The following is a 70,325-nucleotide window of genomic DNA, read 5'->3' on the forward strand; positions in this document are numbered from 1 at the left end:
TCTAGTTTCTCTATGGAAGCTCTTCCTCCACCCTGCTCCATGGGGATGCACATGCAAACATGCCTGGCACTACAGCGGGCCCTCGGCTCTTCCTAACCCAGACAGGTCCTCTCAAAAGCGCCACCAGATTGGTGAAAAGGCAGAAGGCACTGCTCTCAGAGACACAGCAGTCTGTCTTCCAGCTGAGACATGGGCCCTGGGCTCAAGTTCAAGCCAAACACAAAATGCAGACATAGCCTCTGGAATACTTTCAGAGTCCGGGGGGTTGAGGATTTTTTTGTCTACAGCCCCTCCCTGGAAGGCAGCTTTCTGCTGCCCCAGGACCAGCACCAGCTCCCCTGGGAGAGGCACAAGCAGAGGCTCCCACCCCAAATCCCTCTTCCCTTCAGCTATCACAAGAATAGACATATCTGGCCAAATTAATAAAGCCACACATTCAGAGCCTCGCAATGTCATGGAGGTTGTTCAGAATATATTTGTCCCTGCAGCTGCCAGTCCTTCATGACTCAAAGGTTTCTTTGGACACTGTGTCCTTATTTCTCTGCCTCATTGCTCCAGAACATTGCTTGGGCTCAGAGTTTTCAAAGAAGTTCAGGGATCCTAGATTTGGCTCCTTCTTTTAATCCAGCAGCACTTCTCTAATTTTCTCCTCTAGAGCAGCTTTCATTCTGCTGTCTCTAATATGTCAAGGGAACCTCTGTAAAGCATCTTATCTACCTTGACCATTGGCTCCTGGTGACCCACGCACTCATCCAACAGTCCCATTGCTTAACCTCTCCTCTCCTCTCCTCTCCTCTCCTCTCCTCTCCTCTCCTCTCCTCTCCTCTCCTCTCCTCTCCTCTCCTCTCCTCTCCTCTCCTCTCCTCTCCTCTCCTCTCCTCTCTTCTCTCCTCTCCTCTCCTCTATCCCAAGATGTACTGTTAAAGATGGCTTTCCTCTGTTTGTCAGGGTAACTGTTGGTTTGAGATGGCTTCGGCATGAATAAAAGATTGTCAAGGTTTAGAAACTACTGGTAGGCTTGTATCTACATCGCTGGAATTTCAGCCATGGATGGAGGTAAAAAGGACAACAGAAGCAGATAAGCTTTCTTCATACAGTCCATCACCAAACACAGAGTCTCCAACATCAGACACTTTTGCTGATCCCTGCTCAGATTCCTCAAAACACTACGTGATTTGAAGCCAGCTATTAGTTTCTGCTAAGAAGTCTGTGTGAAAGCACAGTTTCCAAATTCCTTCTTCACAATGCTTGGTGTCCCCCTCCCCTTTTTTTCCAGTGCACAGAAGAATTCCAGTTTATTATTTATACAGATCACTTTGTTTTCCTCAGTACGTAACCTCCAATTCATTAATGTCAAAACATAAAAGAAACAAAAGCACATAAAGCAACAAAAGTTTTCCCCAAACCAGAAGATAACAGCTGATAATTAAGGAAGTCCCATTATTTCTTGGCAAAGGAGCCCGTGTTTTCAGAAGCACATTCTTAAAAGGCCTCCCTTTAATGTAGCTGCATAATTCACATGAATACTATTTTCACAAACAAATAAAGGTTTTCAATATGCATAAAAGAAGGCTTTAATGTTCTCCTAATTCCTGTACAATACCCATTCCATAGCATCCCCAGTACAGTTCGTCCTGGTGAAAGGTTCACAGCACAGCCACACTAGAAATCTCCACATAGAGAGCAAGATTTTTATGACTCCCCCAAGACATGGGCTCTTGTTAGTGCACAACCCCAGCCTCATTTCAAAACATCAGCATTTAGAAAGAAGGCACAGGGGTGCCTTAGATTCTGGATACCCACCTCTGAAACACAGTTTGGCTTGGTTTTCAGTGATGGAGGGAGAAAGTACAGGGACAATAAGGACAGCAGCATGCTCTTGTACTATTTTGTCAGTTTTAAATCAGTCTCAGGTTCATCCATCATGTGCCAGGGTTAGTTCTGTGCTGCCCTAACACACTGAGTTTATTTTGATGCCAACTTCTCCCTGAAGGTGTTGTCTCCAGGTGAAGACAGCATGGGAGCTTCATCCCATGGTGTCTTCAGTGTGATGGTTGCAATTCCAGTGGACTGTCTGGCATCACAAGTTGCTCAGTGTGGGAGAACAGTGCAGCAGAGCAAAACTCTTTTACACAGGCATCAGGAAAAGGTCTGAGATGTTCAGCCAATGTGCAGTTCAGATGTTGGAACCTGGGATAGCTCTGGAACTTTCCTTAAGTAATGTGTTTATGACAGGGAGCACAGGGTTATCACAGGGAGCTCCTGAATAGCTCTGGACAGCTCAGCTTTCTCTCAGCAATTTGTGCGAACAGGAGCCAGTCCCCTCTGCTGAGTATTCAGGTGATATGGTGTACTAATGATGTCGTTGAGCTTTTGCACTTAGATAATGTCTTTTAGGGTATCCTTCCACCAGACATGCTGCTGCTATCAGATGTCCAGCTGCTCAGCGCATTTCCTTAGGAATAAGTGTGGGCAGTCATGCTAAATTCCCAACCAAGCTGTGTAAGAGAATGCTATTCATCCATCCAAGATCTGAGGTTTGTATTAATCTACTACAAAAGCACTTTCCTGTTCATTTCCCGTTGAGCAACATCCTAAATATCCTGAGCCAAAGGCAGAAAAGAATGCAAACTATTACTTCCCCTATTACGTGAGGAAATACAAAGAGGACAAAAGGTGAAATTCACCCCTCTGCTGAAGGCCACGAGAAGACTCACGTAAGCAAACCATCCTCTGACTCAGAATGATTCAGTCAACAAAGTAAACAGCAAATTCCTCACAGGGGGAAAAAAAGAAAAAGCTATTTTGTTTTCCGATTAACCAAGTTATCCAGTTACCTAAACAAGATGTAGTCATGCGTTCTGTGCTTTCAGTACATCTTTCTACCCTACCAGCGGGCAACACCTCATCTGTAGCTGATGAGGTTACTGACACATGCATTCTTGCACTGATTATGAAACCAGAAGCTGAGCACTTCTACTCTCAACTATGACTCCAGTACTGATACCTATGACTCTGAGAAATGCGTCTATTCTCTGGTGATTTTACAACAATAGGGCTGGAATATTTAATCATCATATCACAGAATGGCCTCAGTTGGAAAGGACCACAATGATCATCTAACCACCAGACCAGGCTGCCCAGAGCCACATCCAGCCTGGCCTTGAATGCCTCCAGGGATGGGGCATCCACCATCGCCCTGGGCAACCTGTTCCAGTGTGTCATCACCCTCCGTGTGAAAAACTTCCTCCTAATATCTAACCTAAGCCTCCCCTGTCTCAGTTTAAAACCATTCCCTCTTGTCCTACCACCATCCACCCTCGTTTATACACTCTCTTCAAGGACTGGAAGGCCACAATGAGGTCTCCGTGGAGCCTTCCCTTCTCCAAGCTAAACAAGCCCAGTTCCCTCAACCTTTCTTCACAGGAGAGGTGCTCCAGCCCTCTGATCATCTTAGCGGCCCTCCTCTGGACCTTCTCCAAGAGCTCCATGTCTTTCTTGTACTGGGGGCCCCAGACCTGGACACAGTACTGCAGATGGGGCCTCACAAGAGCTGAGTAGATGGGGAGAGGGGGACAATCACCTCCCTCTCCCTGCTGACCCATCCTCTTTCAATGCAGCCCAGAACACAGTTGGCCTTCTGGGCTGCAAGCGCACACTGCTGGCTCATGTCCAGCTTCTCATCCACCAGGACCCCCAAGTCCTTCTCCAACTCATATATTAGAGGAACTGAGTGTATTAAGAAATGAATGTAGCTGGTCCTGTATTTCTCGGCCCAGGGAGCACCTTCTCACTCCGTACAAGGAAGGCGTGCAGCAAGCCGCCCGTTTAAGGCACAATCACCGTGCCAGTTCAGCACTGCCACCTCGTGGAAATCCATCTGACGGGAAAGAAACATTAAGAGCTGGCCAGGCTGAAAGCAGTCCTCAAAGCTGCTAAATCCGAAAGCGGAAAATAACAGACACCCTGCTGATGCAGATGTAGCTGCACTCCATCGCTCTCCCTGCGCAGCGCTACGTTTCTCCTCAGCCAGCAGAGCAAGCTGGCGGGGCACTCCTGGCACGTTGCAAAGTCTCCGCTGGCTGCACATGGCACAAACCCCGCCCTCCGGGGCCTGCGGGGATCTGGGGGCTGAGGGAGCCCCAGGTGGAGAGGGAAGACAGGGAGGGAGGGGCGACGGCCGAAGTGAGCAGTGCGGTGGCACAGGACCGCGCCGGCACCGCCCGACCACCACAGACGGCACCGCCGCGCGGACGGCGCGCGAGATGGTGGAACGGCTCGCAGCACGGCTATTGGCTGTAGATGAACGGGGTGGGGAATCCAGCCGAACCAATGAGAGCGAGCTCGCAGCCCCGTCGAACCAATGGACGGCCTCGCTTTTCCCTTCGCGCGCCGTGGCGGCGTAGCCAATCGCAAAGGCGGCGCAGCGGGGCGAGAGGTCAGAGATCGGCGCGGCGCCCCGGAAGTGGAAGCCGGCGCTGCGCTACCTTCCATTCTCTCGCAGCCCGCGGCGCGCACGAGGTGTTCCCGCGTGGGCCTGCGTTTCTCGGGCCGCCGCCGCGCGCCCCGTCGCCATGGTGAGGGTGGCGCTCGCGCGGCGCGGCTCGGCGCGGGGCGGGCAGGGGGCGGCGCGGGGGCGGTGGCCGTTGTTAACGGTTGGGAGGGGCGGGCGGTGCTGACCCGCGTTCTCCCCGCAGAGCCTGCCCCTCAACCCAAAGCCCTTCCTCAACGGGCTGACGGGAAAACCGGTGATGGTGAAGCTGAAGTGGGGGATGGAGTACAAGGGCTACCTCGTCTCCGTTGACGGCTACATGAACATGCAGGTGAGGCACGGCGAGAGAGAGGAGAGGGAGGGACCTGGGCCCTGGGCGCTGCTTGCTGGTGGGGGAAAAGCAGGGCGCTTCTGGGCTGCCCTCAGGTCCGTGTGGCCGGAATTGTTGTGAGTGAAAGTGGCCGTGAGGCTCCCGTTGATGTAATCTTTGTGCTGGTTTTCGTTCCAAGCTTGCGAACACAGAAGAGTATATCGATGGTGCGCTGTCTGGACACCTGGGGGAAGTTTTGATAAGGTAAACGTGGTGTCTGAACAGGGGAGTGGGGTCTTCTAAGTCTTGTGTTACTGCTTCTGTTAAAGCTTGTGGATCTAGGAGCTGTGCTTCTTGTCTGTACTGGAGTGCTAAACGTCACTGTAACTTGTGTGAAGGCTATGGGCTGTAACCTTTAAGCTGGGATCCCTTCTGAGGAGAGAAATAGATAGTTTCAGAAAGAAAAAGTATTTAAAGAAGTATTTATGATCCCTTTCTCAGGTAACTAAACACCTTAGTTCTCCAGCTTATTGCAGGTCTGTAAATCCTCTTGGCAGTAGTAGAATGTATTAGGATGCATGAGTTATTGTTGCAGCTGCTGAAAACATTGTGTGCGTGGAAATAACGCTTGGCCATGGCTGTTAATCCACATGAAACACTTTCTTGTACATCACTGTTAACTGCCTACTGCTTTCATAAACTTGTCTTGTATTTGCAGTGAATCTTTATGGAAAAGCTGAACAATGTCAACAGCAGCCATTTTTTGCACAGGTCTTGAGTGTTGCCAGGTTGCAGTCAAGTAGGAAAATGCTTAAAGCAGTGTATTTGTGAGGGAAACGAAGGCATTTCAACTAAGGGAACTCTTGATTCTATTTACAGGTGCAATAATGTTTTGTACATCAGAGGTGTGGAAGAAGAGGAAGAAGATGGAGAAATGAGAGAATGATGTTTTGTATGTCTGGAAATAAAGTTTTTTCTTTTTTTTTCTTTTCCACAACTTTGTAATCAGGTGTTATTTTTGTTGTTCTTGTATTTTACTATGGGAGAAGTTCACTCTTAAAAAGGTCTATGGTGAGACCTTAAAAAGGTCTTATTGATGTCCAGAAAAAAATGCTGGAAGAATAGGTAATGCTTTCAACTTTAAACTGAAAGTCTTTGAGTGAAAACAAAGTATGAAACAAAAAAAAAAAAGAAAAAACACTACACAACTAAAACTTGTAATTATTAGGCAATTTCTTTCAAGGGAAGCACTGGAATTTAAATGGTTCCCACAATGAATTAAATCTTTTAAGGTGTGTTCTCTAAGACAAAATAGATGGCTCACTCTCATATCGCCTCAGTGTGGATCAGTGTCAGAACTCTGCTGTTGCATGGCTGTGCTGTGGTGCAGACTCGCCTACAGTAGAAGATAAAGAACTTTGTGTCTTTAGCATGTAACTCACAGCTACAATGACAACAGAAGAGTCCAGGAGTAGACTGAGGATGCTGCAAGAATAGAATCAAAGGCAGGAGAATCTTGTGTAGTCTTCATGACTAATATCCATACACAAAGACTCTCAGCAGCTATAAAGATTCGTGAATTTCAGTGGCACTCATAGAGTTAAAACACCCTGTGAATTGGGAATGCCTGATCTCAGTCTGCTATATTATGAAAAAAAATAAATTATGAAAAGTAACAACAACCCACTCTTAGTTATCAGTCATCCAGAACACAATAAAGTTTTGGCAGGAACGCAGTAACTTTCTCAAATGTTAAGAGCAATCATTGACATTAACAGAAGCTGTTCCTTGCCTATCAGCATTTCCTGATGCAAACCATTGCTTTGCTAATGCTGCTAGTCAGAGCCTCCCCATGTGAGGAATCTACCTGCAGCTGTAGGTTGGAGAGGCATTCTGCAAGCCAGAACGCAAATGGCTATACCTCATGGATTTGTTGTGTGTAACTTTGTCCCTTCTTGTCAATGACTGCTTGTCATATACATCTGTTGTCAAATACAGATGTATATTTTCCATTTGCAGATGGAGAAAATAGAGCAAAAGCAGGCAGTGACCCAGCTATGGAGGTAAAACTCTGGGACAGAACATGAAACCTGCTCCTGTATCAGTGTGGTTCACTGAACTGTGAGCAAGCCACTGCAACTGAGCTTCAGTTTACTAAGAAGTGGAAATGATACTTAAGGCCCTTCTCAAGGTTTTGAAGTGAAAAAGGCCCAATTCTGTTGAAGAAATCTCATATTCCCATTAGGAAAAGAGCTGATTAAGCTAAAGCCAGTACTAGCAGAATAGATCAGTGCTTTTAAATTGGAGCTGGGCTTAGGACACCTCAAAACATGTAGAGCAAATGTGTTCCTAAATATTTTCAGTAGCAGGAATGAGAGGCAAAACAATATCTGGTTTATGATACAGTATGCACAGTTGAACACATACGATGCAGAATGAGGCCTTTCCCATGTTGCCATTGATAATGTCAGCAGTGTAAGTATTAGGGCAGGTTGGGACTCAGCAGCCAGCTGCTTCTCTTACTGAGAGCTGCTCCTCTGCTCGTAGAGTATGTGGGGCTGGGATGAGCTGCGTGAAGTATGATCTTAGCACTTCATCAGCAAGCGGTGCCATCATTGTGATAACATCTGCATGATAGTGTTAGCTTTTCAGAATAACTGGGAAGCTCTAATGTATGCTGGGCAGGACTGAACTGCTGTGCTGAGCTTCACCACAGTGTGCTGTGCTGCATGCTTGACATGTCGGCTCGTGCTGTTGCTGTTAATTTCTGTTTTCATACATATGGTGATACTGCTGGGGAAAGCCAAAATAAGCAGCGGGAACTCCTGAAAGCAGTACAGCACCATCTTCCACTTCTCTTGCTCATTTTTTGCACGCCTGGTGAGGGAGAATGCTCTGAAGGAAGACACACGTTGCTTTGTGGTCCAGCACTTGAGCCAACATACCCATCTGTTTCTGCTATATGGGAATATGTGTATGCACTTCAGTGTTGCAAGTGTTATACATTGATCCCTTTTCTAAACGAAAAGAGGATATCTAAAGACTACTGCCACAAAGGCAATTGAGGGACCACCTGGTTAGAAATAAATTCCACTTGCCGACGGGGGATTACTGGAGCCCTATTGCTCACTGTGTCTGAAGAGAGAATTATAGAACCACAGAATCACCCGAGTTAAAAGGGACCCACGGAGATCATCAAAGGCGTCAAGGTTGGAGGCTGCCTGGGCTCCAGCGACCACGCCCTGGTTGAGTTTGTGATCTCAAGCGATGTGGGCCTGGCAAAGAGCAGGACCAGGACACTGAACTTTAGAAGAGCAGACTTCAAGCTACTCAATGGATTGCTGGCCAAGATCCCCTGGCGCGCTGCCCTCAAAGACAAGGATGTTGAGGAGAGCTGGCGGCTCTTCAAAGATGCCCTCCTGGAAGCACAAGAGGTCTCCATTCCTCTGAATAAGAAAGTGGGCAGGCGAGGTAGGAAACCGGCTTGGCTCAGCAAGGACCTGCTGAGAGAACTGAGGGCGAAGAAAGGGGTGTACAAGCTCTGGAAACAAGGCTGTGTCACCTGGGAAGAGTACAGGAATGCCGTCCGGACTTGCAGACGTGGGATCAGGGAAGCCAAGGCGCAGGCAGAACTGAACTTGGCAAGGGACGTGAAAAACAATAAGAAAACCTTCTACAGGTACATTGCCCAGAAGAGACAGGCCAAAATGGGCGTACCTACTTTGGTAAATTTAAAAGGAGAACTGGCTTCAACAGATGAAGAGAAAGCTGAGGTGCTGAATGAGTTCTTCACCTCGGTCTTCACTGGTGGCCAGGATTCTAGTCTTTTTCACGTTCCTGAACCCTGCATCCCCAAACCTCTATGTGGGGACCAAGGAGGTAAATCCCTCCCCACTGTAAGGGCAGAGCAAGTCCAAGAGTGCCTCCTTAGACTGAATGAATACAAGTCTATGGGGCCGGATGGCGTGCATCCCAGGGTCCTGAAGGAGCTGGCTGAGGTGGTTGCCGAGCCGCTCTCCATCATATTTGAGAAGTCGTGGCTGTCAGGTGAGGTCCCGAACGACTGGAGGAAGGGTCATGTCACTCCCATATACAAGAAGGGGAGCAGGGAGGACCCGGGGAACTACAGGCCGGTGAGTCTCACCTCCGTGCCTGGGAAGATCATGGAACAGATCCTCCTGGACAACATGCTCGGTCACATAAAGAATGAGCATGTGATCCGAGACAGCCAGCACAGCTTCACCAAAGGAAGGTCATGCCTAACTAATCTTGTGGCCTTCTATGATGGAGTGACGGCATTGGTGGACGAAGGGAAGGCGACCGATGTCATTTACCTGGACCTGAGCAAGGCCTTTGACATGGTCCCCCACCACATCCTCATCTCCAAATTGGAGGGAAGTGGATTTGATGGGTGGACGACCCGATGGATAAGCAATTGGTTGAAAGGCCGCAGACAGAGGGTGGTGGTCAATGGCTCTATGTCCAGGTGGAGGCCGGTAACAAGTGGTGTCCCCCAAGGGTCTGTCTTGGGACCGGTGCTCTTTAACATCTTTATTAATGACATCGATGAGGGAATTGAGTGCACCCTCAGCAAGTTTGCTGACGACACCAAGCTGAGTGGTGCGGTTGATACGGTGGAAGGAAGGGATGCCATTCAGAGGGACCTCGACAGGCTGGAGGGCTGGGCTCGGGTGAACCTGATGAGGTTCAACACAGCAAAGTGCAAGGTTTTGCATTTGGGCCGGAAGAACCCCAGGCACCTGTACAGGCTGGGAGGAGTGGTCCTTGAGAGCAGCTCGGCAGAGAAGGACCTGGGGGTCCTGATGGACGAGAGACTGAACATGAGCCAGCAGTGCGCTCTGGCAGCTCGAAAGGCAAATGGGATCCTGGGCTCCATCAGGAGAGGGGTGGTCAGCAGGGACAGGGAGGTGATTGTCCCTCTCTACTCGGCTCTTGTGAGGCCCCATCTGGAGTACTGTGTCCAGGTGTGGAGCCCTCAGTACAAGAAAGACATTGAGATTTTGGAAAGGGTCCAGAGGAGGGCAACTAAGATGATCAGGGGGCTGGAGCACCTCCCCTATGAGGACAGGCTGAGGGAGTTGGGCTTGTTCAGCCTGGAGAAGAGAAGGCTGCGGGGTGACCTCATTGCAGCCTATCAATACCCGAAGGGAACCTACACCCAGGAGGGGAGTAAACTCTTCAAAAGGGCTGATAACAGCAGGACTAGGGGAAATGGATCCAAGTTGAAGGAGGGAAGATTTAGGTTGGATGTTAGGGGGAAGTTCTTTACTAGGAGAGTGGTTAGGCCCTGGAACGGGCTGCCCAGGGAGGTTGTGGATGCCCCGTCCTTGGATGTGTTTAAGGCCAGGTTGGACGGGGTCCTGGGCAACCTGATCTGAATGTGTATGTTTGGTGGCCCTGCTAGGCAGGGGGGTTGGAACTACATGATCCTTGGGGTCCCTTCCAACCCGGGTGATTCTGTGATTCTGTGATCATTAAGTCCAACTCCTGGCTCCACACAGGACCACCCACAAATCACACACTCAGTCTGAGAATGTTGTCCAAATGCTCCTTCAACTCCGGCAGCTTGGAGCCGCGCACTGCCCTGGGCATTCTGTTCTGCGCCCACCGCCTCCTGCTGAAGAGCCATTCCCACTCGACCCGCCCCTCCCCTGCACAGCTCCGTGCCGTTCCCTCGGGCCCTGTCGCTGTCACGCAGAGCAGGGCTCAGCGCCGCCCCTCCGCTCCCTGTGAGGAGTTGCAGCCGCCATCAGGCCTCCTCTCAGCTCCTCTGCTCTGCTCTGAGCTAACTAGGGAAGCTCAGCCGCTTTCATGCGCTTTGTCCTGCGTGCCATTCAGCACCTTCGTAGCCCTGCGCTGGACACTATGGAGTGTCTAGAAGAAAACTGAACATCCGTATTTGCTCCCTAGTTTTCCCATCCCTAACTCTGCAGGGGGCAGCAGACTCTAACCGACCTTTTGATCACTGATTAGGACAACCAGTGTCTGCCCCGGTAAAGGAACGCCGCCTGGGTGCCTGGAGCACCGCGAGGCATTACGTTCCCGTGGGGCTGGGACGCGGCCGTGCTAAGCACACCATTCGGAAATTCTCCATTCCATTGTGGGGTTTTGCTGCCCACCTCCAGGGCAGCCCCGGCTGGACAGGAGGGCTTACGCCCCGCCCCGGGGGACTTTGAGCTGAGCGGCAGGCTGCCCTCCTCTCCGACCACCATTTGTGCCAGCGGAGGCATCGTGCTGTCTGCGGCCATGGCGGGCGAGTACCGGTTGCTGCTGGCAAATGCCCGGCAACTGGTGCTGGTGTGCGGCAACGGCGAGCAGTACTTGCTGCGGGAGGGCATGGCGAGGCTGGACGTGCTGCACGATGCCAGCCTGGTAGTGGGGCTGTGAGTGCTGTGAGGAGGGCCGGGAGGAAGCAGAGCGTCCCTGGGTCAGCGCTGGGGCTTAGGTCTGGGTTTGGAGGTGCATCAGTGATATTCTCCAGACCCTGCCCTGGGTTGGAGAGCTGGTGCCTCAGGTGCTCTGCCAGCGGCTCGAAGCTTAATTCGATATCATGCTCAGGCCTTTGTGTGTTTCCTCCTGTTTGCAGAGATGGTTATATAAAAGCCGTGGGCCCGGCAGATGCTATCCACCGCCGCTTTGCAGGAGCAACGTTTGAAAGTCAAATTGACTGCACTGGGAAGTGCGTATTGCCAGGTGGGTGTGTTATGCCTTACTGTTGTCATACAGGAGGTCTGCAAGCCTGAGGGGCTTTGTAGGGAGCTTCTGCTTTGTTAAACTTGTTTGCATGCTCCCACAGCTCTGTCACACAGCTAAATAACAGGAGTGTATGTATGCTGTGTTTCCTTTAGGCCTGGTGGATGCGCATACACATCCTGTGTGGGCTGGTGATAGGGTGCATGAGTTTGCAATGAAGGTAACAGCGTGCAATCACAGAGCTGGGGTTTACCTTCCCTCCCCCCCCCCCTACTTCCACCCCCCTGTTTTTAAAAACTGAATGCATGACCCTTTCTTCTTTCCAGTGACATTTCTTTTGTAGAAAATGGTATAATTTCTGTCAGGTAATCTAATAAAGGGAGGAGGAGTGATGTCTGAGGACTGCAGGCTGTGAGAGCACTGTGAATGTAGCTTTTGCAGCCAGGCTGAGTGTGTCTTGACTCCTGGCACTCCTTGTGCCAGGAGTGTCAGTTTCTGTTACCATTTTCATCTTAAAGTCTTTTTTTTCCTTCTTGTTTTTCTACATAGAGGAGTCTTTAAGAAGTAGGTTTTCCCCTTAGGTTCAGAGGGAAATAAATCTTCACAGGAATTTTTAATGCAGCTCTTTACATCATTTCTTTGCTCAGGTGGAGGGGACAGATAGAAGAGGAGGGAGGGTGAATTAAAGGGGATTTGTTTTTCCTCTTTCTGTCTATCACTGCAAAGAGACCTCAGGGCACTTTCCAGAATCTCTGGGATAGAAAATTCACATTTAATGGCTAATTTTAGGTGTGTGGTGGGTGTTTTTCTGCCCCTTTTTTTCCCCAAGCTGGCAGGTGCTTCCTATATGGAAATCCACCAGGCTGGAGGAGGAATACATTTCACTGTGGAACACACCCGGAAGGCCACAGAAGAAGAGCTGTTCACTACTTTCAAACACCGACTTGAACGCATGTGCAGAGCAGGATCTACTTTGGTTGAGTGCAAGAGTGGATATGGCTTGAACTTAGAAACAGAACTCAAAATGCTGAGAGTGATTGAACGTGCTAGGCAGGCCATGGATATGGGCATTTCTTCAACTTACTGTGGAGCTCATTCTGTGCCAAAGTAATATAGCTTATTTTTTCTTGCTATTTTTGTTACTGTTTTGCATTGAAATTTGGCTGTTATTTTGAGAAAAACAACTTCTGACTAACCCTCCTAAAATATAACAGAGTATATTCAAAGCTATACATCTGTGTTACCCAGTTTGGGTCTTCTTAAATCCCCTTTTTTTCATTCATGTGGTCATGTCCAGAATATTTTACTTGGATTTTCTATGACCCATCAAACTTAGATTCTGCCTCAGGCATTTATTCTGGCCAGGAGGAATTTTGCAGCTCTTCCCTAATCTGAGACCTGAGTGTTCAGAGCACAGGCCCTCTGCTGGCTCATGAATGTTTGGGAGAGTTACATACTGAGGGAAGCATCATGAATTGGTGAGCTCAAGTTTTCAGATCTTTATTTCCTTCAGCCTTAGTAACAGTGCAGGATCTCAAGGGAGCATGTTCCCCATGGATTTGGGGCTGGAAAGTGCTCTTTTTAAGGATTCAGGTGCAAATAAGATTATGAGTTTGTTCCCCAGAATGTGAGATCAAGACTTAATGTTTCCCTCTGTTTTGTCTTGGCTCTGGTTCTAATCTTTACATTCAAATTACTCCAAAGACTGCTGAGCCTAAATTAAAAGAGGGAGAAGGCTTGACATGAGCTCAAGCAACCCAGATTGTTTCAGTAAGAGGTGAACAAAGGAAGGGCAGTGTGCCAGGTTTTACTGTGCTTTGTGACTGTGCAACTGTGTTCATAAATCAGAATAGAATGTGAGTTCTTGAATTTACTGCCACTGTAAAAGTGAAAACTCACCCACATAGAAGCTCGTCATGATTTTACAGTGCCTGAAATGAGGATAGAGATGTCACCGATATTTAGCTGCAGTATGTCACTTATCTTTAGATCTTAAAATTGCAGAATACTAACTTTAATTTTGGGGTTGTTAATTCTTTCAGAGGCATTTACTCTCCTGGGTTATCTTTGTGTAATTGAGGGTTCATAAATGATTCTGACATTGGCAGATCTAATCTCAGGAGCTCTGTCTGATTTAGAAATGGTTACCTAGTTATTACTCTGAATGATATCATCAGAGGAGGAGATAATGATTTGTGCTACATGTACCCTTTGAGCTTTGATGTTTGCATAAAAATATTGCATGAATATAATTTTAAAATTTAAATAATTATTTACATATTTTAAATAGTTATATGTTAGGATACAATATAAGTAGATCAGACTATATGGATAGGAACGCTGAAGTTTTGGTTCGTAAATGTCCCGTGTCTTGGTTAGCATCCAAAGAAATCAGCCTTATAAAAACAAATTGTAATATTATCTTAATATTCTTGAAATGGAAAGTAAGTCATGTTTGGATCTATGTAAGTTACAGTGCTTTTGTTTTTTAATTTGAAGGTTGAATGATTTGTATTTGCATTATTTTCTCAATAATTTAGCAGTTGCATTTATGGTTTGAATGTCTGCCAAGCTTCAAAGTTGTTTTTTTTAAGGCTCTGTAACATTTTCTTTCCCTTAGAGGGAAAACTGCTACTGAAGCCACAGATGACATTATTAATAACCAGCTCCCTAAACTGAAAGAACTCCAACAAAGTGGTGAAATACATGTTAACAATATAGATGTGTTCTGTGAGAAGGGAGTGTTTGATCTGGATTCTACCAGGAGAATTCTTCAAGCTGGAAAAGATACAGGTTTACAGCTTAACTTCCATGGTGATGAACTCCATCCGATGAAATCTGCAGAGGTACTTCTATCTTAACGTACACTGAAGCCACTTTTTGGTTTTGCTTTGCTTTTCTGATACTTGAATCTGTGAATTAATTTCAATTTTCACAGCCAGTTTTTTTCCTAAGATTTTGCAAAGTCCATCATTCATAGGTAGTAGGAAAGTGCAGCCGTTGTGCAATTTTGGAGTGAAGGACATGGAGAGAAATATTGACTTCTGTGACTAACATGCACTGCCTAATCAAATATTGACTTTGCTCATCTTCCACATGCGATATGGATGGGGAACCCAGTGGATATATATGAACACAAAGATGACAAAAGCACAGTTTATATACAACTTGGAAAATGCTTTTTCTTTTAGAGTGTGTCTAGCCCTAGCAAGTTGTACAGTAAGCACACCTAGAGCACGGGTTTAGTCTAGTGTGGGATCAAGGTTATTTTTTAAAGACAGTCTGTCTGATTCAATGTTTTGCCATCATTTAAAGAATTCTTCTTTGCTGTGGGATAGCTATTCTTGTCTTTTTTAAAAAAAGATTTTAAAATCTTTTTTTTTTTCATTATATAAAGCCTTTTTGCTGCTTCCCTACAGGAAGAAGCAGACACATTATTTGTTCAGCAGCCAGTGCCAGACCTATCACTCTATTTCTTCTGCTTACTTTGTGGGCAGGAGTTAGTAATGATTTTATTCATAGCAGTCCCATAGTTTGCAAGTTCATCTGTTAGAAATGCCACTGAAGGTGTACTGCCAGTCTGTACTTAATATCTTAATGAGCTGTGATTAGCTTTTCATGCAGCAAATTAGAAAGTATCTTGTCTGCATTTCATTGGTTCTTTCAGGCATTCTTTATGATCTTTCTATTAGTAAATTTCACATTAATAATGAATTGTCTATTCCAGTTGCTTGATGACCACTGAATTAACTCTTAACAGTGAGTAATGTTGACTATTCTCTCAGCTTGGAGCTGAGCTAGGAGCCCAAGCTATCAGCCACCTAGAAGAAGTTAGTGATGAAGGAATCGCAGCAATGGCAAAAGCTAAGTGTGCAGCTGTCCTTCTGCCAACCACTGCCTACATGCTAAGGTAAGGCCACTAGATTAGAGGAATCAAAAAACCCCACGGTCCTGGTTCTGGCCTCTGGTAATACCAAGTGTAAGCTTGTATCTATCCATTGATGAGCAGGATGGATCAGTGAAGACCATCACAAAGAGCTGAACAAACCTCTTCATTTCTTACTTCTGGTACACATCCTTAAAAATGAGGCAACATTGGGTAGTGGTTACTCAGTTGGTCAAGGTACTTTCTAACTGCCAGGTGACATTCATAATGTAAGTGAATGTTTGGAGGTCAGATTGATGAAGCTGAATTGCTGTGCTACCTTGAAGTTACACCACCGCAGTGAGATATGTATATAGATATCGATGGGGGAATGGGCTTTTATGAAGCAGCTCACCATAGCAATTGTTTGCATTAACATTGCTAAGTGAGAGAAATCCAACATATACAAATGAAATTCACAGCCTCAAGTTCCTGTTCTGAATTACCAGCAGAACTGGGATGAGACAGACTATTGCATTGGTTATGCCACTGCTCGTGTTGGCAAGCCTTCCTTCGAAGCTATACAGATCAGAAAATTACTTCTTTGAGAAATGAAGATTTTCACCATGTAAATCCTGAAGTGGCTGAGGCCTGGATAAACACCAGCATTTCATTGGCCTGCAGCCTGGTGCTTGATAGTGTCTTTTGTCACGTGCTGTTACTGCGGAAACAGTGGACCACAGTTCCATTTGTGTTATCCATAGGATGATTGGTAGCCAAGAGGAGAATTTGGCCTTTCATTTCCAAATGGATTGATGTAACTGAATGCATTAATTTAGCCAAACTGAGTGATGACTTTTGCTTTTGTAATTCATCATGTAATAACTAAGTGAATGGTACTGACAAGCGTCTTTTGCCCACTAGACTGAAGCAACCTCAAGCCAGAAAAATGTTAGATGAAGGAGTTATTGTTGCTCTTGGCAGTGATTTTAATCCTAACGCATACTGTTTTTCAATGGTAAGCGATCCCTAATACTTACAAGAACATGAAATACCAAAATTTTCTGCTAGTACAGCTTGTGTATAGATCTTACATGCCTAAAACATTCTTCATATCCACAAAGAGAGCTGCATGCCCAGCTTAGAGTTTTGATCCTGCCTGTTTATGTGGGGTGGTACTATTTGCCAGAAGTTCTTGAAATTTGAAGGGGTTTGATTTTTCAAATGCACCAAGAGTCTTAGAAAACAAGCTTGCAAGTTCCCGATTTCACATTTCTCATGTTGGAATTGGCAAGATTTACATTGTGCAGCACAACTCCATTTGTTGCTTGAGGTGGGAGGACAGTGCTTTGGGATTTGACACATAAACAGTTTTATTTGCATATTGGTAACTCCCATTTTCTCCTTAATTTTTCCATTAGCCTATGGTGATGCATCTGGCTTGTGTAAACATGAAGATGTCAATGAATGAAGCCCTAGCAGCTGCCACCATTAATGCAGCTTACGCTCTGGGAAAATCAGACACACATGGTTCCATAGAGATTGGCAAGCAGGGGGATCTTGTTATTATAAATTCATCAAGGTATGTTTTCTATTGTTGTTTGTAATGTGATTTAACATAAGGGACTTAGGTTTTCACTGTGTCATGGAGAGTGGAGAGGTTAATGTATTCCTTGGGCTTCAGAAGTTACTTTCATCTATAAAAGGGGACACTGATAACATTTTATATCCACTTTCATTTCCTTTAATCATTCTAGTGGAGGATAAGGCCTAAGACTTTTAGGGTTAATATTATAAGCAACATATGCCTAATTACAAATTATTTGAAGATAACACTTGCTTATTTGTGGAAGGAATTCTGCTGTACTGTACTCTACTTGTACATGACTTATTGTATTCATGCAACAAGTGATCAACATGTAAACATGGAATTCTGAATTGTTATCAACATGGCATAGAGCTTTCCCATGGTTAAATCAAATATGTTATAACTGACAGAAATACTAGGTGTGTGACATGCTTTTGTGCAAGTATGGATATTCTTAAACATCTCGTTGTCTTTTTAGGTGGGAGCACTTGATATACCAGTTTGGGGGACATCAAACATTGATCGACTATGTTATAATTAAAGGAAAAGTTGTCTATAAAAATGACAGCTGTGATATGATGAGCAGTTACTGAAAGAAGACAATCATTTACATGGATTATTTCAAAGCAACAGACAAATCAGATTTGTATTTACTAGTAAATTGTTTCACTGCTTATTTTGCCACCCATTTTATTCAAATGAACTTTATCAAGCAAAAAAAACCCCAAACCATCAATTAGATCTATTTGAATTAAGACAGTTTCCTGAATATTTCAATCTGTAAAATTTGAGATAAATAAATAAAACCACAAAACCAATGACTTCTGAATGAAGAAAGAAGTTTGGGTCCAGGTAAGACATGGAAGTGCAGTGTTATGTAACCTGTAGCCTAGGGCTGGGGTCTCAGGCATGCATGTTTGGAATGGCTTTGGCAATACTGGGAGACCACAGCACCTTGAAGAAACTTTCATAGCTCCCAGGTCTGCTGAGTCTTGAACTGAGCAGAAAGCAGGAATCACTGACCTGGTAGGAAGCACAGTGTCTTACCTTTCTGAGAAGTGAAGTCTCTTGGTTTCTGCAGACTTCTGCAGAAAATCAGTGGGGACCAACAAGGTATCTCTTAGCAGCTGAACTGCAACATCCTGCCACATTTAGGATCTCATAGCAGGCATTAGAAACAGGAGGGGAAAATGCAATGTACAGCACTCACTGCATTGCTGAAAGTTTGAGTGCAGTGTAGGAGAGGGAATGAAATAAGATCCACTAAACCTTAGAGATTACTCCTGCAGGCAGTTAGTGCATTGAGGTTATGGTCTGGTGAGTACAGCCAGGCTCTGAAAATACCAGCCACACTGAAATCTAAAAGATGACCTGCAGTCTCATATAGATGCTCCAACAAACCACCACCTGAGCTCATTTATTTTAGGCTGAATCTGAAGTGACATGAGACTCATTTGTCTGTATGTGCTTGTGATGACCAGTTAAGTATAATAACTCTCACTAAGACCAATTAGGAACTTCAGAGCTTGGTTTTTTTTTTCCCAAAGCTCTCTCCTCTCCCTCTCTCTCTCCTCTCTCAATTATTACACTTTTGTGAGCTTGTACCATCCTCTGGGGATGTGGTATGTGGAAAGAAGATAACACAGCTTTGGAGTTTAACCTGTTACATTGTTCTAAGCAGAGAATCTTGGATAGGGAGGGTCTCTGTGCATACTGGCTGAAGCTCTTCTTCAGCTTTTCAAGTGGAAGGTGGCTATAGAAACAAAAACACTTACCTTTCTTAAGAAAAAAGTCATTAAACTATACCTGATAAGCATGAAGAGCTTTGCATCAAAGAATGTGCCGTCAACAATAGCATCTGACCTGGACTGGGGGCAGAGCTATTAGTGAAGCAGACCCTCAATGAAGGACTGTAGTCTCGTTCTGGTAGGAGCTTTATCATGCCCTTCTGATCTCCCTGAGCCATGGGGTTATTAACATACAAAATGTAAGCCACACGTCTTTGTTCACATTTGGTTTTCCTTGCATTCATGCTGCTTGGGTGCTGTTTCCCACATCTGAGGTTATAGCAGCAACCACTGGGGAACTGTGTAGGGCCGCTGGTTTTGCTGTTGGAGAAACTGTTATTCAGCCATATGTTGAGGCTGAAGGCAAATGTTACAACAACCAGATTGTTGTATAACAACCAGACTTGTGTACTGTAGGGGGTCATCATCACAGCTGGTTTTATTTAACAGCTGGCTGGCTGTGAGATGGAAGAGCTTCAGCAGGAGTTTGAGATAAGCTTGTTGCAGAGTCTGTAGCTGGAAGGGTGGAGACAGATTTGGCACATGGGGGAGAGACAGAGGCCAGAGGAGGGACCTCGCACACCATAGTGTTGTCCTCATTCCCAGGTCTGCTTATTGCTGAGCTGTAGACCGATCACCACACTCATGTTTGTAACTTGGAATGACAGGCCAAAAGTCACCTACCTCTCAGTAGGGCAGGACAGGACCTTGCAACCCTGCACAACTTGTGCTTTCTCCTGGCCAGGTTCAAAGTCTCCCTGCTGGCTTGCCAGTGGGTGTGTGTCCCATTCTCAGGGCATACTTCCCACTGCAGACCCCAAAGACACATATGGGTGGACCCATACCAGTAATTTGGCTGCCCCTTGCAGCATAACTGATGGCCTGGAAGGTTTCCAGCCCACGCTGGACCCCCTGTGGCTGTGATCTTCAGGCCAGTATTGCCGAGGTCACTGGTTTTTAACTGGCCCTTAAATGTCGTCACTGTGCTATGATGGGAAGCCTAAGTCCTGACTCTTTCCTTGCAAAACACACAAAGCCTGTGCCAGAGGTGGATGCTGTAACACAGAGCACATTACAACACAAGTTCCAAAGTGGAACAGGGCAGCCAGCAGCCAACTGGATGCCCAATAAGTAGTGGAAGTGCAGGTCTCCAGTGCTGGTTCACATTCACTGCTTCCACAACTCCTCCTCCTGCTCTCCCAGAAACCATCAGTACCTTTTGCAGGTCTCTTTGTCAACTGGGCTGCTTATTTCTAAGCTAAGCCTTTGCTTTTAACACCTTTCATCATGACAGGAAAACACATTGCTGTAGCCGTATGTGGAACCTTTCTGCATTTATTGCAGGTATGAGACCATAAGTCTTGGAAAGCTGCATTAAGTGTAGTCCATCGTCAGAGTGCAGTGTTTTTGTTCTGGAGCAGTAATCACCACAGCACAGAACTCTTTTGATTTGTGAACCACCTGTCTCCAAAATGCTTTTGTTATACAAGAATCTGTATGCTTTACATAAGATGTGCACAGTGCTGGAGGGACAAAGGGGGAAAGGGTTAAGCGCTGAGATAATTTTGCTCATGGCAGAATGGAGAGTACTGCAGCAGTTTTCCAAAGGAAAAAAAAAGAAAGAAAAAGAAGTGAGAATAACAAGTCTCAGCTGTTCAATATCATTGGCAGAGATACAGAGAATACAAGCAAAGAGCTGACAAAAATACAGAAGGCACTGAGTAAAATATCCACTGATTTCAGCAGGACTCTGAATGTTTTGTGTTTGAAAGCTCAGGGTGTTTAATGAGATCCATGCTATAATGACCAAGCTGTCTATCCCATGGGAAAGAACAGGGCAGCCGTTTCTTTACTGCTGCTATGTGCTCCCGAGTGAGACAAAAGGTTCCTCCTTTGGGCCACCTGAAGAAACCACGTTGAATTTTGGTGAAACAGCCACACTCAGGCCAGGCCCTGGGTCTGCTCTGTATCTGAGGAGAGCAATTGTTACAGTTCGTTGTGATGCCTGTGGTTGTGGCCATTGTGCGCTTTCCTTTCCAGCGATCCCAGGGAGAAGGCTGTTGGTGAACCAGGTCTGGATTCGGGGATGTGTTCTCTCCTATATTTTTCAATGTAAGGTTCAGCTACCTCCCATACCTGTGAAATCAGAGAGTGAAACAGGGGAGTGAGAAGCAAATAAATAAATAAATAAAATTCATACTGGGTCAGACATCAGCACACAACTTCAGGAAACCCTGTGGGAAAGTTAGTGGGATGTAGGTGAGAATTACTGACCTGCATGGATTGGTGGTAGGTAGGTGATCAGCAGAAACAGCAGAGCAGCCAGAGTGAGGGTTGGAGAAGAGCATGAGGATGGAGTTGAGAGGGGATGGAGAAAGATACAGCTCTGGGAGGACAAGGTGAAAGGATGTGAGATGAAAAAGTCGCATCATGTCTTGTGGCCAGGTTAATGCTCGGCGTGTAACACCTGGGAGAGGATCACTGCTATTTGTTACCACATCACTGGGTCATGAGAGGGCCAAGGAAACAAATGGCAGCTGACATGGCCAAAGAGAAAGGGAAGGGGTGGTGGCTGCTGTTCAAGGCAGAAAAGGAGAGAGTTCTACATTTTCCTTTGTCTCGACTTTAAGGACAGCAAGACAGCTGCAGATCAAAAGCTTTACAGTGGAGAGACTGGGATCTTCTTCCATTTGGTTAGTCTCCAGAATTGTTTTGTTACGTTTTACAAACAAATAAGAGAGATTCTACAGTCCCACAGCTGTGCAAACACTTGGCCTGGGTTAGCACCTTTGGCTGCTGCTGTTCCCTCACCCCTGTCCCCTTACCATGCCCAGGAGCCTCCCGGCTGGGGAGCTCATGCAGCCCCTCTGAATGGGGATCAGCTCCCAGAGAGAGTCCCCCCTTCCCTGGCACAGGAGCACTGCCTCTGGCTCCAGCAGTGAGCGTAGTGAGGGGCATGTCCTGAGCGGAGCTGCAGCTGCCCCCCTATGGCCAGGCCACACCGACCTGCCAGAAGCCAGCACTCGCCTTCTGCTCCACCAGCAGCCTCTGAGCGGCTTCGATGTCCGGGGCCATGAAACGGTCCTTCATCCAAGGCCTGCAATGAGTTGGCCAAACATTAACCACCAGCAGCGGACCTCTGAAACAGTGGGTGACCCCCACCTGAGGCATTTATCTGATCTTACCTCACCACCGAGCGCACGAGGTCATAGACCTTCTCCAATGGGGTGGTCGTCTTCAGGGGGCGTAAGAATTCAATGCCCTGGCAGGCGGCGAGCAGCTCTATGGCCAGAACTAGAAATCACAGCAGCAGGAGAGACATTTAGCAGGCACAGCTCAAGGCGAGGCTTCCTTCACCAGTCTCTCTGTGGTGTTTGGTGTAGCTGCTGTGATCTGCACAGCCCAGAGCACTCACACGTATGGGCAAATGAGTGCAGTGTTTGTGTGCTGTGTATTACTGTGTACTTCCACTAAGAGTTACAACTCTATCCAAGCACATCCTCTGCCAAATGAATAAATAAAAGAATAAAAAAGCGAGAGAGCAAGCTGTTGTTCCAACCAAGGGAGGAAAGTTTTGCTGAGAAGCCTGTATTAGCAGTTTTCTTTCATAAGAAACACAGCCCTGGTTTACCTCATCTCTGTATAAAGATCCAACTGTTTGTTAAAGTATATACTTAATAAAACATTTTAAAAGTTATTTCTAATGAATTAAGCCTTTTTTTTTTTTCTTTTTTCTTTTTTCTCCCCCGAACAACATCTGAATAGAATGGCACTAATATCTTGATCTGGTTATGTGCACAAGGTCTATCTGGAAATCAGCATTTTAATGTTACCTTGTTCCACATGCTCAATGACTCTCAGTGCTTTTCTTGCAGACCATCCTCCCATGGACACGTGGTCCTCCGTAGCAGCACTGGTGGACAGAGAATCCACAGAGGAGGGGTGGCACAAGGCTTTGTTCTCCGAAACTGCAAAAACCCCATGAGGAAATGTAGGGCAGAACAGATAATGACACCAGAAGCATTGGCCAGCCTGGAAAAAAGGGCCCATCCACTACCACAGTCTGTAGGAGAGTCCAACCTTCACTTCTTTTCGGAGAATGCATCAATGTTATAGCTGAGTACTTTGTAAGGAGCACCTTGCAAACTGCCATTGCTTTTGAAAAAGGCCACCAATACCAGTCTTTGAGTGTAGGTCACTGACTAGTTTTCTGCAAGGTATTTATCTACACCAGTGACCTCTATTCCTGGTTGTTTGCATTCCCCACTTGCAATTTACCATCCGCTTACAGCATGTTTGTCTTCATGTGGACTCCCTGTGAACTCTAATGTCCCACAGGCCAGCATGTTTGTTGTTGCTTTAGTCATGAGTACTGGAGGAAAAATGTACTAGTGCTTATTTTTGGCATGTTCCTCCAACACTCTGCCCTGGGAAATCCAATCTCTCCAAGCTGTAGTTTGATACTGCTGTAAACACCTGGCCATTGGTTGGAGACACCAAGCAATTCAGCCTGGCTTTGAGACAAGCGCTGTCCCTGTGAGAATCTAGGCATAAAGGTTCTCCCATTTAGAGACCAGCCCTATTCAGGCAGAGGCTCTGGGTTATGCAGAGTGGCTCGGACAGTTGTATGTGTTACCTGCAGCATTTATTGTGAGTTTTACAGCCCTGTTTGAGCCAATGTGCAGGCTGCTGGTTGCATAACTCTCACTAATTTCAGCTGGAGCTCATGGGTTGGCAACATCAGAGTGCTCTCTGCCAAGCCCATCAAGATGCAAGCACTCCCAAAGTCCACCTCAGAGCAGTAAGTGCTCTCATGGAGCAGTGGAGAACAAAAAACCCTGAGCTGAAATAATTGCAGCTGCACCGAATGCTCAGACGTCACACCCAGCCAACTCAAAGCATGTGGAAAAGAGAAGGAAAACAGGAGCAGATCCCTTGACAACTGTGAAATTACAACTGCTTCAATATAAACTGGTCTTTGGTTTGCTCTGTTGATATTCCTTAAGCACTCACCCAGGGCAGCTGCTGTGCAGTGAGCAATCATGAAGCCGGAGTTCAGACCTCCTTCGGTGACTAAAAATGCTGGCAGTTCGCTGAGCGAGGGGTTGCAGAGCCTCTCAATTCTTCTTTCACTGATTGCAGCGAGTTCATGCACGCCGATTGCCAAGTAGTCCAAAGCCTATAAAAGATCTCCTCATTCAATCAGACGACAGGAAAATTAAACAGAAACAAAGATGTCTTTTTTCTCCATATGCTTAATTACCTTTGCAGGGTATTCACCGTGAAAATTTCCTCCAGAAATGGTCTCTGCTCTTTCAGCAAACACCATCTTGAAGGAGAAATTAAGGCACAAACATAAATGAATGGAGCTTACATGACAGATATGCCATCTTCCTTATCTGAAGGAACATTTCTACTAGTAGGCTTTTATTTGTAGATATACTGTATTACCCAGTCTCAGTTCTCTAAACCTGTGGACAGTTTTGACGTGTTTTTTCAAATGGACTGGATGAAGAGAAGTGTTCAGTTAGGGAGTGGAATTACTGGGGTTGCATAGAAACATGTATTTGGATCCTAGCAGAGCTGCTTGGTGCATTCTCTTTGAGGCAGGTAGAGCATTAGGGAACAAGCAGCACTGCTTGGCAGCTCACAGTGGGATGTTAGAGCATCTTTATAGTGCTGAGAAGGACCGAGCCTTGCTGAACCACGAGGAGGCCTACTGATCACACACATTTTGTCTGCCTTCCTTGCTGGAGCACAAATCTTGTTCTGGATTTCAGGTCTCACTGATGCTGCACCACCAGATGTTTCATATGGCAAGCCACCATCCATCCAAGTCCATTTGATTGCTAAGCCCCATCATTCTACATATTCAACATAAGCATATAGAGTACTGTCTTGTACATCTTTAATGTGCACTAAGCTGAAATCACAAGTGGTTTCCTTGCCTCAACACACTCTTGCATGCACTGATGGCAGCTAGTGATAGCTACTGATTGAAGTCTATAGGACTTTCTTTTTTGCCTCACATGCAAATAATTACTTAGGAAAAAGTCAAACAAACAAACAAACAAACAAACAAACAAAAAAACAACAAAGAAAAAACCAACAGATAAAAAAGGACAGACAAGAGTGTGCAAAGAAATAAAATCATGTAAAGATACAGGGTTGTCCGTGGCACTATTGATTTCAGTTGTCATGATGTCCTTCACAAAAGCAATTGTATCATTTACTACTCCGTGGACCTGGAAGAAAAGACATAGTATCTGTGCTGATTGTCTGCACTTATTTCACCTTGGTGGTGGTGCTGACCCAGTTGCAGGTGCTCTCTTTCCCATTGTCCCAGTCTCTACCTCCACACTTCAAGACAATCTTGGATTTGCTCTTAAAATCAGTGCTGCTGTGGGACACTACCCACCCCAGACACCTGAAAGACTTGGTTTTCTGTTATGATGGCAGTAGCACTAAATAAGTCATTCTTCAGTTGTTTGTGTTTGTTCATCCTAACTGGAAGATAAGATACTTCATCAGTGGCATAAGTGTTATTAGGGGAAAGTTATTTTAAAATATCCCACAGAAAATGAGAAGTCTTATTAACCAGCTAATTAGCTGGTAATTCCACTGATTTAATAATTTTGCACATGTTAAAACTCGGGGCATTGAGTTCATCCAGCATGTTTGAGACTCAACAAATACACAAACATTTTGTCACTCTGTGTCCTACCAGAAACACCTTTCCCCAGTTCAAGGTCTTAGCACCAGTGCAAAAGAAATACTACAATAGCTGCACATGGGGAAACCAGCACCTTCCCTCTGCTTCCAGTGCTGGGTCTTTTTCAGATCCAAACACAGATGTGTGCAGGGGATCAGCAAATTACACATCAACTATTAATAGGAACTCTGAAGTAAGGGAGAAGAAAAATAACATCTCTTCCTCTAGCAGAGTCAGACAAAATGCACAGGTGGCCGTGTTTCTGAGGAGGGAACTCTGATATCATTTTTTCTACTGGTAGGAAAGGAAATAAAAGTTGATTTTTACCTGAGGGCAGCAGCGCATTGTGTATGCGTCCTGAACTCGGTCACAAAATCGGTGGCTCTCTAGGAAGAATAAGAGGATAAAAACCAAATATTCCTCACACAAAAGCAAATGTACTACAGTTGTAAGACCCAGCCTACCTATGCAACCCGGCACAGTGAAGGCTGACATTATTTACCTGCTATTTCTGATGGATGATGGTCAGAATCCAGAAGGGACCTGAACCGAAATGCCACTTCAGCCTGCCCTCGGTGTGGACGCACAGCATGGATGTCTAGCAAAACAAATGAGACTGTTTGGCTCTGCCTCTCTCCAGTGTCTGCCGGCAAACAGAGAAAAGCTCAGCACCCACCAGTATCAAAGGCCTTAGTTGTACCCTTCAGGACTTCAAGTGTAAGGGCAGCCACTATGTCTGCTTGCCTAGCAATGGCTCTGGCTCTTTCAACTGCTTCGCAGCCCAGCGAGGTGATCATTTGTGTCCCATTGATGAGAGCCAGACCCTTCAAAGAGAGAACAGATGTTAACCAAGTCCACATGCTGCCATCATTCCCCATCTCTAAGATGATTCTCTTTCTCACATAAGTTATTTGAAGACCTTTGCTGAGCTCCTTGGATTGTCCTGAAGAAAATCATAAGAACAGCTTGACCAAGTATATCTGGGGAGGAGTAATTCCATGCAGCAGTACAGGTTGGGGGATGAGCTGCTGGAGGGGAGCTCTGCGGAAAGGGACCTGGGTGTCCTGGTGGACGACAGGTTGGCCATGAGCCAGCAGTGTGCCCTTGTGGCCAAAAAGGCCAATGGCTTACTGGGGTGCATTAAAAAGAGCGTGGCCAGCAGGTCAAAGGAGGTGATCCTCCCCCTCTACTCTGCCCTGGTAAGACCTCATCTGGAGTACTGCGTCCAGTTCTGGGCTCCCCAGTACAAAAAAGACAGGGATCTCTTGGAAAGAGTCCAGCGGAGGGCCACGAAGATGGTGAAGGGCCTGGAGCATCTCTCCTATGAAGAAAGGCTGAGTGAACTGGGTCTGTTCAGCCTTGAGAAAAGGAGACTGAGAGGGGACCTGATCCAGGTCTATAAATATCTAAGGTGTGGGGGGCAGAATGGCGAGGCCGGACTCTTTTCAGTGGTGAGTGGAGACAGGACAAGGGGAAACGGCTGGAAACTGCAGCATAGGAAGTTCCGCACAAACATGTGCAAGAACTTCTTTACGGTGAGGTGACGGAGCACTGGAACAGGCTGCCCAGGGAGGTGGTGGAGTCTCCTTCTCTGGAGATGTTCAAGACCTGCCTGGATGCCTACCTGTGCGACCTGCTGTAGGGAACCTGCTTTGGCAGGGGGTTGGACTCGATGATCTCTGGAGGTCCCTTCCAACCCCTACAATTCTGTGATTCTGTGAAGTATCTTTGCTACACAAATTGTCAGTGTTCATGAGCCCGCTAAGTCATTATAGACGCCCTTGGAATTCCAGTGGTTTCAAGAAGGAGGTTTAGTTCATGCTACTTCAAACTTAAAATGAAAAGCCTTTTCCAAGTGCTTTGGAAGTGGATTTTTTTTTTTTTTTTTAATTTTTAAGTCATTAAACCGAAGAAGTTAGGATCATGGGGTGTGCAAAACAGTCATAACAAGGAAATGGAGAGTTGAAACAGAATTAAAAATTTTAACTGCTTTGAAAGATTTGTTGTGTGCCCTTAAAGTACAGTTTTGTTCTAAACAACCATGAGAGTCTTCTGCCTGCCTGTAGGAGATACTGGATTTGGCTTCCTGCTGCTACTGTTCTTGTTATTTTACAACTTGGGGGCTTCTGAGGCCCCATACCAGAGAACTCCACCTCAAATCTGCAGTGTTCCCAGGCAAACTTGTTACTTGAAGCGAGGTTAATCTCACTTGATTTCAACCACCTAGAAGCCACCTTCAGCGTGGTTCAGGTCTGTCACATGAACTTTAGCTTCAGTCCAAGGGCAGAGAGGTGCCTTCAGAGGACTTCTCAGCTGTTCTGGGATGAGATGAAGTGTTTTTTGGAAGATGGCTGTCTCTCTTCAGTCACCACACAGACAATCTAAACACCACATCTGGGACTGATTTCAAGTCAAGTAGGGTGACACAAGGAGAGGTAAATCCCATTTGAGACAGTACTTTATCAAGTACAGCATAATCCACTCACGTTACTACTAGTGGCTGCACACTAAACATCATAAGGTATATTTTAAAAGTGAATTTACGCATTTTTTCTAAAGTCATCCATAGCAAAAGCCTTCAGAATTCTATAACCCACTAGTAGGAGCCATCTTCTTTAAGGATGCAATACAAACCTATTGTTACAAATGTGTAAATTCACATTTGTAACAAATCACAAAGCCTAGGCTGTAAAATGAGGACAGATGTGAATACAAGACCTGTAGGTTTTGACAACAAAGTGAACTGCTGGCTGGCAACCAGGACAGATCTGCAGCGGTGCTGCAAGGAATACATCTGCTACAACTATTGGTATTACTACTGCAATAACTTCCACTGCTGGTCAGGAGCATTGGAAGTACAGACCCATTACAGTTACTGCTTGCAAAAGGACTGGATTCTATCACTGGCAATGAAATTGGGGCAGGAGGCAGGATGGGACTTATCTGTCTGCTGGCCAGAAGCCTTACAGTCACAGTTTAGCTGTGGTTGTACTGAATCCCACACATGGGAGCTGCAATGGAAATGCTGCCATAAGCTCTGCTGGTGAATGGAGCCTCTGGCATCCCTCCCCGTGGCTGACTTTAAATACCTTTCTGAAGCTTCATCTAAAACGACTGTTGGCTCATGTCAGGCTTTAGTTGCAAGTATAAAGCAACTAGTGATTGACTAAACTTGCTTTTCAACAGCTGACATTACCCTTTATTACCTCTTTTGGTTTCAAGGTAATTGGTTTCAGACCATGGGCTTCGAGGACCTGTGAAGGAGTTCAATGAAAAGAGTTATGCATATATATATATATATATTTCAGTAATCCAATACCCCAAACTTTGAAAGCTTAACTGTTTCTGTACATTAATACAAAAAATAAAAAAATAAAAAAAATCCCCAAGCGGAGGACGAAAAAAAAGCTTTATATTACAAAAAATTTAGACTAATTTTTCTTCTGAGCTAAATAAGGAACAGCATTTTTGGGCTTCTAAACTAGCACTTCATTTCCCAATATCATTAAAAGAAGGCAGTAAGAACACTAATACGAGATGTTGACACAGCCCATTAACGTCTACCATGTATTATCTGGTGGGAAAGAGTAATAGGAGAGAAGGCTGGAAACACCTTGTGATGATAGCTCTGCCTGACATAGGTTCATAAAAGAGTGAGTTGAGGTGTCTCTTACTTCAGAAAATGGGAGGTCTAGGACATGCTGGCCTCCTTCCTCCCTATCTTACTACTTCTACAGCCTACTGTGATGATACAGTTATCAATCTACAGATAAATCTGGTGTTCAAATATTTATAGATAGGACTGATGTGTTTGAAAGAGCAAATTACCATGAAAGATATCAGAGAACCTAGCTTTGGAGGTGTTCAACACCAGATCAATCTGCTGATGTACTGTGATAGGATAACAATTAATTCATTAAAAAAAATTCCATTGTAAGGCATCTTGCTTTAAAGGAGGGTACTGTGAAGTTTCCCTGTGACCCTTGTTAATCATTCTAAAATTGAACGTGCAAATCTGTGTATCTGCTTAAAGCCATTATAAGTGCACTAGAAATGTTACTGATAAATTCCTGCTTTCAATAAATCTCCAGTTATTCCTTGCAGTTTTGAATTGACCTTGGGTTTGTTGGAACAGTGTTGATGTTTATGGAGTTGAAGATGTACTGATAGCTCTTCACAGCTGGTATCACATCCTGCCCACCTCTAAATGGTGTCACTGCAGTATTTCACACGGTGATAACATAACATGGTATTTCTTTGGACATGCTGCGCATTCATTTCTGCTCCAGGGACACAAGCCAGTTGTCCCATTCTCATCGATCCACCCTCCTTAAGGTAGATGATGAGCTGCTAAACACAACCTAGTCCCAATTAAACCCAGTACAGAAAATCCAAATACTCTTAAATCTTACATATTTAGCGTCAGCCCAGCCACTCTTTGGGGACCACATCTTTCCCTCTCCTGCTAATCCCAACGCAAGATGAGAGAGGGGGGCCAAGTCTCCGCTGGCTCCAACTGTTCCCTTCTCAGGGATATAAGGCAGGCAGGAAGCTAGAAATAAAACAAATACAGCTCCTGTTAGAGCTTCCCCTTGATGCAGTTATTCCTTGGAAAACAGTGAAGCCAGAAAGTAGGTGGTCACAGTTATACTCTGTAATTAATGGCTGTGGTCAGTGGCACAAATAGGACTACTCTTCTTGCAGAGAGATTTGTTGCCTACTCCCAGACTAGTTGCAGTTTATAAAGAGATTGATCCCCTTTTGAATTCAGCTCTGTTAGGAGTGAGAGGACCATGGCTAGTGGTGATAGCATCTATAAGCACATGGCACCATCAAAATGTCACTCTTCTCAGATCCCCATCACAGCCTTACCACCAGTCAAAGCTCTAAGTTCATTTCTCAGCCCACTAAACATTGAGTAACTTCTAGAAACCATCTCCAAAGCATTTTTCCCTGCCTCAATCACAATGAATGTGTGAATTTAATGACCTTGAAGGTCTTTTCCAGCCTTCATGATTCCAGGATTCTGCTCAAGACATGGCTTAGTGGACATGGTGGTGCTCACAGTTGGACCTGATGATCTTAGAGGTCTTTTCCAACCTTAATGATTCTATGATTATGTGAAATGAAGAGACCCAGGAAATCCAGGGAAAAGGATGGAAGAGAGCATCCTATTTCTTTTCTTTTGAAGTGCTAAGCAGTATAAAGCCTTGTATTCTTCAGGCCTCACATTTATAAACATGTTTCTGTTGTCACAGATGTGTCGCAGCATTAGAGCAATCTTCCATTCTACAGGTTTTGCTAAAAAGAAGGGAAGTTGAACTCGTACAGTGCCGAGCCCTCTCAATAAGAGTCCCTGTTTATCCCAAAGACAAGTCCTACACAGGAAGAGGAGATGCTCTTTGGTCACAACTATCATATTAGAATGCCTCAGCAGGCATTAAAGCTCGGTGTGAACCAGCATTATCTGGTGATTATCTTCTATACGTAGTGAATCTACATTATCCAGGTTCAGCTCCTGCTTCTGCGAGAAGCTTTCTGCTTAATCTTGAGCTGATCAGCTTAGTCGCTAACCTTTCCTGACATTTCTGCTCACACCCAAGTTCTTCAATAAAGCCTCTACCCATGAGCTTGTAGAGGGCTGAGCCCTGGCTCCTCACAACTACCAAGTCAAGAGAACAACAGAACAACACCCACAGCTTGACTCATTGAGCCCATCCTTTAAAGAAACGGTTAGAAATAAATGAAGCATACAAGAACATGAAAACAGAAAACATAAACATAACAACAACAAACGGTTTTCGTCAGCTTTCTGTAAACATCTTTTTACCATTAAATGCTTCAATAACTTGCTGGAGGGTTTCTAGGGATATTCCACTGTAGCCTTTTGCTAGGACATTGATCCTCAGTCCTAGCAGCATGCGGGACCTCTCTGGGGTTAAAGGTTTCCCCACACCTGAAACAGCAGTGGGCTCAGTTATTGACCTGCTATCAACTGCACAAAAAGGGAAAATACTGAGCAATTTCCCATTACCTGCAGAATGCGAACGAATCAAGTTCATTTGAAGCTCCCTACAGAAAATAAGAGAGTTACACAAGAAGCTCTTTCAAAGGCAATTTCTGTTTTGCACAAAACAGAAACAGCAAAGCAGCCCCCTCTCGTCTAACCACAGATGAATAAGCAGTACGCAGTGTGCAACATGCTTCTCTGCAGTGCTTTGTCTTCTTTCTTTCCCCAAAGGAAAGGAGGGAGAAAGCTGCATACGTAACTTACATCAGTTTGCTGTTTGGAATGACAGTTCTGGCAAACTTCCCAAACCCTGTGGTGATTCCATAAACAACTGCAAGAACCATACATTTCTGGTTAAGGAGAGAAAGTTTTCAAAGTGACTGACAAAAACAATTAACAGAGATGAGACTCTTCACCTGTCTGTTCCTTGACAATCCTTTCAATCACTTCTCGCGATTGCTTGACTTTGGCTTCAGCTTCAGGGGTGAGCTAGAAAATGTGCATTTTGAACATTAATTTATGTATCCTCATGTAATTTCTTATTGTAGAAACATAAACATGTAATTTATAGCCACATCTGTTCAGAATTCTTACCTTTATCTTGTAGAGCCCTTTTCCTAAGTTGACCAAGTCCTGTGTTGTTAAGCTGTTGCCATCTAAAGAGATATACTATACCAAGAAACCTTTTAGTTTGTGATACGTATACACATAACATTAATGATCAGAGTTACAGAACAAAACAGGCAGAGCTCAGCTATGATGAGAAGCTTGTGCATACTCTCATCCGTAAGACAAGAACATCATAGCAAAAACATAATAAGGAAACTATAACACATGTTTGAAGACCCAGCAGAACTGACAGGCACCAGTGTCATGAATACTGCAGTGGTTGAACTCTCAACAAGCTCTGATAAGCGGATCATTACTGAGCTGGGCAATCGTTGGCCATTCCTACCTGTTCTGGTTCTCGATATTTGCTATATCTGAAAGTTCTGTAAAGGAAAATGAAGGGCAAAAGGGCTGTCACATGCAGTAGTGTCTGTTTGATTGGAGCTGGCAAAATGTGTTAAGAATGAAGGAACACTTCAAGAATGTGGAAATCCAGAAAACTATGTATCTGGAAATATAAAATATTCAAAGAAGATTCAAAAAAAGGATACAAATGAACTCCTTCTGGCTGAGATGGTATGAAGTCTGGAGACATTATATCTCCTTCTATAACTAGGAGAGATAGATGCAAAGTGAATAGGAACAGAATCTAACCATATTCTACATACAGATGAATACGTTATTAATTACAGTACATAACCTTAAGTAATACAACTTGCAGTTGTCAGCACCAAACATGTTTGTATGCCTCCATGACAATAATTAGCATTCATGTAGTTTATTTTATGTACTTCAAAGATGAAAACAGGACAGTCCAACGCCTGGACATGCTCCATACCCCAATCATCAACAGTACATGACATCTGACACAGATGATTGTACACAGCATCCCGTAACTTCTAAACCTTAAATAGTTCTTACTAACAAAGGTTGCATTTCATTGTTTTTCCATACAAATCTTTGACACTGTCTCGGATACAACGTTAGATGAATTAGAGCGCAGCTGCCCACTCAGGCAGCAATGCAATTGTTCTGTCACACATCACCTAAGGTTTCGCTTACCAACTTCAACAAACTCGTTGTCCTCCAGGGCATCCTCCACTGTATCATCAAGATCCAGCAAGCCGAGACCCTTGCACCTCCGAACAAAAAACTTCACTTCTTCCACTGAGGTAAATCCGCCGTTATCAGGTTTGTTCTTCATGTACCTCCTCACAGCCTCCTTTCCCAGCCATCCAACTGTGTTCGTGCCATGTGGGCATGGCACTGCCAGCCATTCTCCTCGGACATGCACTGTGTATCTTAGCATGTTTCCTCCTCAGATTGTTCCTCGCCTGAAAGCAGCTGCAGTGAAGCAGCCTTACATTCACACACGGCAGCCTGGAGAGCGATGTCTGGCTGGATTGCAGTGTCCCGATCAGATAAAGGCAAAAATCCTCCCCCAGAGCTCCCCACCTTTGTAAATAAGTGAGATCGATGCATTCAGCTAACTTCATCCAATCAAACCAAATCGAGGGAGCACACCCTTTTCCTGGAAAGGGAAAAGGAAGCTACTGCCGCAGGATTTTTTTTTTGGCCAAAGATCAGGAATATAAAAGTGAAAATTTAGGAGCTGGAGTTAACGTATCAAGAAGAAATAAATCAGAGTAAGAGGAAATGCAGCTGCTCTGAAAAATTAAGGGCTTAATGAGAGTTAACAGAGCTGTCTGTTAACTACGAGCATGGCATTAGCTGCATTTGAAAACCTTTATGAAGGACAGGGCTGGAAGGTATTCAGCCCTTGATGGACTGGTCATGGCTGTTGGAATTGAAGGGAGACTGGACCCTTAGCTCTTAGTCTAAGACTAAGACTGCACTCGTAGTCCTAGTGTAAGACACTGCTCGCTCCTGCGCTGAAGTTTTAGGACACAATATTCTATTGCAGGTGAGAAGATTCATGAACTTCCCTCCATTACTCTCTCACATGTGCTTGGGATGATATTGTCAGAATGGTAACAACAAATAACGGGCCACATGTGCACACCACCAGGACTGGTGCTGCTATTCCAAATTTCTCCTACAGATGCAAAGAAGAAAAAATGTGCAGAAATACCAATTAGAATGGTGCTATAACAACGTTTAGCAATGACCGTGCCCACACAGAAGATTGGTGGAAGTCAGTGTGTAGGAACCATCACCTGCAGAGCTGGACACTATTGAAAGCTGCATCTGCCACTGCCTTTTTCCTAGCTCTGGCAGCAAGAAGTCAAGATCAGATGTCAGTATGAACTGCTAAATCACTATGCAGGATACGGACTTTTATGACTAAAAACGTTATCCCACAAAGCAATGAAAACAAAGGGTTTCATTGCAAAAGAATAGTTTGAATGAGTACCAGATACCCCCTATTCCTATCAAAACCTTTTCTGAGAAGATCTCCATTCATTCAGGCACAACTATCACAGGAGACTGATTATATTTTGGAGTGAATGGAAGGGACAGAGTAATCTGAACTAGAGAAAAATTCCTTTCAGTGAAGTTTCCCACTAGAAGTTACCACTCAGAGGGGCAGCAACAAAAGTCTCACTAAATGTCTCACTTAAGTCCTTAAGGCAGGAAAGTCTTAGCAGTTCTAGTAGTTTCTTCACTATTCATTTAATGCTATTTTGGTTCCAAAAAAGCCAGTACCTTTTAACAAAGTCATTAAAGATGTCTGACAGAACATTAATTAAAAAGTTAAGCTCATTTTAGTTAACAGATATATGTAGATTAGATCAGAATGAAAGGACCCAGTATATCTTGATTTAATAAAATCTAACAAGATGCATTCAGGCCTTAATTTATGTTAGAGCTGCTAACAGGAAAAGATGAATCTCCTGGTGAAATACCTAGCTTCATCTACTGGAAAGCCTAATTAAAACTCAGAGAGAAATAAATTGAATGAGTCTCCATTTCCATTCTAATTGCAACTATTCACCATAATTTATGTAGTTTTCTTTCTCCTTTAGAATAGCATTTTCCTGCTCTCTGTCACTCCTTGATACGGGGTCATCTCCACGTCAACGAATTAAAATTATGCCAACTGATCATTTCCAGGAAAAGTTCTTCTCAAACTCAGTTCACAGAGTAACCCATAGATGGCAGCATTCACAACGGCTTCACCTCAACTAACAACAGTGGGGAGAAACACAGCCAGCCCTCTTCCCGCTTTTAGCCTTATCTCTAAATTGTTACATTAGCATAGAGCAGTTCACAGCCAGAGCTGTTTATAAAATGGAAATATGAAACAAATTCAAAACCATGAAAGAATTAGAAAAGTATCACAGAGTCAAAGAACATTGTTGGTAGGGACCACAAGGATCATCGAGTCCAACTCCAGGCTCCACACAGGACTATGCAAAATCAAACTGGGCTGAACAAACCTAAGGACCTCAGCTACTCCTCATCTCGCCCTTAGACCCTTCACCATCTTTGTAGCCCACCTTTGGTCACTCTTCAATAACTTTATGTCCTTCTTGTATTGTGACACCTAAACATGACCAATTAGGTGGGCAACCATGTCATAGAAGGAGATTAAGTTCATTAAATAAGACTTTTCCTGCATGAACTCATGAGGACTGTTGACCAGTGACTGCACTGTCTGCTATTTTACCACAACTCCCAGAATAATCTTCTCCATAACCCTGCCAGGAACCCAAGCGAGACTGACAGGCCCATAATTAGCAGGCTTGTCTTTTTGTATTTCTTGAAAATTACAACAATGTTTGCCAGCTTCCAGTAAATAAGAAAACTATTATTTTGATACAGATCAATACACAGACAAGCGAGCAATAAAAAGATTTATTTTTCAGCTGTCAGATACTTGAAGTTCTAATTGTATATTGCTATGAAAGAGAAAGCTGTGCACAAAGAGCCACACTCTTTCCAGGTTTTTAAATCCCATGACTGACAAATGACAACATCTCAGAATATTTTTTTTCTGTGTTCTACCAATTGCTTGCAAAGAAACCCTTCTCCTAGTTCCAAAGATTTAGTGATTTTTGCAGTATTACACGGAGTTGCAAAATAGAAAGTACCAAATTTGATCTAAGTAGTACCAAAGCAGCAGAACATTTTACGCCATCATCAAGCATGCATACAAACAGTTTGCAGAGTCAGCAATAAGAAAATTTCAAATGAATCAATAAGTTCGTCACTGCTCCAGCTTCAAGTCTTTGCCCACAAGCATTGATGTGACTGGGTGCATACAGGCTTTATGCTCCAGGAATGTCTTGACAGCAAGATCTCGAGACTTGTCAAAATTGTAAAGGTCCCTATTAAAAAAACCAAAAAACAAAAAACAAAAACCACACTTTATATACTGTTATGAGAAAAGAAAAAAAGACTATGGAAGAAACAAATGACAGTACAATGGCTCAATGAATATTTTCTCAAGGCTTTACTTTCCTCTTGACAGCTTCACATTTAGGGACATACTGGGGCATAAACTTTAACCTATTTAAAAAAAGCCAGAAAGTGGAGAGTGACTCTGAAGATAATCTTGTTTGCAGCATATAGAAAATTCTGTGCTATATCACTATAAAGCATAACATAATGCATATACAATATCTAGAATTACTTATCCTGTTTTACTAAAAATGCCAACAGCGTGAGCTTCCACAACCTGGACATTACTTCTACCTGAACAAGGGTCGAGTAAACTTCATCCTGCCCTGCTCTGTTGCCATTTTTAGAGCCAGAGGAATCGCTTCTTCCCACTTGGACTGGATGCAGAGGCGCAGCCATCTGGAACAAATAAACAAACAGAACTTTCACTTGCTGCAGTTAGTCAGCTTGATTCTGCTCCTGTAAACGCCCCAAGCGGTGCTGCTCATGGGAATGGAATTCTGGCATAATTTCAATATAAAATATTTAGTGCCTATATGGCATGGTACAAAAGCAGACTTTTCTATGTTATATGAACGAAATGCTTCAACTTCTCTCCAAGACGTCTGATGTTTTTTTCCTGAGGCAATGTATTTCTATTATATTACCGCAGCATCCGCTTGCATCACTCTGAACTGAATTACACAGCACTTGTCACATGGGACCTAGTTATGAAAAAATTCAAACAATAAAATAAAAAACCTGCAAACAAAGCCTCACTACCAGCTGGCACATATTTGCTTTAAGTATGGGAAAACGATATTGCAAGAAACCAGGGAAATACTGGTTGAAATACTGGTTGAAATACTGGTTGAAAATAATTAGTTTTTTAATAAGGAACAAAGACCTCTAAGTTAGAGGTAAAGCAGAATAACTATCGCTCCTGCAAACGTACCCAGTACACAACAAAGGCAAAATATGTGAGTCATCATGATATTTGAAAATGACTACGACCTCAAAGATACATTGTTTTTAAAAGCAAGTGGCCTATTTTAACAATATGTAAATATCAAGTAGAAGTGGTAAGAATTGAGACACACAACTAAAGCCTCTCCTACCTGTTTAGATACTTCTTTTGATATTTACACTTATTTTAAGAGACAGAAGCTCTGTAATAGCAGGTGCTTGCTCTACTAGACTACATTTGCCCAACTTGTAAGTAACAATACCACTTTGGTAAGCATGCTTACAAGCACATACAAAACATAGGGACAGCTGCGTCAGTTCAATGAAACAGTATGGCTCAAACCATTTATGAAGCAGGGCAATTTGTTTTATGAAAGCATTTAATGGTAGAAAAAGCATCCATACTAGAACAAACCTGAATCGTATTTCAGAATTGCTTATAGCATTGAAGTCATACACTTGCTGCATTCGTTTGACATGCGACAACGGCAGAGGAGCCTGAAAAAGGCAATTGCATAGGCAGAATAAGGCAGAGGCACACCTCAAGCCACATACCTCAAAAATAAACAGGATCATTCTAGAGAACTGAAGTTACATGGGATTTAAAAACTTTAGCTGATAAACTTGTTCCTTTCACCTTTTCAGAGCATCAGGGAAGGGACAATGAGTAATCATTAGCAAATTCCCACATTCAGTACTACCAGCCATTTCAAATCTTCAAGTACATTCTGTTTCATTAGCAGCTTTTATAGCTTATTTGCAGGTCACAAACTTCAATTATAGAACAAATTCAAGCAACTTCTAATATTCTTTTTATCTTTCAATCCAAAATAGCCCGTACATCCCCAGTCAGCTGGACAACCAAACATCATCAGAGAGGCATGGCTGAATGTTTTAGTGACTGTGCACAGTGAGAGCAGGTTATTACAGCAAGACTTTAAAAAAAAAAAAAAAAAGAGAAAAGAAAAGAAAAAAGAATTTAATTTCAAAGAACATTTGAGCCTCTATAACTGCCTTAGCGATACCAGAAGCAGTACACTCCAGCCATGCATTTACCTCCAGGAGCAACAGTGCCAAGAACTCAATCAACTGATGAGATGATATTCCCTTCAGGTCTGCTGAGCTGAATGAACCCAGATCACTCTCTTTTGCCTAAAAGCAAATAATTTCTTAGGTTTCTAATAGATATTCCTAAACACAAACAGGTGTAAATTCATGTTTGAACATCTGCATATACATGTCACATAGAGCTGGCTGGATGCTTTATTAAAAATGTACTGCACTTCACATACAGAAGCCATAGCAAATTCACAGATTCCACAATGAAAGGCTACTATGCGTAACGCAAAACCTCTGGCAGCAATACTATCATCATTAACAATCTTTCTAAGCAAGTAACAGATTTCAGAAGAGAATGGTTCACCCTGTATAAAGAAGACTATTTCAACGTACAGAGACCTCAGTTAAATTCTTAAACCACTCACTTTGATCCATCTTTGGCTCAAGGCAACACAGGCATTTGTTAGCGTCATATCATACCTGTCAAAGATTATAAAGAAAGGATCATACCCAGGAAACAAGATGTTTCTGCAATGTTTTTACAAGATGCTTAGGAATTATTTGCTCGTGGCTCCACTTCTTTTTTTTCTTCATTGTAGGCTCCAATTCAATATTGCAATACAATTTACAATTCAATACTGGAATACAATTTACAAACATACTATTCTCATAAAATGTATTTTTGCCTTCGTTACAAGCATTCTATGCATAAGCGATGCCATCTATTGATCCCTGCACTCCTAAAATGATTGGTTAGTTGAGCACATGATGCTTTATTATTTGCACATTACACAGTGTAGAAGAAAAAAGAATATTGTCACAACAAACTGTCAAAGAAAAAAAAAAAAAAAAAAAAGATACCTTTCCTGGCAACTTCCAAAGCAAAATGAATTTCCAGCGGAATTAAGAAGAAAGCAACTTCAATAATGCTTTTTTTTCTTACATAAAACATGTATCATTTTTTACATAGCACAAGGTCATTTTCTAATAGTACATTTGTAAGAAGACTTTCACCCTGACTACAAACTGTTGTATTATCATTTGGAATATCAGCAGCTTTGGAAGGAATAGACAAACTGTAACAAAATGTAGCTTACGTGGGTTTCACTGGTGGCATTCCTGGAGCATGCAGCCAAGAGTTCCAGTCTACTTTATCAAGAATATCTACCTATGAACAACACAAGTTCTTAGTGAATTTTAAGAGTCATTTTTAGACAAAAGCATGCCCTATGAAACCAGTTTCAATTTTTTTTTTAAAGTACCTCCAACTACCATGCAAAACATTCCAGAAATAAAATAGAGAGCAAACCGACCCACAAACATCATAATGCAAACCTATCTCTGTAAGATTGCAGACTGCATAATATTAAGACCCTGAGATAAAAAGAAGAAAGAAAAAGAACTGGTCCTTAAAAGAAGTTAATTCCTGAGTTGCACCATAGTTTGACATAATCAAAAGGTTTTAAATACTACCTAACCTTATCCTTGAAGTAGGAGTACAAGAACGTCTTCCAGTCGTCGGTTACTATGCTCTTATAAGCAAACTGCTGTATGTAAGCCTTCAAGAAGCCCATGAAGACATCTAAGAATTAAAAAGAAACAACCCTTTCAGTGTTTGAAATTAACATGGAAAAGAATTATTTATGAAGCCTAACTAACGCTTACTGGGTCCTCCAAGAAGTTGCTCAAGGTAAAAAAGCAAGGCAAAGCCTTTCTCATACGGAACAGATGAATAGGCAACATCAGGATCTACTTCATTCAGATTGGGGACGAGGTTACTGATGGGATTTTTATCTCCAAGCGTATTTATCTGCAACAAAAATTAAAAAAAAAAAAAAAATCACAGCTAATCCTATTTATAAAGATATCATCCATCCAAAATAGAGACAGCCCAAATCACTGTCTCAATCTTTAAGTTTTTCTAAAGTTTTGAATCTGTGCAGCTTACTGAACTTCTTCTCATTTTGCTCTAAGAATGTCCAACCACGCATCAAACAAAAAGACATTAGGATCAATTACCTCATGTTCCCAACATTCCTAAGTAGTTAATTACTGTCACGCATGTTGCAATCATGAGAACTTAGGGATTATTTATTATCAAACTACTTGTTTTAAGTAGGTGGCATAAAAGGTTAAAAACAAAAAAACAAGTGGAAATAAAATAGGTAAATTGCATTATCAAATAGAGTGAGAGGCAGCTATTTTGACACAGACTGGAAATCTGAAAACTGAAGTTTACCAATGCTACCTAATCTAACAAAATTTATCATCCTTCTTAGATAGTAATAGATTTGCAAAATGTTCAAGTATAATTCAGTATACAGGAGAAAAGAAACAAAAACCGTGTATTTGTATTTGGCACTGGTGATTCTGATGGTCATGCTTGCAGATAAGCTTGAGGATCTAAGGGACATAATTCAATGATGGGACCCAGTAGGCTGAACTGATGGTTGGATTGGACGATGTTGAAGGTCTCTGCCAACCTACATGACTCTATAGTTCTTCAATTTTGACAAGCTTTCAGCTGCTTACTAGTAAGTGAACAGGTGACACTACAGTTTATCCATACCCAGTTACAACCAAGAGAGGCTAGAAAGAATTTCATCCTTATAAAATAGCTCAAAACATTGCAAAAAGCTTTATTTATTTTCTAAGCTAATTATCTTGGGAAGATAACATACCTTGGAATCAAAGTTGGGCATCCTTTAGCAAGAAAATGCTAAGAAAGCTCACATATCTAGACAAGTCTTACTCCTGGGAACAGTGAAATCAGCTTTATTTTAATTACAAAGGCCACTCTGAAAGTAATGCTTCCTACATTGTTATGTTGGCACACAGCATCAGAGGTGGATGTTGGTGGTGTGGCAGCAGAGGTTGAACCTTCCTGCCAACATTCTGTTACATCTTGTTGCCATGAGACAGATGGCAGCAAAGGGGCAGTGTGACAAAACAGCATCTGACAAAGAAGTGCATACGAAGCAAAGGTGTGGAACTGAATTCCTCCATGCAGAAACAAACACACTCGTTGACATTCACTGATGTTTGCTGAGCGTATATGGAGACCAAACAGTGGATGTGAGCACAGTGAGGCATTTTTTGGGTGATGTGTTCCAGCAGTATTGCTACTGGTACAGATTTTTAAGAATGCAGCATGCAGGCTCTTGTTTCTTGCTGCCAAAAATGCACAGCTAATGGTGGTGACTATGTTGAAAAAACAGTGTTTTCTAGCTGAGAATTTGGTCCATCCAACAGCGTTATTGTGCTTATGGTATCTCTTGCAGTTTCACAGTCTTACTTTCAGAGCAACCTGTGTAGGTGCACACCTAAAGTTAACAAAATCTTGAAGACATTTACCGTATTCTGCAGTTCCATCCATCCTCCTAAGGCTTTGAAGTGTCTGAACTGCTCACCAAACAACCGACCACCAATCCTGCGTTCCAGATATACAGTATGCCCCTCATTCAGCCTGGAAACATACTGATAATGTCAGCAGTGGTAGGATGACAAAATGAATTTCACTATTCTCCTTGCAGATTTTTTAATATATATTTTGCCTTGTGCTGAACATCATACCTACCAGAAATGCTCCCATGTTTTGTTTGTTACCAAGTTTCCTGTCCAACTGTGAGAGATTTCATGAGCAATAACCTAAAACAGAAAAAGACAGATTTACTTTTTAGACTCTCTTGAAAACAAATCCCAACAGAAAGGAAAAATCCTAGCAGGATTACTGCACTACATTCCCAAGGTCAACAGATAGTCAAAGATCTGTAAGTTTTTCCATATAAACATCAGTTGGAGTGCAATCAAACCATCATGAGAAATAATTCTGAATCTGTAGCTTGCAAATCACAGAGCCACACTGATCAACAAAAATAATTCTTCTGATAGAACTGTTCAGGTACTTGTTTGTGAAATCACATTACAGAGCACTGGACACATGTCAAGTAACGGACTAATATTACTTCCTCACAAACCTGTTTGTCTGCTGCAGGGCTGGGATGTTCTAAAGAAGCAAACAAGAAGAAAACAGTTGCCCCCTTGAAGGATAATGAATGATACATTAAAAAGTACCCATGTCTAATATTTCAGTGCTCTTGGGACAACCATCACATAAGGAATCATATTCATTTTTTAAGGCAGTGTATCAGTCTAGTAGAGAGACCTATCAGATAAAACAGCTTCCAGAGTACTCAACTTACTGGACAAAATTAGAATTTATTCAATCTGTACTCATGATTTTCACTTTGCAAGTAAGTCATACACAGTGCAAGTTCTAACTCATAGAGGCAGGTATACTGAAGAAGTTGCCTACAAACAATTTAGAAGAAAGCAACTTAGTTGTGATTTTTAAATGTATCCACGTTCCTATATAACACAGGACAGGAAAAAAAAAAAAGCTAATGAGCAGCTGACTTCAGTCCCCTATATATTAAGGAGGATATGTCATTTTCATCTGTTCATCATGCATAATGGTTATTTTAGAATTTATTTAGAACTAAAACACACTGTGTGAGACTTTTTGTATCACTGTTAACTTTTAATTCTCCTGATGAACAAGAGACTAAGTTTTCAGATATTCAATACAAAGCTTAGATGCAAATTCAAGCTATATTCTAATTGAAGACATGAACTTATTTTGCACTTACATTTGATAGAGATCGATCACCTGCCTACAAAAGAAGAAAAAAAGGCAACTGTCATTTCAGGTAAAGCTCAAAATATACCACACAAATCCTTCTGGACAAAAGATGGCCTGCAGATAAACATCCATCATATGATGGATGAGTAAACTCTAAGGAAAGCTTGACTTTCACCATTGTTACACTTACCAATAGGGTTGGAGTTACAAAAGTAAGGCAAGGGTTCTCCATACCACCATAAGGAAAAGAAGGTGGTAAGACTAACAAATCATACTGTCCCCATACATAAGGTCCTGCTAAATCTTCAGCTGTCTGCAGCATAGCTTCAGTCTGAAAGAAGAATTCACATTAGTTTATGACACAATTTCTAACTACAAACACTAGAGAAGTTATAAGCTACTGACCACACACTGCATTCTCTCTCATCTCGGAATGTCCCACATGATAAACAAGTGAAACACTGTGCAGCAATAATTATATTTAGTAATAGTTCTGTGTTGTGCTAGAACAGCAGCATTTTTGGGGTAGGAAGAGGAGAAAGCAGGGCTACAGATGAACAAAACTCTAAGCTACATCCTGTTCCTTTTTCAATACTAAGTAAAACAATTAGTTTAGAAAACATTTTTGTTAATTACCTACCTCAGCAAATTCGTAGGCTGATTTATCCACCAGCTCCTTTTCAGCCCACACCAGTGTCCTTGGACCAATCTTTCTGTTGGAAGTGAAAATGCCAGTGAGAACACTATGAACTGGAAAACATTCTATGGGAAACTAACACAGAAAGCACACGTTAATGTGCTCATGGGTAACCCATGATGTTCAAGAACTTTGTTACAGAATCTTCCTCTCCTTTTTCTCTCCAATGCTGAAGTGACACTGGAATCGGCTTCAGAAAACAAAACAAACCACAGTCATCTACAGGACAAACAAATAGGGAATGCATTTACAGACATTAAAATGCTGCTAAGCCCTATTTCGCAGGCATTGTTACTGGTTGGATTAACACATCCTGAAGCCTTCATTTTCTGCCTTTTGTACAACAGTAGGCTTATTTGTTACTAGAGAAAAAAATACATTTTTCCTTGAGCTAAAAGAAGCTCTCAGTGGCTCCAATCAGTTCTAAAATCTTCATAGTTGATCTTAATGCAAAAGTATACTGAACAGGAAAATGATGCAAGAGTGAATCAAGATTTCAGTAAGGTGAAGTACTGTAGAACAATTCAGTTTCAGGATGAAGAGAAAGTTCACTTCCTCACAGGTTCACTGAACCTCTCAGACTTTTAGAAACTAGAAATTTGATCAAGTGACCAAAGAAAAACTCATAAAAATAACAACAAAAATAAAACCTGTGAATATTTTTTTCTTAACCGCTATTAATATTTATACTTTGTGCAGATTCACTCACCTGCTTTCTAAATCTCCAACCACTAAAGCAATTAAGTAGGAAGGTATGGGAACCTAAAGGAGAACATTAAAAAAAAAAATTACATTATTTAATGCAAGCTGCCAACATCATTGATTCAAGCAAAATAAAACAATGGTACATAAGGTAAGTGTACACGTTTCCTCTATAGCTTTTTGCCTTACATTATTACAAAGGTACTGTTATTTCTCTCCAAATGATATTTCTTCATCTACAAGTATTTGTTCCATTCATCTTTCATACAAAGGACACCATTTTTTTTAAGTGTTATTTCTGCTTGAAAAGGAAAAAAAAAGAAATCTGTAGCTATAAAGGCATACAAAAAAACATCACTTATTTGGTAAGCATTCAAAAGAAAGTCAGTTTTCCAAATGAATTCCAGTACCATTAAGTCATATTTGTTTTCATTTCAGATATTAACACAACATATTCTGGAAAAGATTTAAGTCCATTGACTTGTGTTATAGAGAGGTTATTAAAAGATTAACAACAAATTCCCACATTTTGATGCCTGATAAGTTAGGATCAAGTTCTGAAATGACTTCAACTCTCAACAGCTTTTGTGTCATAAATCCATTTTACAGAGATTGCTCTCCACTATGCTTCTCCCAGGCCAGGATCAAAGGAACAAAAGCTCAACATATATACATATCCAAGAATTTGATGAATCTGATGTTATACGTTGTGCAAGTCCACTCGACTTATCAGCAGCATATTTCTAGATAACGTACAACGAACACCAAAGCCTTATACACTAGACCAAGAGCATAAAATGTTTTTGGCTCTACAGAGCAGGTACAACACTGTACTGAAGCTCACAGATGAGGAAACTATTTGTTTTCCTCTCTTCTCTCAGGTTTCACGCAGCAGCCAAATCAATCCAACAGCAGCTGCAGTTCAGAGGTTCCACTCCTCTCTCCAGCCACCCAAGCCCATCTCACCATGCCCTTACTCAGACCCTCACTCATCCAGATCATTTCCCTTTGCTTAATTGTTTTTCCTGCCTGTTGAGCAATATGAATGAGGCTCACTAGGAGATCCCACAAACTCCCGCAAGACTGTAGCCTGTAAGGCTGTGAGAACAAAAGCCAGGAGAATAAATTGAGACAGCCATGTTAGGAACAGTGGAATCACTGAACTAGCTGCACTACATAACGAATCTGCAATCTTTAATTAGTTGGAGATGCTTTCCATAAAAGCAGTAAGACCTCAGGCAGCCCTTTACTTACTAGCCTGCAGCACTTACATTCTGACTGAATCTGTAAATCTTCCGACTGCTGTCCTCTGGGTCAGGCATCTCTCCATCACGGCCAGCACTCATAAGAGCCACCAACTCTTTGGGAACAGATATCTGAAAGAAGGCATTGCGGCCATGAGGAACTCAGCTGGCATACAGTGTTACATAATATACTAGAAGCAGCTGGAGCAAAGACAGTAGCCCAGATGTGTCCTATTGGAAAACTTTCCCCCTCAAATTGAAAATGTTGCTTCAGGGGCTGGTAATACTGAATTAACCAAAAGGACAACCTTCAACAAGTGTTCAAAGTTTCACTTTCTTTTGACTACTGATCATCATAGTGCACGTCTCCTTTCTTGCTTCTTTAAAGCAACCAGATTATTTACACCAACACTGCAAAGATACCCCAGCTACGCACCAGAACACGCAATTACTTAATGCATACAGGAAAGCCATTTCAAGTTATTTTTTACTTTGCAGCACTTTCTGTTGTTTTGCTCTCAGATTTAAAAGGATTCTTTTTTCTACTCCAACACTTTTTTCTCTTTTTAGAAATAAAGATACACGTGAATGATGAAAAGATGTATATAAATAAAATGGTAAAGCCAGAAGTGTCACAGTGAAGACACACAGTTTTTTGCCTCTTACAGTAAGTTAAAAGTCAATATTCTCTGTTTTCATTTCAAGCCACTGATTTTTTTTTTTTTTTTTGGCAGCTACCACAAATAAGTAAATAAAAACCACACACTGTAATGTTTGTCTTTATTTAGACAAAACTATCTTAGGTTCACCTACCTCAGCATAGTAAGTTAGTTTCACAGCAGGTGTGTCTTGGCAAGGAAGAATGGCTCTGCAATGGTTAGCCTAGACAAAAAAAAAAAAAAAAAAAAAAAAAAAAAAAAACTAAAATGTAACTATTTTCCCCTGCACAAAGGACTGGAAATAAATCAAATTAATGTACTGTATTAGAAATCTGTACATCTTCTGCAGAGAATTAACCACAAACCAATACTTGATGATTTGTAGCCTATGGCAGTTTTCATAATTAAGGATTTTTTAAGGAAATAATGGTAGGTAAGACATCAGAACCACATGTGTTGGTTGCAAAGGACTGGGAAACCCATTCTAAATGTTCCTGTTTACACAGCAGGCTTGGACCAGCTGACATCCAGGGGTCCCTTCCAACCCTACCATTCTGTAACTAGATGTTTTCCAACAAGAATGCTGGAGGGAATAAATCAGTTCTGGACTTAGTAAATTGCAAACATATAATAAACTCCCAGCAATATGCTGACTGCAGTGTTTTTGTTTACAGCCTTTGGCACATGCAGTTATAGGCTGCTGTACTTTCCCCTGTTAGACCTATTCCCCTGCTCAGAAACTGAGGGAATTACAGGAATACATAACAAACAACTAAGAAACACCAACCTGGCACTGGCTGAAGAGAAATGGGTGTTTCTTCCCGGAAGTTTGCTCTGGTGTAAACCACTGGAGAGCTGAAGACTTTGGAGAGCTTTCAAAGGAAATTTCAATAATTGCTTCTTGTCCCCTGTACAGTAGAGAACACTGTCAGCTTTGACATGACTTGCAATCGCTTCTGAAATTCCTCTACAAAGCTTTCTGGAAAACAGTCTGCCATACAGTCTCAGAAGCACCGAGAACAGTAAGAACAAACAACTTCCCATAATACACATACACACCATAATAATGAAGAATTTGAACATTCTTCAAATGCAACCCTTAAGAAGAAAATTGTTATAATCAGTAATTTCTGCACAGAGAAGTACTTGCATCTGTTACCTGAAAGTTACAGGCTACACAAACTGCTCCTGGGAATTAACAAACCAAACATATCTCAGCACAAAATCCAGGTAATCAGTGCTGTTGAATACCAGATAAACTGACCAGGTACACATATCTAATTTATAACTAACATTCCAAAGTACGTATCTGAGAGCAAAAGAAAAAGCAATCTGTACTATCATAAGGCACACATGCTCACTGAACAGTCAGCCTTTCAGTTGTAATTCTTCACTTTCCTATCATCGCTTTATTTTGATTTCCAAGGAAGACTATGTCTAACACGAGATTATAAATGCTTACAAGCAAGATTAGTCTCTATTTGTGACTTTATTGTTGCTACAGTGGAAAAAAACCAGATCGAAGCCAAACAAAAGAAACAACTCTCTGTACCTCCACTGTCACCTATTTGTTCAAGGACTTAATTCTTTCAGTTTGACATTCATTCACAAGCATTTCCCCAGAAGGGACAGATGCCTTATTACATTCCTTTTTCTTCCACAATACTACAGATTAAAGATGAGTTCATAGAGACAGGAAGCATTTTGTTTCTTATTGTTTCGCATTCAATTTCCTGGACAATTTAATTCAAACGAAAGGACCTCTCCATAACTCACAGCTTTGGGCTCTAGCAGGTGAGATGGTACGGAGTATTAACAACACAGCAAACAGCCAAAAATGTATCAACTTGGCAATGGTTTTTTATTTCATGCTACTTAGAAGAAGTAGATTACAGTTACAAGCCCCTCTTTTCATTCTACTTGGGCTAGGTAACACAATAAAGATTTTGATATTTGAGAACACATTGGTATCTAATCCCAGGTGCAACCTGTAGTTTTTAGGTAACATGGGGTCCTTTGCATAAAGGAAAGGAAAGCAGCCTGTATTTCCACAGGCTTCATCCTGCAGCAACTCATCCAGAGTGCAGAGCAAGGAGGACTCCTGCAGAGAAGCACCAAAACACTCCACCATCCCATCATTTGAAACCCTGGATGTGGGTACAGACTCCTAAAGGTTTGCCTTTCTACTGAAGGCCAAATATGAAATTCACCTACGAGATCACACAGCAATGAAACTCACCACTCCAACACGTCCCTTTGCAAGCTTTACCCAAAGACTCCACAAGCAGCAAAGCAGCTTATGCAGCATGCTTTGGAAAGCATTTGAAAGAGCAGGCACAGGGCATACCTTCTCATCTCGAAGGGGAGCGTGATTTCCAGGGGGGTCCCCTTGAAGCTGTGCTTTTCCCCAAAAGCAAATTTTGCATCCTGTCCGTTTGCAGTCACTTTAAATATTTGGAGGTCTTTTGTATCCAAAACCTGGAAGGAACTGAGTAGCGTTAAGGACTGGCACGGCCTTCCTCGTACCTTTGTACCTTAAACACGAGTCTGCCTGAAGAGGGAAGCATTTACATTTCTCAAGCAGAAATAGGGAGGCAAAGCAAGCACGCTGGGCGCTGGGAACTGGAATCTGAGGACAGCAGTGCTGAGGTTAAAGGCTGGGAGTCTGCAAGGAAACCAAGCATACAAATCCCAGGAGACCCAAACCTGGCTTTGTTCAACACATATAAAGCTCACGAGGCTCGCACTTTTAATTGCATACTCTGCGAAAATATCTGGCAAAGGACAGAGGAAAGAGCCGTAAGCGCAGCTTTCTAATAGCTTATTCCCACTCCTTCGCCATTTTAAGGTGAAAACACCGCGTCCCCTCGGGGACGACACGAAGGGAAGAGCAGGCAGAGCGGCGAGGCGGCGGCCGGGGCTAAGAAACAGAAGAGCCGCGGCGCTCCGAGCTGACCCCGCACCCCCACGCTGGGCCCGCCCGCAGCGCGGCGGTGGTCGCTCCCTCCCTCCCTCCCGCCCGCCGTTACCAGGCAACGCAGCGCGTCCCGCTCGGCGCGCGCGGTGAAAGCCGCCGTGCCCCGCAGCGCGTGCGCGCCGAAGTCCACGCGGCAGCGCAGGTGGAGGTGGCGCGTGAGGCAGCAGGAGGGCGACGCGAAGGAACTCGGGTCCGAAGCCGCCATCGCTCGCACGCGCTCTGCGCCCCGAGCGGCAGTCGCGGGCCATGCCGCCGTCACCGCCCCGCCCACCGAGGGCAGGAGCAGGGCGGCGCGCGGGGCTCTGGGAAGCGTGGTTATGCGGTCGGTTGGAGGGGGCTTCGGCAGCGCGCGCGGAGAACTACAATTCCCATAGAGCATGGCGGGAAAAGGGGGAGAAGGCGAGGCGAGTGTGGAAACGTAACCGAACCAATGGAAGCAGAGCACAGCATACGGGGAAGGGATGTAGTGGTTGCTGCGAGAACGCCTCTCGTACAGTTCCTCGTTAGTATAGTGGTAAGTATCCCCGCCTGTCACGCGGGAGACCGGGGTTCGATTCCCCGACGGGGAGGTACGCAATTTTTTGCCCCTTCGATGTAAAAAGTAATTCTTTGTGAAATCAAGGCTGCGGCTGCTGAAAAAATAAAAGCCTCCTGGAACAGTACCCCAGTTTTAGGAAACAGATATGTACAGAAGAAAATTATTCCAGTCCTCTTTGTCCACCTCTGTCAGGACTGGATGGACTGCCTGATTTGTGGTACAGCCTGCTCAGCTACTTATCTAACTAGCGTGCGGGAGTGTACTTTTGTACTTAAACAGCTCAAACAGCTTTTGCAGGTGAAAGCCCTTCCCCTGAGAATGCATACAAATATTGAATCAGCGGTGTTATAGTTGTATGTAAATGACTAATTAATAGTAGAGAGGATGGACTTGAAAAATTACTAACTGTGCAAGTTTTGTGTACGGGTACAGCATAGATAGGTAGTGCTGTTTGGTGTGCTTGATTTGTGGGAAACCACCAAGCACCCAGGCTTGTGCAAATGTGAGATAAATAAGCAATGCTTCTCCTGAGTGTGTGATTATTAACCTATTGCACATAAACAGTGAGTCTGCTTTTTGGACATAAATGTGGTAAGACTGAAGATTAGTTCTGACACAAGGTTTGGCAATGCGGGGTGATTGCTCCTGGCAGGACATTGCAGAACCCACGGGTGTGAAATGCAGGCTGCAGAGCATAACCCCCAAACTGTGGTGCACAGCAAGGCAAAGGCCATGGGGCACCTGGAGCACCTCACAGCCTCAGCTGGGTGCAGCCTTGAGAGGACAATGCAAGCAACATGCAAGGAAGAGGTGAGCATCTTCTTCAAGCACACAGGAGCTTCGCACAAACCTGCTCTAGAGCATCCAAGTAGACCGACTGAGATCAGCCCAGCAGGAGAAGAAGGGGATCTCAGCAGGCCTATTGCTTGCGTGTATTGCAGAAGGAACAAAAACTGATCTCTGTTTTGCAATGTCTAAATATTCTTCCATGCCCTCTTCCCTTTCTCAAAATCTGCACACATGCCATTGGAAGCTGAAAGAAAGTGCTTATCTGTTTATTTCAAAGCTGAGAATGGACCATAAAATAAGATCTAAGAAGCATTTAGTAGCTCGTATATGTTGGCATCAAGTCAGGCAATTTCAGTTGTCATAAGGCGATAATGGATTAGAAGAGTAATTCCTTACAAACAGAAATATGCTGACAATGCTTTGCAGGCATAAAAAAATCCTGCAGGCACTTCCAGACCTGCTTAGTCAGGGTTCCTGTGTTCACATTATGCAGGGCACATGCAGAGCTACACAAGAGACAAGCTGCTGTACAAGTGCAGCTTCTACAGTCCTAGAGAACCAGTCTCCTTGAAGCATGGGCAAAGGTAAAAGGAAGGGTGCCGTGAAGGATTTTACAAGGCTGGCCCATTTTCACCTTACCAAACGTTCAGTGCACACTACTGGCTCATGTCCAGCTTCTTATCCACCAGGACCCCCAAGTCCTTCTCCACAGGGCTGCTCTCAAGGAGATCTTCCCCCAGTAAGTAAAAAAAAACCTGGGATTGTCCCGACCCAAGTGCAGCACCCTGCACTTGGCCTTATTGAACCTCATTAGGTTTCCGTGGGCCCATTTCTCCAGCCTGTCCAGGTCCCTCTGGATGGCTTCCCTTCCTTTCAATGTATCAACTGCATCGCTCAAGTTGGTGTCAACTGCAAACTCGCTGAGGGTGCACTCCATGCCATCGTCTGTGTCACTGATGAAGATGCTGAAGAGCACTGGTCCCAAGACTGCTCCCTGAGGGACACCGCTTGTGACTGGCCTCTGCCCTGGCACAGAACAACCCTTTGGCTGCGTCGAGCCAGCCAATTCCTAATCCATTGAACAGTCCATCCTTCAAATCCACACCTCTCCAATTTAGGAATGAGAAAACACGGGTTCATGAGAACTAGGGAGTTTTATGTTGTTGGTTTCTCCAAGGGACCTTTTAAACTTGAAAATGAGAGTAATATGTTCATGTTTTAAGCCAAGTTGAAGATAAGTTCTGGCAATTAATTGTTCTAAGAGACACATAAACGTAATGAGCTGCCAAAAACATGCTAGTTGCTTTGTCACTCAGAAAGAACCTAATCAATAAAGGGAGATCGGTTAAAGCAGAACAAAAAAAGCATTTCTATAAATGCTCTGCAGGACTGACAGAAAGAATAGACCCAAGAAGACATGCACCACATTGGGTGCCGTTGTACTGTGTTGTGTGGGTGTCAGTCAGGAAAGGTTTGTCTGTTGTTACCAAAACTTCCGAATTTTGCAATGGTCAGAGCTGTGGTTGTTCTGTATTTCTTCATATGTGAGCACATTTAAAGCAATTAACAAGTAACCCTGAAATAATGGCTTGCTGTTTTTGATAAAATTATTTGGCTTTTATTTCTTTTGATTCAAAAAATGGTTGATAATCACAAAGGCAGAAGGGATGACAAAAATGCCATGAAAGGCAGGAGTTTTTTTCTGTAGTGAATGCAGAACAACAGGCATATTTGAAGGGCATTCCACCCTCTCTTAGTGTTATAAGATGTGCAGCAAAAGGGTTTCTCTGAGGCTGTAAAATTCAGTATTTTCAAAGTCTAATGGGCGCTGCAGCCTCCTTGAGCACAAAGAGCCCTGTCTGCCCCCCCACCAGCCCTATGATGGGGCTAGCCCTGGATCTGCTCCTGGGAAAACATCTGCATAAGGACAACAGCTGGTCTATGGGCACTGCCACCATCTCTGCTTGCCTCACATGGGACTGAGGGGCTGCACCCATTTGTCTCGCTCTAATTAAGATTAAGAAGCAACAGTTCAAATGTTGGTCCAACCAGTTTATTACAAATCTTAATCAGGGAGATGGGGAAGGAAAGGAGGGCGATGGAAAGGATAGGAAAGAAGCAAGAATTGCATAAAGTGGGGATAGTCACCACCAAGATCCAGCAGCAGTCCCATTGCATGCCATCTCAATGGTCCGAGGCAAAAGTGCAGGGGGAGAGCAGCAGCAGCATGACCAGCCTTGGGCAGCGAGCAAGTAGCAGGAAGAAGCCGCAGGGTGAGACTGGGAGGAAGCAGCAGGACTCAGGTAGCAGGCCCGGGAGAGTCCGTCAGCATACAGGGCATTCTGTAGCGAGAGACCTGATGGCAGACAGCTTTGTTCTGCTTCTTCAGCATGCAGGCATCATGTTGTGAGGAACCTGTTGGGGAAGAGCAACAATAGCATGGCCAGCCCCAGGCAGGAAGATGGTGCAGCACAGAGCAATTCCAGCAGGGAGAGAGGCAGGTCTTCCCATGTCAGAAAACCCCTTCTTCTTCATGAGGAATTTGTTGCCAGAAAACCTACTGTCATGGTTGTAGGTCCTCTTTTTATCCTTCTTCTTCCAACGCGGCTTTCCTGGGCACTGGGTAAGAGTAATGTGCAGTACCCCCTGAGAGGGCTGTCTCCCTCAAGATAAGCCCACACAGAAGACTGCTTCCCAGCCATTGATCTGCAGTTTATCTCTCTTTCGTTGCCCCGGCCTTGTCCGTCTGTGTCCCTCAGACAAAGGATTTTTCAACCCTTGCCCAGGACTTGTCTATCAGTGTTCTCCAGACACAGGATTTCTCAACCCTGGTCAAGGACTTGCTTGGACTCATTCATCTGTGTCCCCAGCAAGCTTCGAGGCACTGGCATAAAATAATAATCTCTTACACCATTGGAGACAGTGGCAGCAGGGCGTCCCCAGCCTCCAGGAGCAGCCGTCTCCCACAGAGCATGATGTGGGGTCTGCAAGCACAACGTACTGCTGAGGAGTGAATGATCGAACCCTTTCGTGTCCGTTTTCCAGGTCTGGACCTCCAGGTGGTGCATGTTGCTGCAGCCCTGTTCAGATCAGCACAGCAACACTAATGGAAGCCAGGTGCAGTGCTCCCATACCCACCAATCAAAAGCCACCCAGGCCAGCATCAGGCATTCAATCCCAACGCATACTGAAGTTTTATGACTCCTCCAGACTCCTTCAGACTAGCCTGGCCTCTTTCTATGTTAGCTTATAATATGGATAAATTAATTGTCCGCTGTTTCTCCATTAGCTCTTAAAGTATTGAGTTATCACTATTCAAGCATAATGATTTGCAGGGAACTTTATGCTTTTTCTACATGGATAATAATGGAGCCTGAGACAGGTGGGAAATATTTTAAACAATGTTTTATTAATAGTTTATCCTTTATTTATTTTTGAGCAGCTTCAGAAGGCCTAGAAGACCTATTTTACTTCTGCTGGATTTTTTTTTTCTGAGAAAGAGTGTTTCTCAGTCCTGTTGTCACCACAGAAGACTTCAAACATTTCATACAGCTGTATTTCCACATTTCAGATGGTCTGTTAAACATAATTTCCCTCATCCTTCCTTTCATACAGAAGGAATCTGTTTTGTAATTTTTTCACTTCCTACTTCTTATCTGATTGTTAAATACTTCTGCACAGTCTGTTTTTAAAACCTTCCATGTTTCTAGACATGTGCACAGCTGACACCACCAGGATGAGGAGCTTGAGCTTTTGGATACTCTGCTTAAGGTACCATAGAGTGTCTCAGTTATTTCAGAACTTAAGCATCCAAAAATCATGATGCACATTTGAAGACATTAACCCAAATTTTGGTATATACTATGAAGTAACTAACATTAAAACTGTAATTTAGAGAGCTTTTATTTGCATTTCAACACACAATTCATTTTTACCCACTCAAGGTGAGAAGTTTATTTTCCTCTCTAGAAGCTGTTATTTAGCTGTGTACAGTTTGACGTCCTCAGTGTGTCATCATGCTGCTAACAGTTTCCAACAACAATCCATGCAATGCAGTTATCTTTTCTTAATTTGAGCCTGCTCAGCATTTTGTTGTTTGCTTTTCAAACGTTTTCCTTGAAAAAGGCTTTGAAATCTCTTGGATGGCAACACTTCCTCTTTGTATCCATGTTATTCACACTTACCGATGGTGGTTACAGCAACCTTCTCCATCTGAGAATTGTAGTGCACGCACAGCTTAAGTTAATGCACAGACAGATTGTAGGATGCAAAGAAATTGCCTGTGTTTTCTAGGTATCTACAGCTATTATTGGCTTCATAATCCTTCCGTATTATTCCTTTTAAAGCATCTGCTTCTGAGTGTTTGGGCCTTTTCTGTGGTTTGAGATACCAAGGAAACAAGCTCATGCTAAATCTTAAATATTGGAGAATCACCACTGAAACAAAAGGGATGGTATAGATATTTAACACAAAGCATGTTCGTAAGTGCTTTGCTTGAACAGAACCTGGATGCTATCCTCATGCAGAATAAACTCCATAAGCACAAAAGGGGCTTTTATTTCTGTTATTTAGCATCTGGAGGTTTCCAAGAGGTGGTTTCATGTCTGTTTTTATAGGATTCAGCTTTAAGTGACCTTTTCCCTGGCCATCAATACAAACTGACCTCTGGATAAACTCATGGTGTTGTTTTAGGGGTAAGAGCGATGTTTAATTGTGCCTGGATCTGATGCTGGCTCCCACCCACATGCACAGAAATACATCAATCTCCTCCTGCTTCCGTGTGAAGCAATGGCTTCAGTGTAACATGCAGTAACTAGGCCCTGGAGTTTATTGTCAGGCCAATAGTTTACAACTCTAGATTGCTAGATTGGATTTGCTGCCCATCCTTTTTCTTTTTACCTGAATTTGCTTCTGTGAGCCTTTTTGATTCCTCTGTAAGATGTGCAATCCTTTTGCATGTAATTATCTAGATGTAATTATCCCTTACATCCAATTTCAGAGCAGAAATGCAAACCAGAGGATGAACATAAGCAGAAACTAAGTAATTGTGCAAGAAAATACCATATTACCCAAAGGCTTTGGCAAAAAACAGAAGTCTTTCCATCTCTTCCAGAGGTGCCTTTACTCGAAAGTAGAGCAGAGAAGAAATATTTACTAAATAGCAAAAGCTACCATTAGGGTTTTGGAAGGAAAATGTAATCACGTACTTCCTTCTTCCTGGTCAGTGTGACAGTATCTCTCTGTACCTCATATATTTACAAGGATGCAGAAGGCTAGCTTACTTCTTCTGCCCAGTTTACTGCATTCAGATTTTCTGCAGAATTCTCCTATTAACACAGCACCAAGTAGTGGAAATGTTTATAAACCATTTGATTTCATGCTTCTGTCCCCTCTTATGTGTAGACTTTGAGTGTGATCTGAAGACTTAGACGTTGCGTCAGAGCAATGTTTATATTACTGTACTTGCTTACGTGGTGTAATGAGTCCCTCTGAATTTCAAAGACTTTCTGTCTGGCACTGAAGAATCACACTTTTTTTTCTTTTAAATCAGAATTTGTTCCTGTGACCCTTGTGTTAGGCTTTGCCTGGCAGCAACATTGGCTTCAATTTCTAGAGGCCAAGCTGTGAAAATTGAGTTATTTCCGTATTGGGTTATGTCTGTAGTTTCCACAGTAAACAGTGAAAGAGATTTACTTACGTGACACTTTGTTATAGAAGGGAAAAACAAAAAAGAGAGAGAAAAAGAAACCGAAGATTAGTCAAAAGAGACAAGGAGAAAGTCGTTCTTCTAAATCACTGAATGGTGAGTCTTGCATTGCTTCTCTGTGAAGTACTTCAAAGATGTTTCTTCCTACAGCAATCACTTTATTCATACTTTGTTATTCTACACATTTCTCAAACCCAGGTGTGCCTTTGCCTCTCCTTACTTAGGCTGTTGGTTTACAAGTCTCACAGTTTATTTACTTAGCCATGATGAAATGCTCTCCTCAATGCTCTTCATTAGGCATTTTTGCTATTCCTTCTCCTCTGACCTCTCAGCTTCATGGCAGGCACACCACCATAGCCTGCACAACATTCTTATCATAGACTCCATAAATAGATGTGCCAGCAAACTTCTCTCTTTGTCTGGAATGGGGATGCCCCAAACCTAAAAACAGCTGGAGGCAATGACCACAGACATGGTCACATAATTTCACAATGCCAGCAGCAACTTCCATGTTTTTCTCACAGTTGTTTTTTCATGGCAGAAGTGCTTCCTGTCTGTTCCCCAGCTTATTGCATAACATGCAGCATGATTAAGTCTGCTCTTCGTGTGGCAGTCTCTTCTCTAAAACCCCATGGAGCACATCATCCATCCAGCTTTCCATAGCTGTGGTGCCCCTAGCAGAAGTGTTGGCCCACCATTCAACATAACCTCAGCAAAGCAAGATTGGTCCACTGAGATACCTGTAGTGCAGTAATAGCTCCAACCTTGTGAAGTAAGACTTCCTGGGGAAAGGCCATGAATCCAGAAGAAAGGGCTTCTTCAGAAGAAAGAGAGTGTTTGTGCAGAGCTATTCAGGGCTATGAACTGCAGACTTTTCACCCTCTCCCTTTTGGCTTCCCTGCCAACATAGGTGGGGCACGTCCCTCACTCAAGGGAAAACCTTGTGCTGCATCATTACTGCCTCAGGCTGGTTAAGTTCATATGGATGAAGGCTGACAGATTATTTGCTGTCCTCAGCACATGACCAAAAGGAATGTCTTTACTGATTTGTCTGGGACCATCTTTAGCAGAGAAAAAGGTTCAAGAAAACTCAAGAGATTAGAGCTGAAAATTTTGGCTGTACCAGAAAAGCATGGAAGGGCAGGAAAGCCCTCAGGCATGTTAGGAAATACTGCTTGTAACTGGTGGAATTCTTGCCCTCACCAGGACGCTTGGGCAGGCACTGCATGGCTTGGACTGAAGAAAAAGGATAGATGGCTCCTTTTGGCAGAAGCTCCTGTCATTTGGCTCAGATGGCCTCGTTAAGGGGAAATAATAAATTTGAGAGGCCTCTTCAGAAGACATACTCAGATACATTTGTCTTGTATGTTCCTGACTTCTGCACGTCTCTGGCTGAAGTCCCAGGCAGCCCATCTGTGTGTCAGGATCTGGTTTCAGGCACACCAGAGTGGCCAAGGGGGCTGGTGTCCCTTTTGTACCTTTGAGGGGGCCAAGAGATCTGGGAAGTGTCAAGGCTAGCAGATAGATAGACTTTCCTGCACCCATACCTTCTGCAATCCAGGGGAGCAAACAGTCAGCACTGAAGGATTTTGGATGTGGTAAGAATGCAGCGTTCACCCCAGCTCCCGAGCCCAGCACCTTTCCCCTTCCTGCTTCCATTAGCTAGCAAGCTAAGTTTTACACCAGCGTGTGGGTTGCCAGAGGGAGGCTGAACATCCACAAAATACACCCTAGAAATGGGCAAACAAGCAAGCACAGAGGTACTGAGTAGTCCCTATTTCCTCTGGGGCACAAAACATGTGTCATAAAAAAAGAAATCCTGCAAATGTCCTTCACACTGCACAGCCTTGCTCTCAAAATTCAGCAGATACAGCAAGCATTCATTTCAGCTTGCCTTTTAATGTATAATTTTGCCCTGCGCCTATTCCAAGGCAACAAATCTCAGAGCTGGCAATTCTCTGGCTCAAATCCCTGTCCACAGATACCCTGAGTACCTGAGAGAGTCTGGTGAGGGGAGTATTCATCCAGGTTTTCTTTTGAATAAATATTTCCTACTAAGCAGTAAAAAAGCAGTATTGAGAGACAAATGCATAAGACAATGCACGAGGCTTGGCTGGACATATTTACTTTTGTTGCTAAAATATGAATCTGGAGAATAGCCATGGCAGGTTTCAACTGAAGTAATATGAAACAGGTTGTAGGTTTACATGAGGACATCGATGAAAGCTCAGGGAATGCGTTTTTAAACATTTTTTAATATAGATGTCTATAAAGTCACAAGTGGTCTGGGAAGATGAACTGGGAATGGTTATTTATCACTCCTCATAAAATGAGAATGAGGAAGAACCCAATGAAATCTTTGGCAAGCAGGCAAACAAAAAAAAAAAAAAAAAAAAAACCACACAAAAAAAACCAACAACAAAAAGCATTTTTTTTTCCATGCAATTGTATGTGTATGAATCAGATGCAGCCAAGAGGACTATGAAACTCATTGTCACAGGATGCTGTGGGCATTGGGAGTATAAACAGAATATGAACAGACTCAAAAGAGTCTAAGACTGATCTAACAGAACTTTTAAAACATTTGCAAGTGGATGCAACTACCAACTCCTGACATCTACAAACTTCAAATTTCTATAACCTGTGTCAATACACCAGGTGGAAAAATTGCCCCACACTTCATCTTTCTTGCCCTGTTCTCTTTAAACAGGGAATAGATGCTGAGGCCCTTGGCAAGGTTTGCTCCTGGCTGCCCTTAGTCAGCTATATCCCCAGAGCAGCCCCTGGCAGGCTGCAAACCCCGAAGGACACTCGACAGGGCTCAGTGGTGGCTAGAAGAGACTGGTGGTGCTCAGAGCAAGGCTCATCTTAGTTCTGACTCTACACTGGAGAATGGTATTCACATCCATGCTCAGCCCCAGGCTCCCAGTGGGACTTGTGATTTGTGCCTCATTTCCAAATTTTCGCAAGGTGGCAGATTCTTTTCCCTTTGTCTTGCTGTGCCAATTTTGACTACAAAGCCTTTGTCATAGAATCTTAGAATCACCAAGGTTGGAAAAGACCTCCAAGATCATCCACTCCAACTGTCCACCTACCACCAATATAATCCCATTAAACCACATCCCTTAGTACCATACCTAAATATTTCTTGAACACCTCCAGGGACAGTGATTCAACCACCTCCCTGGGCAGCCCATTTCTCTGCCTGACCACTCAAGGGCGTATGAACTGTACAAACTGTAGCGCCTCTGCAGCTTATTTTGATACAATTCATTGAAGAAACAAGAAGATGCCAAGAGGACAGTGGTCACTTCAGCTTCCATCTGTGGTGGGAGGCAGGTGGTAGGCAGGATAAAACTGCTGCCATGGGGATCTCACACTTGGCCAGACCAGCACAGCACTCCTAGCACCAGGAAGAGGAAGCTGATGGCATGGCCTCAGGCCATCGTGGCCGCAGTTAGCGTGACAGAGAGTGCACCATCAGCAATGAGGGTTAATATTTTTAACGCCACATTGTGACTCATGTTCTGTCTTCAGCTGCTTGTCTGTGTCCCAAAGCAAACACCAGCTACAAGGTGGCTTCTACCACAGATTTCCTGTGAATCCTGGTGTTTTGAAGGTGTTGGATCAACCTGGATGTTCCCCCTGTGGGCTGGCCTTTACCTTGCTGAGCTGGGTGCAGGGTCTCGCACAGCCAAAAACCAGCTATGAGCCAGCAGTGTGCAGGGCTTGCTGAAGGTTTTGTTAGAAACTGGGCTTATGCTGGTCTGATGCAGATGGTGTGGATGTTTCAGCCACTGTTTTGTATTCATGGTGAAAAATTCTGAATAAAGTGTTGTTTTGGGGCAAATTACTGGCCAGCCCCAGAATGGGGACCAGTTAACAAATATTGCTGTAGTTTCCAAAATCTGTTTTGCTTGTCCCAAAACTGATCTATTACTAAGTGTTTAATCATTCTCTATAGCATAGTCTCTCCTTGTGGGGAAGTCACAGCATTGTTGTACATCACAAAGAGAAGAGAGAGCATAATTATAGCTGCATTTTAGCCACAAACCAAAGCTAGTAGTGCTAGTCCCATTTTCACTTTGGGCTCTGTGAGCCTGCAGGTGGACTAACTCTGGCCTGTCAGACATATGTGAGCAACATGGAGCCAAACCATACCATGTGCTGGCTGGTTGCCCAGTGGGGACACTAGTAAAGGTTTAGTCCCAGCCATGAATGAAGGATGAACCAAGGAGCAGGGCCATTGAGGCACCTCAAATGTCAGGCCCTTAATGTGTTGCAGCTGAATGTTCCCAGTAGCTGAACCTCAGTCTTATGAGCCACTAAATCAAAACTGTGGGCTCTGCCCAGTCTCATCCAAGACTATTTCTTTCTGGTGCAGTAGCTTATTCTGCTACCCAGGAAGATGCTTTTGTAGGAGTTGCCAAAGAACGTTTCAGAAAGAAATACCACATTTGCAATATTAGGGCAGACCTTCAGGAGTTATTTCCTCAGGAATCTACTGCTGTGGACTGGTGACACCTAATGGCAGGGACACAGTGCAAGACAGAGCTAACAGAACTCTGTCACTCTCCACGGGTATGAAATGAGTATCAGGATAACTTACACAACTTACACACCAAACTGCAGGGTTTTTATCCAATGTCTCATTTTCAGTCTCTACTAACTTGACATAACATATTATTAAGACCTGCTTATGGAGACTTTGTTTCATATTATGGTATTATTATTAGTCCTTTCCCAATCCTGTGCTATCCTCTGCTTTGCTCATTCTGGCCTATCTTTTTTATTAAGCCCTGCAATTTGTAGCTTGTCTCAGAGCAGCTTGTTCATATTAGGCTTGCCTAGGGGCTAGTTTAAATTGCTCACATGATTTCTTGTAAGAAACATTACACACATGTTAAATTCATGAGCCAAGTAGGCTTGTGTATGGAGTGCTCTCCATTTGCCTTTGCCCTTTCCAGGTGGGTTTTTCCTCATCTTTCCACATTCTCCTTTGCATTTCTCCACTCCCTTTCAATGCCTTTGTATGGAAACAAAGAGAATCTCGTATCTGTTCAACAAGATATAGCACCCCAGTCTGACTATTTAAATATTCAGGAATGGAATCTGTCCCTATAAAACTCATTTGTATGTAATTGTAATACAGTATACAAACACAGCAGAAATGCAAAAAGAGAGCAGAGGGAACCATCAACATATCCAGTGCATTAATTCATGAAGTAATCATTTTTTGCCTCTGGTTCTGGAAAGCAGAAGGCAAATGTGGTTGTTCCCACTTGGATTTTGTTTCAGATTGCTCTGAATTGTTCTTAATGCAGAGAATAGCCATAATGAGGCTTTCTGCAATGCTCAGTGTGACCCCAGTGCTGAGAGCAGGACTCCCACTGTTTTGATTACTGGGGTATATTTCCAGCACAGAGCATCCCTAGAGGGTCACAAATACCCTCTTATGGCTCTGTTACTTTGTTGCGTGGGGAACACAGCTTTCTAACTGGGTTCTAGCTCTTTGTTGAAAGGCTAACAACAGGTGATCAGGTTGGATATCATGAAAAGGCTCTTCACTGAGAGGATGGTTGGGCAGTGGAACAGGGAAATGGCATGGCACCAAACTTCATGGAGTTCAGGAAGTGTCTGGACAACATGCTCAGACATGTGGTCTGACTTTTGGGTGGTCCTGTGTGGAGCCAGGAGTTTGACTTGATTATCCTTACAGGTCCCTTCCAATTCAAGATATTCTATGCTTTTATGATCAGTGTGCAGGTATGGGCAGGCAAGTATGTCTGGCTTTTCATCAGACATGAACACATCACTCTCAGAGACTAGCCACAAACAGGGAGATAACAAAACGCTACACATAACCCTGCTACTATGCCCGGAAGAAATGATGCTCAGTAATTGAAAATAAGTAACTACTTGTTCCCCAACTGAAGTGAAGGCTGTGACACTTTGATCTCTTTAGGCATCATGGAGGAGACCATTCTGAACCATTTCTACTCAACTAGAGGAAGATCATCTGCTAGAGTTCATACGTCCTCAGATGCCCAATAATTCAAATGTGAGATGCTACCAGGCCTTCCTAGTTCCACCTCACACAAATCTATCCCTCCTGCTTCTACTTACTTAACAGGATGTGGCTATTTCAAGTACAAGTAAGTGGCAATACGGCAATGCAATTAAGCCAGTCGTCCGTTCCAGCCAGCAGAGCGCAGGCAGGCAGTTGGGAGACTCAGCTGAAGGAATTACACAGCCACGCCATTTCCCCATCTGGATGTAATCTGAGCAGCTAGCTCTATGTAAAATGGTATGGTAAATGCTTTAGAGCCTGTCCTGAAGGACCACGTTTCCCCCCACAGACCTCCATGGAAACTCAGACAATTGAAGGCATTTTTCTTGAAAGCCTATAAATGCATGCCCGGGACATGAGTTATTTTCAGAGGAAGGTCATCAGCTGTGCATCCTCCTCCTCCTAGCAGTTGGCCAGACCTTAGTGGTCTGCAGTAATGTTTACCTAGCTGATATCATGCCTTGATTCTCCATCTGAATCAGTTACTTTACGAAGGCTGTGAAGTTGCTGCTTCCCATTGCTTTCCACTTCTAGATCAATTGCTGGGAATTACGGGAAGTTCTCTAACATAAAACTGGCAAGGGACAAACATGTACCACAACAACTTGCTGACAAAGATTAAGCCCTCTTGGTTCACAGTGACAGAAGTTCTTACAAATTCTTCAGTGCTTTGTTACACTTTTTTGTTTTGTTTTGTTTAAAAACAGAAAAGTTGCAATCGATTCCTTAGATCATATATCATGTCACGGAGCAGTGGACGCAGGTATGCACACAGTAGGTAACAGTAAATACCTAGTTACCATTAGTGTGCCTTAAAATATATGTTCACATATATGTTCTGGGCACCTTAGCCATGGTAATGACAGCTGAGTGCTGGGTCTGAGCAACGACAACAGTAGGTAGAGCTCTACTGGTACTGGTAATTATTTACTTGGGCTACACAGTGCTGCTACAAAGCTATCTAGAAAAGACCAAATTCTCTGCTGACATAAATCCCATTAGAAGGATATCACTTCCATGTGCCAATACCCTGCCCAGTCCAGCCATAACCAAGTCTTCCTGATGGCAGCCAAGTGATGCCATGTACATATCACAGTTCTGGATGGATGTATTTAGTATTAAGTAGTTGAGTATTTCACAGGAAACTGTGACTGCATTTGCAAACTACAATGGCAGAAAGAGTGTTTTCAGAATATATTTCTCTGGTTACACAAAAAAGATGACTGAGAATTCAGAAAGATAGTAGGTGTCCATAAGAAAAGAAGTCAGCCATAAATCTTGTACTGAAATATGTGCAAAAATATTCCTAGCATCCTCACTGTGTTATTATTAGATGTCCCTTAATTCACATTTGTGGATATGTGCAATGCTGGTTATTTTGTTTGGACTGTTTATCTACTACATAGCTATTGCACAAGTAACAGAAAAAAAAATCCCTACTTTTCCTTATGGATGCCTCTCTGGAGAAACAAACAATTATATTTTCCAATTCAGCACATGTTGTTGTGTACATCCCAAAGATTTATACTCTGGCCATGTTTTTATTGGATGCACTGATTCATTTGGCTTGGATGCTGCTCTCTGTATAAAAAAGTATTTTGTATTTTGATGTCCTGATGGTGGCAGTAGGAGATTTTACAACAGAGTTCACAGAAAACAGTGATCCAGCAGTAAACAGCCTCATTGTGTCTTGCAGAGGAAAAGCTGCCTGAGACATCGTACTGTTATTTATTTTGTTCTCTCCATCCAAACACGACCCAAGTGACACACACTTATTTACGCAAGCCAGGTAAACAACTGTGAGTCATGAACTACTTAGGAAGCCCTGGTAGAAGTGAACTACTGCCTGAAGCATACAGAAATTTCCCTCTGTAAAGTTTTCTTACAGAGAAAGGAAGGTGCTTAAAGCCTGGGAAGAGCACTGCAGACAGGGAACCCCCGTATGTGCTCTCTGTGCTCTGCAGCTCCCTTCAGGCAGCAGAATCCACCAGACAGCAACTCTCCATGAGTACTTCACCACTTATGTAAAGATGTTCACACTGCCCCTTCTTGCGGAACGGTGGGTGTTTCATCCCCGGTGATCAGAGGATGTTTGTAGGTGAAAGCAGCTGGGCACACATGGGATTGTTGTGGGAGGCAGCAGCAAACCTGCACTGCTGTGGATGTGCAGCACCAAGTGTGAACTTCCCCAATGTCCTTGACTGCATTGCACAGCTAACTGCTGTGAGAATGAAGCCATTTTTCCCTCTGCCTCCTCTTGCCCTGAGTTCTGGCACAGTTTCCAATCTCACTGACTTTCCACCCTGTACTGCTTCCCATTGGGAACAGGAGATGGCTGGGCAAGCCCCATGACCAGGATGGATGTCCCCAGCAGCACAACCAGTGCCTGGCTGTGGTGGTGACCTCAAGTCCTGGCATGCCACCAGCAGAGCAATGAAAGTCTCAGTCATGCAGACCTAGTGGTACAAACATGCCTGTGATGCAATTGAAAATGGATTAAAAGGGCAAAAAAAGCAGGTACAGGTACAAACATGGCATAAAGGGACACAGGTAGGTAGATGTGTGGTTGCTGCTTCTGCTGTCCTCTCCTTCATTGAGTCTGTGTCTCACATAGCAGCTGTGCTAACCAGGGGTGATTAACGAGACACTTAAGCAGCTCAGCAAGTCTGCTAGACTTTTTGTCTTTAAAAATTAAACTGTAGTAATTAAAAGTGGCTATAGGTCTTTAAGAGAGATTAGATAGAAAAAAAAGTCTCTTTCCACTGAATTGCCAGAGACTCCTTAAAAATTATGTTACAGGAAATGAATGCCTGGAAGCCAAGTAGAATGGATATATTCACTGCCTGTGTTGCAGTCTGCTGCACGAATCCTTGGGAAGAGAAGTTATGAATGCTGACAGCCTGATCCTTATCCTGTGCTTGCCCAGTGTAAAGGAGGAGCAGACCCACAGAGAGCTCAGGGAGCTAAACCCACTCTAAAACCAATTTGTGTGAGCCCTGAAGCCCCATCCTGCCCTTACCCAGCCTGCTGAGCTGAAACCAGTAACACTGTTATTGCAGCTCTTGTTAAAAAAGAGGTCTTGGACAAAACTAAGATAGTACCATAAATGACACCAAAAAAATGTAGCAGGACCGGAATTACTGGGAATATACACCAGCTATTGTTTCACCGACTGAAATCATAAACCCATATTAAGGCTATCAGAAAATGAATTTGGAGCATTAAAAATGTATAAAGCTTTTTGAGTCCCTAGAAAGATCATTACTAGGCAACATATTGCTGCAGTTCCCGTCACAAGGCGCTGAGAAGGCACAGACCCGGCTCGTATCAGCTGCACTCCCTCCGCCTTCTCAGCGCAGAAGAGGGGGCCCATTGAGCACGGCGGTGCCATAAAGTGCCTTTGTGCGAGGAGCTCTTGGCTGCCTTAAGGAGCATCGAGTCAGCGGGAGGTTGCTGGGGCACACAGGTGGCAGGTCTGAAGTCTGCCGTTGTCGGTATCCCTCTGGTTGAACTGCAGATAGCCCAGTTGTTTGCCACATTTGCTAATAATAGTGCGGCTGTGACCTTGCCCTTAATGTGAGTTAGCACTCTTTCCCTCTGTTTAGCAGGTTGAATCTGACTGAAAGCGCCCCACAGGAACACTTCACGTGAACAGGTTCCATAACAATTCTTTGAATCTGAAACGGGTTAGCATTCATAGGTAATGCTACCGATTCCATGCCGTGTGACTGCCCTTTTTATGGCGCGTGCAGTTTTCTCGTGTTGCTGCTGGGTGTTACTGTGACAAAGGCACCCAAAGGAATAGCAGGCTCCTCCAGGCTCTGCCTTTCTCTTTCAGCCACTACATCGAATGTGACACTTTCTCTGCTACTTCTGTAGTTCTGAATAAGTAGAGTAATACACCACCTCTCAGAAGTATTAAAAGCTCAGTTCCTTGTATTGATGAAGTGCTTCGTGTTTTCAAGAGAAGGTGCAATGTACTGTAAATGCAATTTATTAGTAGCTATTACTCGTGAAAATAAGAGGATTTTTATTTGGCAGGTCTCAGATGGAGAGGAACAGTCATGTCAGATGTGTCCTGTGTCAGTAACAGATGGGAGAAAGAAGAACCAAGACCCAAACTGTCAGGATTGCTACCGAATCCACACACAAATGTACTGGCAGAGGTCAGCATTAGGTCTAAGCTCTGCTAAAAGTTACATAGGACTCATTAAGCCGTTGCCCTTTCAACAAGATTTATTGCCAAATGTCTGTTTTATTTCTAATGTCCTTATATCCTCAGTTTTATATTGCATCGGTTGTTTAAATATTTGAGTGCATTCAGGAGCAGCAATTTCATCTCTCCAGCATAAAAACGTTGCAGCTGGCAGTGGCTCAGGGCCAGTAACAGGATGTTAGCAGCCCTGTGTTCAGTGTTTCTCTGCCCCAGCAATCTGGATTGTGTTTTTCTAAATTTATTTGATCATGGCATTCATGAAAATTACAAATTAGTGTCAGCAAGTAGGAGCTGACATGGCCTCAGCATATCTTTGCCATAGCTCTCTGTTCAGCTCAGTTCTGGTGCTGATGATGCAGCATAGAAACTACAGAAACTGAGAGAGCTGAAGGAGGACGACAAACCTTGTGGAGCTTGAGACCAGAATGAAACCCCATAAAGTTTCCTTTAATGGCAGGAATGTGAAACATTAATACTTCAGTGCTGTAGTAACTAATGAACAGATGAGATTTTCATAAAATCCACAAGCATTTAAGAACAAATTTAATTACAGCCCAGCATTGCAATTCGTGTCAGTTTAACCTCCCCAGATTGCCCAAACTTACTGATTGCCTTCATTTATTCTTCATGGCAAGTTACTCTTGAATGAAACTGTAAGACATGGTCCTTAGATGTATGCAGCATTAGTGATTGAAGACTGATACACAGCAGCAAAATGATGCTGTTTAAACCTGCAGAACTAATTTCACACAAACACACACCACATCAATCTGTGTTTTTTAACCACTTTAAAAAGTGACTCGCTCCTGCACTGGGGAAAATATTAGTCATCATCATGGCTTTTAGCAACACCAAAAGAAAAGGACAACAAAAAAATTAGCATCGCGCCACGAGCCATCCACAGCCTACTTTTGCTAGGATGGCATCCTAAATGTGCCCCAGGAGGCGGCAGGAAAACGTGAAGTTGCCTCAGTGATGCCTTTTACAGGAGCAAATCGCTACCTCAGAGAGTGCAAGTCCAGACGAAGCTCGCATAGCTAACCTGAGGAGAGCAAAAGAGATCAATAGGATCAGCTTTCACCTGCGCTTTCAGCATGAGAGCTTACAGGAAATTAAGTGGAATTTAATGTAACGCCATAATATCATACTGATATTTAATTGCATGGTAATATAAGACATAAAGCATTCCCCAAAGTTTATCTTGCTAGTTAATTTGGTTAATTAGATATTTAGCACTTGCTCGCCTATCTCCCATTTCCTCATCTCTGAAAGAAATGTTGATCAATTTGTTCATTATTGCCTCCTGCTATGGAATAATTCACTCTCCTTTGTCAGTATCAGAGTATATGTCTGGAAAAGAAAAAGGTGAAATAAAAGATTGAAGACACAAAGAGAGGATTTTAACAGAAAATTACAAGCTAAAATTGTAACACTTGCAGAGACCAGTGCCCTTCATTAGTGTGATGGGCTAAATAAATCCCTCTATTGGTGTGCTGCCCCATCTTTGAACATCTGCTGGGACACCTCGAGCAGTTCTTACCCACACTCATGGGTGCAGGTGCTGCTGCTTCCTCAGCACCTTAAATGCCTTTTAGCCACCCTCTCTCCCCCCTCCCAAGAAGTCACCATCCTCACTGGTGCTTTGCTTTGGGACCAAAAATTTTGAAATGAAAATCCTAGCAAAGTTTGATACAATATTTATTAGAAGAGCAGAAAAATTAGGAAGAATGAGGATTCATACAGTTGGATTTCCTGAAGGAGTTCCTTATCCTGGACAGAAATTCTACCCAAACAGATGCTGAGGTTTTTTTATGCTAATCTCAGATTTCCAGATCTTTGAAAGGTATGGCTGACTGTGCATCACCATCTCACATGGCCTCCTCTACTGGAAGATTTGCCCGTTCTGTGACCAGGTGCAGTGCCACCAATAGCTGATGGGAACTAGACCTGCTGCTTTGCTCTGTATGGTGCTCTTGGTCTCTGTCCCATCAATGCCTCTACTGGGGAAAAGTCAGCTGAGGGGATTCAGAGAACCACAGAATAATTGGAGTTGGAAGGGACCCATAAGGATCATGAAGTCCAACTCTTGGAGAGACAGAAAATTCACTGTGCTGTTGTGTACTGCGCACAGAATCACAGAATTGCAGGGATTAAAAGGGACCTCAAGAGATCATTAAATCCAACCACCTGCTAAAGCAGATTCCCTACAACAGATCTAGATGGGTCTTGAATATCTCTGTAGAAGCACACTCTACAATCTCTGTGGGCAACCTGTTCCAGTGCTCTGTCACCCTTACCATAAAAATAAGTTCTTCTGCGTGTTTATAGAGAACTTCATATGCGTAAGATCAGTGCTTCTCAAATGTTGCCCAATAATTCTTGTGAGGGTGGTCATAAGGCCATCAGGTGGAAAACGGAAAACACTGCAAAAATCAGTTCAACACCATAATCATTTTTGTAAGTTGTTACAGAATGTAAGGCCTGCAAACGATGTCCACTCAGCTAACAGCGGGCAGCAGATTCTGGAACTGCAAGCAAAATATTTCTAAAACCTGATCTGGGATTTTGCCTCAAATTTCATCTGCTTGTGTTGCACTAAAAGGCTCATAAAATGGCAGAAAGAAGAGACCGCAGAAACCACAACCAAAGCTGGTAAAGGAGTGCTTGTTGCAGGCAGCAAGTATGGACGTTGTGTGAGCTTCATAAGCACAACGTGCTGCCTGTCTGATCTTCCTTGAGAACACCGGTCCTGCTATCAAGCAAAGACGTGAAAAAGACATTGCTAGGTTGTTCCAGTGGCAGCTCAAGCTGTGAACAGCAACACTGTTTTTTCTTTTCCTTAAAAGACCACAATATATTGTTGCTGAAATGTAAAAATCTGTTGTAGCTTAGTTGTGGTCTCTCTAGGGAGTCTTGGAACAAGACAAAAATGACTCCTCTGTCCACACAGGGCTGAGCGAAAACACACGACTGAAAATTTGGAAGCTGATTCTGACCTCAGGGAGGAAACTCCAAGCTGTGTTTAGCTTTGTGCTCGTTTTCAGTTTTCTCAGTAGAACATCCACATCACAGACTCCAAGAACCCCATTCAGCCATGCTCTACCTCTGCTGTGGAGCGGAGCATCACTGCAGCAGCTGTGGATGGACAGTCCCCAGTGCTGGGTCCGTGGCCCCTTCCATGCAATCAAGCAAGAGGAACAGCAACCTCAAAAAGTCTGTCTTCCTTCTCCTCTAGCTCCTGTAACTAAACTTTTGAATAGGCAATGGGATGCTATTGCTTGAGACTGTCTGTATATTCCCAAAGAGCTATTTAAGGAATGCTGAGCTGAAGAAATGAAATTTGTCTTTGGTTTCCACCCGCAAAGCCTGCAGTGGTTCCTGTCTCTTATGTGAGTAAGGAGTATGGTTAAAGTCCCATTCCTGTGGACTTCCTCCTATTGGTAGTAACATCATTACTCAACGAGGATGCAAATAGATGAGAGGCAGTGGCCTCAAGTAGTGCCAGGGGAGGTTCAGGTTGGTTATTAGAAAACATTTCTTCTCAAAAATAGTGGTGCTGCACTGGCACAGGCTGCAGGAGGTGGTGAGGTCACCATCCCTGGAGGTGTTCCAGAACTGTGTGGATGTG

At 43.4% G+C, this 70,325-nt stretch overlaps 4 protein-coding genes and 1 non-coding gene across 5 annotated transcripts; 3 read left to right on the forward strand and 2 right to left on the reverse strand.

The window, feature by feature from the left end:
• Window positions 1–4,477: 4,477 nt before the first annotated feature.
• SNRPF (small nuclear ribonucleoprotein polypeptide F) lies at window positions 4,478–5,799 on the forward strand. Its single transcript, XM_042889559.1, has 4 exons — window positions 4,478–4,577; window positions 4,698–4,823; window positions 5,002–5,066; window positions 5,682–5,799. The coding sequence occupies exons 1-4, from the start codon at window positions 4,575–4,577 to the stop codon at window positions 5,746–5,748; spliced, it is 261 nt and encodes an 86-aa protein (XP_042745493.1). The 5' UTR covers window positions 4,478–4,574; the 3' UTR covers window positions 5,749–5,799.
• A 5,203-nt stretch (window positions 5,800–11,002) lies between these two features.
• AMDHD1 (amidohydrolase domain containing 1) lies at window positions 11,003–17,787 on the forward strand. Its single transcript, XM_042889558.1, has 9 exons — window positions 11,003–11,206; window positions 11,410–11,516; window positions 11,672–11,736; window positions 12,346–12,623; window positions 14,137–14,362; window positions 15,302–15,426; window positions 16,306–16,399; window positions 16,803–16,963; window positions 17,448–17,787. Exons 1-9 carry the CDS (start codon window positions 11,070–11,072, stop codon window positions 17,560–17,562), a joined length of 1,308 nt encoding a protein of 435 aa, XP_042745492.1. The 5' UTR covers window positions 11,003–11,069; the 3' UTR covers window positions 17,563–17,787.
• A 2,726-nt stretch (window positions 17,788–20,513) lies between these two features.
• On the reverse strand, window positions 20,514–33,520 carry HAL (histidine ammonia-lyase). Its single transcript, XM_042889557.1, has 20 exons — window positions 33,150–33,520; window positions 32,639–32,699; window positions 32,434–32,461; window positions 32,073–32,147; window positions 31,895–31,967; window positions 31,743–31,809; window positions 31,503–31,540; window positions 31,299–31,424; window positions 29,881–30,020; window positions 28,675–28,722; window positions 26,145–26,292; window positions 25,971–26,066; window positions 25,796–25,854; window positions 24,921–25,001; window positions 24,020–24,085; window positions 23,770–23,935; window positions 22,590–22,724; window positions 21,942–22,050; window positions 21,784–21,853; window positions 20,514–20,892 (listed from the first exon to the last, which is right to left on the reverse strand). The coding sequence occupies exons 1-20, from the start codon at window positions 33,394–33,396 to the stop codon at window positions 20,743–20,745; spliced, it is 1,983 nt and encodes a 660-aa protein (XP_042745491.1). The 5' UTR covers window positions 33,397–33,520; the 3' UTR covers window positions 20,514–20,742.
• Window positions 33,521–35,888: 2,368 nt separating this feature from the next.
• On the reverse strand, window positions 35,889–49,609 carry LTA4H (leukotriene A4 hydrolase). The gene is made up of 19 exons (XM_042890439.1): window positions 49,430–49,609; window positions 48,748–48,878; window positions 47,188–47,308; window positions 46,555–46,623; window positions 45,769–45,873; window positions 44,505–44,557; window positions 43,739–43,811; window positions 43,289–43,429; window positions 43,106–43,129; window positions 42,034–42,104; window positions 41,811–41,922; window positions 40,122–40,266; window positions 39,935–40,038; window positions 39,554–39,624; window positions 38,882–38,936; window positions 38,454–38,549; window positions 37,813–37,895; window positions 36,747–36,851; window positions 35,889–36,379 (listed from the first exon to the last, which is right to left on the reverse strand). Exons 1-19 carry the CDS (start codon window positions 49,580–49,582, stop codon window positions 36,259–36,261), a joined length of 1,833 nt encoding a protein of 610 aa, XP_042746373.1. The 5' UTR covers window positions 49,583–49,609; the 3' UTR covers window positions 35,889–36,258.
• Window positions 49,610–49,874: 265 nt separating this feature from the next.
• TRNAD-GUC lies at window positions 49,875–49,946 on the forward strand. The gene has a single exon. It is a non-coding gene; the product is annotated as a tRNA-Asp (tRNA).
• Window positions 49,947–70,325: the final 20,379 nt, after the last annotated feature.

This window comes from Lagopus leucura, unplaced genomic scaffold, assembly GCF_019238085.1.
Source record: "Lagopus leucura isolate 7727_CA_CO unplaced genomic scaffold, USGS_WTPT01 Super-Scaffold_100159, whole genome shotgun sequence".
In the NCBI taxonomy this organism is placed as follows: domain Eukaryota; kingdom Metazoa; phylum Chordata; class Aves; order Galliformes; family Phasianidae; genus Lagopus; species Lagopus leucura.

Coding starts and splice junctions, on each gene's coding strand:
- HAL (XM_042889557.1), bottom strand. CDS start 33,396: ATGCTAAGATACACAGTGCATGTCCGAGGAGAATGGCTGGCAGTGCCA. Junction 31,541..31,742: donor ATTCCAAACAGCAAACTGAT/GTAAGTTACGTA, acceptor TATTTTCTGTAG/GGAGCTTCAAATGAACTTGA. Junction 24,086..24,920: donor ATAGTGCCACGGACAACCCT/GTATCTTTACAT, acceptor TTCTCCTTCAAG/ATGGTGTTTGCTGAAAGAGC.
- LTA4H (XM_042890439.1), bottom strand. CDS start 49,582: ATGGCGGCTTCGGACCCGAGTTCCTTCGCGTCGCCCTCCTGCTGCCTC. Junction 43,812..44,504: donor GTTGGAGATTTAGAAAGCAG/GTGAGTGAATCT, acceptor CACTTCCAACAG/AAAGATTGGTCCAAGGACAC. Junction 39,625..39,934: donor ACTCCTACTTCAAGGATAAG/GTTAGGTAGTAT, acceptor TGTTGTTCATAG/GTAGATATTCTTGATAAAGT.
- SNRPF (XM_042889559.1), top strand. Junction 4,824..5,001: donor ACGGCTACATGAACATGCAG/GTGAGGCACGGC, acceptor TTTCGTTCCAAG/CTTGCGAACACAGAAGAGTA. Junction 5,067..5,681: donor CTGGGGGAAGTTTTGATAAG/GTAAACGTGGTG, acceptor TTCTATTTACAG/GTGCAATAATGTTTTGTACA.
- AMDHD1 (XM_042889558.1), top strand. CDS start 11,070: ATGGCGGGCGAGTACCGGTTGCTGCTGGCAAATGCCCGGCAACTGGTG. Junction 12,624..14,136: donor GGAGCTCATTCTGTGCCAAA/GTAATATAGCTT, acceptor TCTTTCCCTTAG/AGGGAAAACTGCTACTGAAG. Junction 16,400..16,802: donor ACGCATACTGTTTTTCAATG/GTAAGCGATCCC, acceptor TTTTTCCATTAG/CCTATGGTGATGCATCTGGC.